Consider the following 72,089-nt stretch of genomic DNA (forward strand, 5'->3'; position numbering starts at 1 on the left):
TTTTAGAAGCGTAATTGTGCCACAGACGGACATGCTGTCGAAGCAGAGCAAATTTCAGTGGATGGCGTACTGTGAACAGGCATTTGGCGGCCTGAAGGCTGTGTTAACCATTGCTCCTGTGTTGGCCACACCATATTCCACAAAACCATTTGAGATGACTGTTGATGCGAGCGATGTGGGCGTAGGTGTTGTGGTCTTGCAAGAAGACGACAAAGGAATTTCTTGGATATTTTTCCAAGAAACTAATTGATCACCAGAGGAAGTGTTGGACAATTGAAAGGGAGACTTTGAGATCGGCGTTGACTTTGCATCATTTTAACATTTATGTTATCAGCAATTCGTCTAAAACAATTATATATACTGATAATATCCATTGCGGGTTTTGGAGCTACTCAGGAATAAAACTGCCATGTTGTTTCGATGGAGTTTGTTACTGCAGCCATTTCATTTAAAAATTATACGAGAAAATGTGATAGCCAATGCTTTGTCTCGATTGTGATGAAGAAAAGCAGGCTTGATGGTTAAAGAATAAGAACTAAAATGACTATTATTATCAGTGCTTGCCAGTTTTGTTTTTCTTTGAAACATGTACGTTTACTATGAATAGGTATCAATGGGAAACTGAAAAGGTGGAAATGAAACCTTGAAGTTGATGGCGTTTTTTTTTTTCTTGGGGGGAGTTGTCATGGGAGTGTCCCTTTAAGAAACGTTTTTATCTTATCACAGGTCATAATTGTGTGAATGGAGCTGGGATATAGCTCTGTGACCTTTCACTTTCGCTTTGAGTTTGGAGCTGGTTTGTGGCTCTGTGAGTTTACTTTCGTCTTTGAGTTTGGACTAGTTTTGAACTGCACAGGTTGGAAGAAGCGTTTCTCTATCTTCGTTTTATAAGCTGTTTCCAGACTAATTGATAAGTTAAAAGATGTAATTGTTTTACAGAAGGAATTCAAACCTGCTGTTTGAAAAGGGAAACAGAGTATCAATAACACGTCGAAAAGACAGTAAGAGTGTCGTGTGCGGTGCCACACCTTTGAAAAGCGGTTTCTGGTTTTATTTGGATTTTGTTCCTGAACTGGAACAGTTAAGGGGGGGGGGGGATTCATTAAGGGTTATTCATAGGTTACTGTAGCTGTGTGGGGTCTTTATGATTGCAGTTGTGTGTGTTATAAAAAATATTAACTAAATGCGTAGAATAAAGCTTGTTTTTCGATTAAAAGCGACTTTAGACTGAGGTTTCGATCACCCTAGTGCGCGGAATGCTGCTCATATTTCTTATGAGCTGATGATCTATCTGTTGGTCTTATTTTTGGGAGAGCAGATATTTAAAATGCCAGACAATAAAATTGGTAAAGTAGAAAAATACCTTTAGGAGCATCATAGTAAGATCCTGTGTAAAAATAAACAGATCTATGTTAACATTATCTGCTAAGATTCATTTTAAACTTCATTTTTTCCAACTTGGATTTCCTTCATCTTATGAATCCAGAGTTGACATCGAAGTGCACAAGGTGAATTCATTCTGCAATCAGGCAGCGTTATTTTTGAATTTGTATCCTGATTTTAAATACATGTTTGATGAAAATCACTCCCACACACAATTCGAAACACATTTAAATAAATGTACATATCAATCGCTTACACATAGAAATCAGATCAAAAGCCTCAACAACGTTCCATATATTTTGGCACCTATTTTGTCTTGCCTGTTTTTCTATTAATGGGATCCATGGCTATTCTATCTACTGGCTTCGAATACTTTTTGTATCAATGAAATTGAGTGGTAAGGTGGCACAGAGATCCGGGTTCAATTTGGGCCTTAAGTCAACGTCATGCGCAGGTTAGGTGGAATTACCATGATAAATTGTCCCTTTGTGTCCAAAGATATTTAGGTTAACGGGTTATTGGGATAGGGTGGGAGAGTCGGCTTGTGTGGATTGCTGTCTCAGAGGGTCCGTACAGAATCGATGGGCCGAATGATCTGATTCTGCATTATAGGGATTTGTGGCTCTTCACGTTCCCAAATACCCATGTGTTTTTAATCTCATTCATATTCCAATCTTTGACTTCATTTAACGCTCTCCCATAGACTGAAATTGAGATGACAAAAAGGGATATATTAAATAAGTGGAAAAACAGTTTCAAATTTCCGCTTTTACTTAATTCAGTTCGCATTAGCAATCGAATAAATGACATTGTGTGTGCAGCGTTTTTATACATCGGAGACATTTTTTATTACTTGGAGATAGGTCGTGTCTGAAGAAATATGGTTCAATCTTTGAAGCCGAAATAGTTCCTTCAATGAACAATCACGGAGCCTTGGAGGCAAGGCGTAGGCATACTTTACATATACTCTTCCTACGCAAAGTTGTTCCATTTTTTTAACTTACTGTCACGTATGTGGTCATCAACCTTGAAGATTCTGCTTTCCAGATCATTGTCGTATGACAACATCTTCCCGTCCGGTTATAGATCCATTGACAAACTATTTACTCCTGTACCCATTGACAATCAACGACCCCGCCAATGGAATTGGGTGTCCGGTTATTGCTTCATTGTGAGTACCAAATATTGTGCCCTCAGCTGCAAATACTTCGCTCAGGCTTCTCCTATTGTTCAGGTTTTTTTCCCGCGAGATGAATGAAACACCTCACCCGTGTCAAATTCTTCTCAAGCTTCATTGCGCATTCTTCAAGGGCTTGTGAACACTTTTAATATATGAAATCTACAATAGGACATGTTCCTGCAAAATCAGTTTCCCAGAGATCCAGGATAAGGTTCTGGGGTACCGGTTCGAATCCCACGACAGCAGTTTGTGAAATTTGAAATCAATATCAATCTGGAATTAAAAGTCGCATGAAGACCATGATTCTAATCGTGGTTGTTTCTCAAAAAAACCATCTAGTTCACTGATGTTTTTTAGAGAAGGAAAATGGCCATCTTTACCTGGTCGCGTCTATATCTGACTCCAGATTCGCAGCAGAATGGTTAACTAGTAAATACCTCTGAAATGGCCGAGCAAGCCACTCAGTTGAGAGCAATCCGAATGGGCATTGCTGGCCCAGCCAGTGACATTGACATTCCATGAACTGATTTAAAAAATCTTGTTAATGGTTTGTTCTTGTTTCAAGTTGATGCCTTATTTTTGCTTCAATTTCTGAAGTCTATGATATTAGAACAAGGCCAGCAGCGCGGGTTCAATTCCCGTACCGGCCTCCCCGAACAAGCGCTGGAATGTCGCGTCTCGGGGCTTTTCACAGTAACTTCATTGAAGCCGACTTGTGACAATAAGCGATGATTATTAGTGTTATTAAAAGATTTTAATCAAGGCGTTTCCACGAATTTCCCAGTGTCCGAAGATTGTTTTGCAAGAAAAGCAGTACAATAATTAACTGAAGGTTTTTTTTTTATTACCGTAAGAACCATTATCTGCAATGAATCAAATAGAGTTGCATGAACTCCTGGGACCAACCGTGTAGAAATCAACATGTTTAACTATATTTACTTCATTATTATGCGGAATAAGGGACTCACAGATAAATTAATCACATTGATCATGAATAAAGCATGAGAAAGCATCATTTCAAAGCACAATGTTCTGGTGCTGCATGCTTGTTGTAAAATGTGCATTCTGACTCCTTGACAGAAAAGTACCTATGACAACTTTACCGAATGAGATTTTTTTCCCTCTTTCACACAAATTATAGCGCTCATTATGGACCACGGTTTGTTAGATAGTCTACAATATCCCGTTTTCCCATCTGTGAAAATGTGAAGTAGCGAGGAGGAGAAGAGGGGGGGGAGAGGGGGGGGGGTATGTGGGAAGATATCCAGACAGCTCCTGGACAGAGCACGAATACCACTGGACGGAACCAGACAAAAGTGGGAGGACGAACTGGGAACAGAGGTAGGATGGGTACTCTGGAGCGAAGCACTGAGCAGGGTGAGCTCCACCTCCTCCTGCGCAAGGCTAAGCCTAATGCAGCTCAAAGTGGTGCACCGAGCGCACCTGACCAGAACCCGAATGAGCAGGTTCTTCCCGGAAGTGGAGGACAAATGTGAACGGTGCTAGAGTGGCCCGGCCACCAACCCCACATGTTTTGGGCTTGCCTCAAGTTTGCTGGGTTCTGGACAGCCTTCTCCGAGGCAATGTCCAAAGTTGTGGGGGCGAGGGTGAAGCCATGCCCAATAGTGGCAATCTTCGGGGTTTCGGAGCAGCCAGGGTTACACATGGGGAAGGGGGCCAATGCCCTTGCTTTCGCTTCCCGAATCGCACTCCAGAGAATCCTGCTCGACTGTCGATCGGCAGCACCACCCAAAGCTGCAGACTGGCTCGCTGCCTTCTCGGAACTTCTCCACGTGGAGAAGATTAAGTACGCCATCCGAGAGTCAGGGGAAGGCTTCCTGGATACTTGGGGCAGTTCGTCGGCCTGTTCCAAATCCTGTTCGAGGCCAGCAACGAGAAGTAAGCCAGGGGGGAAAAAAGATGAAGAATCAAAGGACTGCGCAACCGGGGGGGGGGGGGAGAATGGGGAAACCACAAGAGAAGAGGAAGGGTGCTGATACCAATGGGGGGGGGGGGGGGAAGGAAGGGGGGATATCATAGACCGATCCAGAGGGCAGCAAAATGTACGAACTGTTAGTCAAATAATGAAGGACACAACAAACCCCTATGTAAAATAAAGCAAATTAGCACGGGCAAGAAAAATGTAATGTATATAAGTAACAACTGTTTATTAATATGTGAAAAGACAATAAAAATATTTTCCAAAAAATAATCTGTGAAAATGTGCCGACAGTTTTACTGTGTACAGTTCTGGGCACCCTATTATAAAAAGGATAGGATTAAACTATGAAGAGTGCAGAATATATTTACTAGGATGCTGCCGGCACTTGATGGTTTGAGTTATAAGTATGGACTGGATCGAGTATGACTCGTTTCCCAAGAGCGTAAGAGGTTGAGGGTGATCTTATAGAGCTCTATCAAATAATGAGCAGCACAGATATGGCAGATTCAGGTGAGAGGGGATTGATCAAAGGATCCAGAGGGGCATTTCTTTTCACACGGAGCGTGGTGAGCGGCTGGGACGAGCTGTCAGGGCAGTAGTAGAGGTGGGTACAATGTTGTCTTTTAAAAAGCACTTGAACAGTTATATAGGTAAGTTGCAGCACGGTAGCATGGTAGCATAGTGGTTAGCACAGTTGCTTCAAAGCTCCAGGGTCCCATGGTCGATTCCCGGCTGGGTCACTGTCTGTGCGGAGTCAGCACATCCTCCCCGTGTCTGCGTGGGTTTCCTCTGGGTACTCCGGTTCCTCCCACAGTCCAAAGTTGTGCGGGTTAGGTGAATTGGTCATGCTGAATTGCACTTAGTGTCCAAAAGTTTAAGTGGGGTATACTGGGTTACGGGGATAGGGTGGCTACGTGGGTTTGAGTAGGGTGCTCTTTGTAAGGGCCTGTGCAGATTCGATGGGCCGAATGTCCTCTTTTTGCACTGTAAATTCTATGATTCTATAATTCTATGCGTGTAGAGGTATATGGGCCAAATGGGGGCAATTGAGACTAGCTTTGTGGCAAAATCAAGGTGGCATAGACACGTTGGGCCCAAAGGCCTGTTTCCATGCTGGTAATCTCTATGACTGTATGATTGGTAAAAGAGATGGTATTTACAATCTGTAATATCCGTATTTGTGACCTTCTTGAATTGTGGAGCAGACTCAGTGAAACGAAATACCTACTCCTGCACCTGATAATCTATCTGTGATTATTATTTTCACAGAAGCAGCTTTTTCAAATGACATGCAGTAAATTTGATGATGTAAAATTTACCTTTGGGCGCATGATGGATACCTCCTGTGAAAGAAACGGGTCCATTTTAAAATTATCTGCTGAGATGAATCTTAAAAAGCTTTTTTTACAAAACAATTGAGAATCTTCGTCTCACAAATCCAGTGGTGGTATAACTGTTTAGAAATACCATGCATGTAAGCGCTCCTAATGGGCTAATTTCGTATTAGTATTGTGCTTCCAAATACATGTTGGATAAGCTTAACTGACCGACACGGTGCAGTGAAATAAATTTCCAAACATATCACAATTGAAGCAAAGATAATCCGGATCAACAACAGTCACTGTCTATTAGATCTTATGTTGGCTTCTCTGCTTTTTATCAATTGGGTGGAACCTTCATGAGTGCTCTGACTGGGAGATGTGGCAGGTCCGGGAGGCTTCCAGCGTCCCGGGTGGCTTCATCTGCAGAAAGTGCACCCAACGGGAGCTCCTCACAGACCGCATGGTTCTGTTGGAGCAGCAATTGGATGCACGTAGGAGCATGCAGGTGGCGGAAAGCGTCATAGATAGCAGTTATATAAATGTGGTCATGCCCAAGGTGCAGACAGAGAAATGGGTGACCACCAGAAAGGGCAGGCAGTCAGTGCAGGAATCCCCTGTGGTTGTCCCCCTCTCGAACAGATATACCGCTTTGGATAATGTCGGGGGGGGGGGGGGGATAGCCTATCAGGGGAAAACAGCAGCAGCCAGAGCAGTGGCACCACGGCTGGCTCTGATGTCAGAAGGGAGGGTCAAAGCGCAGAAGAGCAATAGTAAGAGGGGACTCTATAGTCAGGGGCACAGATAGGCGCTTCTGTGGACGTGAAAGAGATTCCAAGATGGCATGTTGCCTCCCTGGTGCCAGGGTCCAGGATGTCTCCGAATGGGTAGAGGGCATCCTGAAGAGGGAGGGCAAACAGGCAGAGGTCGTTGTACATATTGGTACTAACGACATAGGCAGGAAGGGGCATGAGGTCCTGCAGCAGGAGTTCAGGGAGCTAGGCAGAAAGTTAAAAGACAGGACCTCTCGGGTTGTAATCTTGGGATTACTCCCTGTGCCACGTGCCAGTGAGACTATAAGTAGGAAGATAGAGCAGCTAAACGCGTGGCTAAACAGCTGGTGTAGGAGGGAGGGTTTCCGTTATCTGGACCACTGGGAGCTCTTCCGGGGCAGGTGTGACCTATATAAGAAGGACGGGTTGCAGCTAAACTGGAGAAGCATAAATATCCTGGCCGTGAGGTTTGCTAGTGTCACACGGGAGGGTTTAAATTAGTATGGCAGGGGGTGGGCACGGGAGCAATAGGTCAGAAGGTGAGAGCATTGAGGGAGAACTAGGGTATAGGGACAGTGTGGCTCTGAGGCAGAGCAGACAGGGAGAAGTTGCTGAACACAGCGGGTCTGGTGACCTGAAGTGCATATGTTTTAATGCAAGAAGTATTACGGGTAAGGCAGATGAATTTAGAGCTTGGATTAGTACTTGGAACTATGATGTTGTTGCCATGACAGAGACCTGGTTGAGGGAGGGGCAGGATTGGCAGCTAAACGTTCCAGGATTTAGATGTTTCAGGCGGAATAGAGGGGGATGTAAAAGGCGTGGCGGAGTTGCGCTGCTGGTTAGGGAGAATATCACAGCTGTACTACGGGAGGACACCTCAGACGACAGTGAGGCTATATGGGTAGGGATCAGGAATAAGAAGGGTGCAGTCACAAAGTTGGGGGTTTACTACATGCCTCCCACCAGCCAGCGGGAGATAGAGTAGCAGATAGATAGACAGATTTTGGAAAGAGTAAAAACAACAGTGTTGTGGTGATGAGAGACTTCAGCTTCCCCAATATTGACAGGGACTCACTTAGTGCCAGGGGCTTATCAGGGCAGAGTTTGTAAGGAGCATCCAGCAGGGCTTCTTAAAACAATATGTAGGCAGTCTAACTAGGGAAGGGGCGGTACTGGACCTGGTATTGGGGAATGAGCCCGACCAGGTGGTAGAAGTTTCAGTCGGGGAGCATTTCGGGAACAGTGACCACAATTCAGTAAGTTTTAAAGTACTGGTGGACAAGGATAAGAGTGGTCCAAGGGTGAAAGTGCTAAATTTGGGGAAGGCAAATTATAACAATATTAGGCGGGAACTGAGAAACTAGTTTGGGGACGGATGTTTGAGGGCAAATCAACATCTGAAATGTGGGAGGCTGTCAAGTGTCAGTTGAAAGGAATTCAGGACCGGCATGTTCCTGTGTGGAAGAAGGATAAATACGGCAGTTTTCGGGAACCTTGGATAACGAGAGATATCGTAGGCCTCGTCAAAAAGAAAAAGGAGGCATTTGTCAGGGCTAAAAGGCTGGGAACAGATGAAGCCTGTGTGGAATATAAGGAAAGTAGGAAGGAACTTAAGCAAGGAGTCAGGAAGGCTAGAAGGGGTCACGAAACGTCATTGGCAAATAGGGTTAAGGAAATTCCCAAGGCTTTTTACACGTACATGAACAGCAAGAGGGTAGCCAGGGAAAGGGTTGGCCCACTGAAGGATAGGCAAGGGAATCTATGTGTGGAGCCAGAAGAAATGGGCGAGGTACTAAATTAATACTTTGCATCAGTATTCACCAAAGAGAAGGAATTGGTAGATGATGAGTCTGGAGAATGGTGCATAGATAGCCTGGGTCACATTGAGATCCAAAAAGACGAGGTGTTGGGCGTCTTGAAAAATATTAAGGTAGATAAGTCCCCAGGGCCTGATGGGATCTACCCGAGAATAATGAAGGAGGCTCGAGAGGAAATTGCTGAGGCCTTGACAGAAATCTTTGGATCCTCACTGTCTTCAGGTGATGCCCCGGAGGACTGGAGAATAGCCAATGTTGTTCCTCTGTTGAAGAAGGGTAGCAAGGATAATCCAGGGAACTACAGGGCGGTGAGCCTTACGTCAGTGGTAGGGAAATTACTGGAGAGAATTCTTCGAGACAGGATCTACTCCCATTTGGGAGCAAATGGACGTATTAGTGAGAGGCAGCACGGTTTTGTGAAGGGGAGGTCGCATCTCACTAACTTGATAGAGTTTTTCAAGGAGGTCACAAAGAAGATTGGTGCAGGTAGGGCAGTGGATGTTGTCTATATGGACTTCAGAAAGGCGTTTGACAAGGTCCCTCATGGTAGACTAATACAAAAGGTGAAGTCACACGGGATCAGGGGTGAGCTGGCAAGGTGGATACAGAATTGGCTAGGTCATAGAAGGCAGAGAGTAGCAATGGAAGGATGCTTTTCTAATTGGAGGTCTGTGACCAGTGGTGTTCCTCAGGGATCAGTGCTGGGACCTTTGCTGTTTGTAGTATATATAAATGATTTGGAGGAAAATGTAACTGGTCTGATTAGTAAGTTTGCAGACGACACACAGGTTGGTGGAATTGCGGATAGCGATGAGGACTGTCAGAGGATACAGCAGGATTTAGATTGTTTGGAGACTTGGGCGGAGAGATGGCAAATGGAGTTTAATCCGGACAAATGTGAGTTAATGCATTTTTGAAGGTCTAATGAATGTAGGGAATATACAGTGAATGGTAGAACACTCACGAGTTTTGAAAGTCAGAGAGATGGAGGTGTACAGGTCCACAGGTCACTGAAAGTGGCAACACAGGTGGAGAAGGTAGTCAAGAAGGCATACGGAATGCTTGCCTTCATTGGCCGGGGCATTGAGTATAAGAACTGGCAAGTCATGTTGCAGTTGTATAGAACCTTAGTTAGGCCACACTTGGAGTATAGTGTTCAATTCTGATCGCCACACTACCAGAAGGATGTGGAGGCTTTAGAGAGGGTGCAGAAGAGATTTACCAGAATGTTGCCTGGTATGGAGGGCATTAGCTATGAGGAGCGGTTGAATAAACTCGGTTTGTTCTCACTGGAACGACGGAGGTTGAGGGGCGACCTGATAGAGGTCTACAAAATTATGAGGGGCATAGACAGAGTGGATAGTCAGAGGCTTTTCCCCAGGGTAGAGGGTTCAATTACTAGGGGGCATAGGTTTAAGGTGAGAGGGGCAATATTTAGAGTAGATGTAAGAGGCAACCCAATACCGGATATATTGGGCATCGTTTTCTACAGATGTCAGACTTCTCCATCACGTGGAGTTAAGGTGGTTAATAACAACATGGAACAATCTTGAGAGTTAACATCTCTCATTCAGAGAAGAAGAATAAAGCTTCACACCAACCGCGTCAGCAATTTGACCCATCAAGCCAGAGCCATTTCCTTGGTTACTTTTTAAGCCAACTGCCCTGCTAGTTTAAAAAGCACTTCATCTTGTTCCCCTGACAATTATTCGCATTCCCTTACTTCACGACTGCATTTCCTGTTACCAACTTTTCAGCATCCTCTCACAGCACATCCACCCACCCAGCCTTGTGTCATCTGCAAATGTTGAGGTCGTACATTTAGTTTCCTCCTCTAAATCATGCATATATATACATTGAATAAGAAGGCTCCTAACACTGATCCCTGCGGAACCCCACAAATTAATTTGGAAAAACCACCCGATCATTCCTACTCTTCATTTCGTCTCCGCCAACCAGTTTTCTTTCCAAAGCAGCACAGTATCCAGAATTTCTCACACAAATGTCTCATGGTGTACATAGTCTAAAGCCTTCTGAAAGTCCAAATACACCTCATCCACTGGCTCCCTCACATCAACTCCCCCAGAAGAATGCCAGTAGATTTGTCTAGCAATGATTTTCATTTCATAAACCCATGCCGACTCTGTCCAGTCCTGCCACTGTTTTCCATGCGCACTGCCATTAAACATTTTACGATGGACTCTGGCATTTTACCCACTGCCAACATCAGGCTGAATGATCTATAATTCCTTGTGTTCTCTCTACTTCCCTTTTTAAATTGTGTGGTCACATTAGCTGTGGTCCCAATCCACAGGAACGGTAACAGAGAATATGGGACCTTCGAAGGTGACCACTAATACATCAATTATTTCCTGGCCACATCCTTATGTAGTCTGAGATATATGTGATCGGCCCCTGTAGATTTATCTGATTTCCATTCCATCAATTTCCGCAACACGATTTCCCTAGTCGTACTGATTCCTTCAGCAACTGTCTCTCAAAAACCCCGCTGTTCCCCTAACATTTCCTGGTACACATTTGTGAAGGTAACACAAAAATATGTATTTAGTTGCTCAGCCAACTCATTGTCCCCTTTATTATATGATCCTGTTTCTGACTAAGGGACCTATCATCACCAACATCTTCACATTCTTATAGAAGATTTACAGTATTTTGTGATGTTCACCACAAGGTTACTCTTGTATTTTATTTTTCCCTTTCTAATCAGTCAGTTCATCCTCCTTTGCCTGATTATAAATTGGATCCAATCCTCAGGTTTGCTGTTTCGTCTGGCCAATTTTTATGCCTCTTCCTTGGATCTTTATGGGCAGCACGGTATCATAGTGGTTCGCACAATTGCTTCACACCTCCAAGATCCCAGGTTCGATTCCCGGCTGGGTCACTTTTGGGCGGACTTTGCACGTTCTCACCGTGTTTGGTGCGTTTCCTCTAGCTGCTCCGGTTTCCTCCCACTGTCCAAAGATTTGCAGGTCAGGTGGGTTGGCCATGTTAAATTGCCCTTGATGTCCAAAAAATATTAAGTGGGGGTTACTGGGTTACGGGGATAGGGTAGATACGTGGGCTTGAGTAGGATGCTCTTCGTACGGGCCGGTGCAGACTCGATGGGCCGAATGGACTCCTCTGCACTGTAAATTCTATGATTTTATGCAGGACGAGAGCAAAGAAACATCAGGGAAAAAAAACGTTCGTCGGTTGTATCGACCCCCAAACTGGCGTGCTCATGTTGGAAATGGCATTAAATTGGAAATTAGAGGCACATGTGGCAAAGGAACATCGGAAATTATGGGTGGAAATGGCATTAAATTGGAAATTAGAGGCACATCTATTCAGATTCCTCTTAAATGTTAGAAGTGCCTGCTTTCACCACATTATCTGGAAGCACGCAACAGGTACCCACCACTCTCTGTATGAAAAACATATCCCGTCCATCTCCCTTAAACGTTCGTCCTCTCGACAGTGAGGCTATATGGGTAGGGATCAGGAATAAGAAGGGTGCAGTCACAAAGTTGGGGGTTTACTACATGCCTCCCACCAGCCAGCGGGAGATAGAGTAGCAGATAGATAGACAGATTTTGGAAAGAGTAAAAACAACAGTGTTGTGGTGATGAGAGACTTCAACTTCCCCAATATTGACTGGGACTCAGTTAGTGCCAGGGGCTTATCAGGGCAGAGTTTGTAAGGAGCATCCAGCAGGTCTTCTTAAAACAATATGTAGGCAGTCTAACTAGGGAAGGGGCGGTACTGGACCTGGTATTGGGGAATGAGCCCGGCCAGGTGGTAGAAGTTTCAGTCGGGGAGCATTTCGGGAACAGTGACCACAATTCAGTAAGTTTTAAAGTACTGGTGGACAAGGATAAGAGTGGTCCAAGGGTGAAAGTCCTAAATTTGGGGAAGTCAAATTATAACAATATTAGGCGGGAACTGAGAAACTAGATTGGGGACGGATGTTTGAGGGCAAATCAACATCTGAAATGTGGGAGGCTGTCAAGTGTCAGTTGAAAGGAATTCAGGACCGGCATGTTCCTGTGTGGAAGAAGGATAAATACGGCAGTTTTCGGGAACCTTGGATAACGAGAGATATCGTAGGCCTCGTCAAAAAGAAAAAGGAGGCATTTGTCAGGGCTAAAAGGCTGGGAACAGATGAAGCCTGTGTGGAATATAAGGAAAGTAGGAAGGAACTTAAGCAAGGAGTCAGGAAGGCTAGAAGGGGTCACGAAACGTCATTGGCAAATAGGGTCAAGGAAAATCCCAAGGCTTTATACACATACATGAACAGCAAGAGGGTAGCCAGGGAAAGGGTTGGCCCACTGAAGGATAGGCAAGGGAATCTATGTGTGGAGCCAGAGGAAATGGGCGAGGTACTAAATTAATACTTTGCATCAGTATTCATCAAAGAGAAGGAATTGGTAGATGATGAGTCTGGAGAATGGTGCGTAGATAGCCTGGGTCACATTGAGATCCAAAAAGACGAGGTGTTGGGCGTCTTGAAAAATATTAAGGTAGATAAGTCCCCAGGGCCTGATGGGATCTACCCGAGAATACTGAAGGAGGCTGGAGAGGGAATTGCTGAGGCCTTGACAGAAATCTTTGGATCCTCACTGTCTTCAGGTGATGCCCCGGAGGACTGGAGAATAGCCAATGTTGTTCCTCTGTTGAAGAAGGGTAGCAAGGATAATCCAGGGAACTACAGGGCGGTGAGCCTTACGTCAGTGGTAGGGAAATTACTGGAGAGAATCCTTCGAGACAGGATCTACTCCCATTTGGAAGAAAATGAGCTGGCAAGGTGGATACAGAACTGACTAGGCCATAGGAGGCAGAGGGATGCTTTTCTAATTGGAGGTCTGTGACCAGTGGTGTTCCTCAGGGATCAGTGCTGGGACCTTTTCTGTTTGTAGTATATAGAACATAGAACATAGAACAATACAGCGCAGTACAGGCCCTTCGGCCCACGATGTTGCACCGAAACAAAAGCCATCCAACCTACACTATGCCATTATCGTCCATATGTTTATCCAATAAACTTTTAAATGCCCTCAATGTTGGCGAGTTCACCACTGTAGCAGGTAGGGCATTCCACGGCCTCACTACTCTTTGCGTAAAGAACCTACCTCTGACCTCTGTCCTATATCTATTACCCCTCAGTTTAAAGTTATGTCCCCTCGTGCCAGCCATATCCATCCGCGGGAGAAGGCTCTCACTGTCCACCCTATCCAATCCCCTGATCATTTTGTATGCCTCTATTAAGTCTCCTCTTAACCTTCTTCTCTCCAACGAAAACAACCTCAAGTCCATCAGCCTTTCCTCATAAGATTTTCCCTCCATACCAGGCAACATCCTGGTAAATCTCCTCTGCACCCGCTCCAAAGCCTCCACGTCCTTCCTATAATGCGGTGACCAGAACTGTACGCAATACTCCAAATGCGGCCGTACCAGAGTTCTGTACAGCTGCAACATGACCTCCCGACTCCGGAACTCAATCCCTCTACCAATAAAGGCCAACACGCCATAGGCCTTCTTCACAACCCTATCAACCTGGGTGGCAACTTTCAGGGATCTATGTACATGGACACCTAGATCCCTCTGCTCATCCACACTTTCAAGAACTTTACCATTAGCCAAATATTCCGCATTCCTGTTATTCCTTCCAAAGTGAATCACCTCACACTTCTCTACGTTAAACTCCATTTGCCACCTCTCGGCCCAGCTCTGCAGCTTATCTATATCCCTCTGTAATCTGCTACATCCTTCCACACTATCGACAACACCACCGACTTTAGTATCGTCTGCAAATTTACTCACCCACCCTTCTGCGCCTTCCTCTAGGTCATTGATAAAAATGACAAACAGCAACGGCCCCAGAACAGATCCTTGTGGTACTCCACTTGTGACTGTACTCCATTCTGAACATTTCCCATCAACCACCACCCTCTGTTTTCTTTCAGCTAGCCAATTTCTGATCCACATCTCTAAATCACCCTCAATCCCCAGCCTCCGTATTTTTTGCAATAGCCTACCGTGGGGAACCTTATCAAACGCTTTGCTGAAATCCATATACACCACATCAACTGCTCTACCCTCGTCTACCTGTTCAGTCACCTTCTCAAAGAACTCAATAAGGTTTGTGAGGCATGACCTACCCTTCACAAAGCCATGCTGACTATCCCTGATCATATTATTCCTATCTAGATGATTATAAATCTTGTCTCTTATAATCCCCTCCAAGACTTTACCCACTACAGACGTGAGGCTCACCGGCCTATAGTTGCCGGGGTTGTCTCTGCTCCCCTTTTTGAACAAAGGGACCACATTTGCTGTCCTCCAGTCCTCTGGCACTATTCCTGTAGCCAATGATGACATAAAAATCAAAGCCAAAGGTCCAGCAATCTCTTCCCTGGCCTCCCATAGAATCCTAGGATAAATCCCATCAGGTTCCGGGGACTTATCTATTTTCAGCCTGTCCAGAATTGCCAACACCTCTTCCCTACGTACCTCAATGCCATCTATTCTATTAGCCTGAGGCTCAGCATTCTCCTCCACAACATTATCTTTTTCCTGAGTGAATACTGACGAAAAATATTCATTTAGTATCTCGCCTACCTCTTCAGACTCCACACACAATTTCCCATCCCTGTCCTTGACTGGTCCTACTCTTTCCCTAGTCATTCGCTTATTCCTGACATACCTATAGAAAGCTTTTGGGTTTTCCTTGATCCTTCCTGCCAAATACTTCTCATGTCCCCTCCTTGCTCGTCTTAGCTCTCTCTTTAGATCCTTCCTCGCTACCTTGTAACTATCCATCGCCCCAACCGAAACTTCACACTTCATCTTCACATAGGCCTCCTTCTTCCTCTTAACAAGAGATTCCACTTCCTTGGTAAACCACGGTTCCCTCGCTCGACGCCTTCCTCCCTGTCTGACCGGTACATACTTATCAAGAACACGCAGTAGCTGATCCTTGAACAAGCCCCACTTATCCAGTGTGCCCAACACTTGCAGCCTACTTCTCCACCTTATCCCCCCCAAGTCACGTCTAATGGCATCATAATTGCCCTTCCCCCAGCTATAACTCTTGCCCTGCGGTGTATACTTATCCCTTTCCATCATTAACGTAAACGTCACTGAATTGTGGTCACTGTCCCCAAAGTGCTCTCCTACCTCCAAATCCAACACCTGGCCTGGTTCATTACCCAAAACCAAATCCAACGTGGCCTCGCCTCTTGTTGGCCTGTCAACATATTGTTTCAGGAAACCCTCCTGCACACACTGTACAAAAAACGACCCATCTATTGTACTCGAACTATATCTTTTCCAGTCAATATTTGGAAAGTTAAAATCTCCCATAATAACTACCCTGTTACTTTCGCTCATATCCAGAATCATCTTCGCCATCCTTTCCTCTACATCCCTAGAACTATTAGGAGGCCTATAAAAAACTCCCAACAGGGTGACCTCTCCTTTCCTGTTTCTAACTTCAGCCCATACTACCTCGGCAGAAGAGTCCCCATCTAGCATCCTCTCCGCCACCGTAATACTGCTCTTGACTAGCAGCGCCACACCTCCCCCTCTTTTGCCTCCTTCTCTGAGCTTACTAAAACACCTAAACCCCGGAACCTGCAACATCCATTCCTGTCCCTGCTCTATCCATGTCTCCGAAATGGCCACAACATCGAAGTCCCAGGTACCAACCCACGCTGCCAGTTCCCCTACCTTGTTTCGTATACTCCTGGCATTGAAGTAGACACACTTCAAGCCACCTACCTGAACACTGGCCCTCTCCTGCGATGTCAAATCTGTGCTCCTGACCTCTATACTCTCATTCTCCCTTACCCTAAAACTACAATCCAGGTTCCCATGCCCCTGCTGCATTAGTTTAAACCCCCCCAAAGAGCACTAACAAATCTCCCCCCCAGGATATTTGTGCCCCTCAGGTTCAGATGTAGACCATCCTGTCTGTAGAGGTCCCACCTTCCCCAGAAAGAGCCCCAGTTATCCAAAAATCTGAATCCCTCCCGCCTGCACCATCCCTGTAGCCACGTGTTTAAATGCTCTCTCTCCTTATTCCTCATCTCACTATCACGTGGCACGGGCAACAACCCAGAGATAACAACTCTGTTTGTTCTAGTTCTGAGCTTCCATCCTAGCTCCCTGAAAGCCTGCCTGACATCCTTGTCCCCTTTCCTACCTATGTCGTTGGTGCCAATGTGGACCACGACTTGGGGCTGCTCCCCCTCCCCCCTAAGGACCCGGAAAACACGATCCGAGACATCACGTACCCTTGCACCTGGGAGGCAACATACCAAACGTGAGTCTCTCACGCTCCCACAAAATCTCCTATCTGTGCCCCTGACTATAGAGTCCCCAATTACTAATGCTCTGCTCCTCTCCCCCCTTCCCTTCTGAGCAACAGGGACAGACTCCGTGCCAGAGGCCCGTACCCCATGGCTTACCCCTGGTAAGTCGTCCCCCCCACAAGTATCCAAAGCGGTATACTTGTTTCTCAGGGGTACGACCGCAGGGGATCCCTGCACTGACTGTTTTTTCCCAGTCCCTCTTACAGTTACCCACCTATCTCCAATCTTTGGTGTAACTAATTCCCTGAAGCTGCTATCTATGACCCCTTCTGCCTCCCGAATGATCCGAAGTTCTTCCAACTCCAGCTCCAGTTCCCTAACTCGGTCTTGGAGGAGCTGGAGATGGCAGCACTTCCTGCAGGTAAAATCAGCAGGGACACTAACTGCATCCCTCACCTCAAACATCCTGCAGGAGGAACATTGCACTCCCTTCCCTGCCATTCCTCTAACTTTCTACCAAGATCTGGCTAAAAAATAATAATAATATAATAAAATATGGTACTTACCTCAGACCAATGGGTTTTATTATTAGGTTAGAGGAGGAGGGCGGGTGGGAGACACTACACGTGTAGTGTCTCGGGTTTCCTCTCCACCAGAATTTATTGGGGAGGGTCTTCCCAGACGTCCGCGGGTCGACTTCCTGTTCCCGCCTAAAAAACTAATTTAAAATAAAAAAAAAAGAAAAATTCTCAGCTCCTGCTGAAATTGACTAACCAGCCAGCTGTTCTCACGCCGCCGACATCGACTGGCCTGCCCCTGCAAAGAGAAGTGCTTTTAAAGGTTGACTTACCTCCCAGCACCCTCCTTCCGCAATGCTCCCGCTGAAACTGACTCACCACTCACCAGCTGTTCTCCCGCCGCCGAAATCGACTGGCCTGCCCCTGCAAAGAGAAGTGCTTTTAAAGGTTGACTTACCTCCCAGCAACCTCCTTCCGCAATGCTCCCGCTGAAACTGACTCACCACTCACCAGCTGTTCTCACGCCGCCGAAATCGACTGGCCTGCCCCTGCAAAGAGAAGTGCTTTTAAAGGTTGACTTACCTCCCAGCAACCTCCTTCCGCAATGCTCCCGCTGAAACTGACTCACCACTCACCAGCTGTTCTCCCGCCGCGGAAATCGACTGGCCTGCCCCTGCAAAGACAAGTGCTTTTAAAGGTTGACTTACCTCCCAGCAACCTCCTTCCGCAATGCTCCCGCTGAAACTGACTCACCACTCACCAGCTGTTCTCACGCCGCCGAAATCGACTGGCCTGCCCCTGCAAAGACAAGTGCTTTTAAAGGTTGACTTACCTCCCAGCAACCTCCTTCCGCAATGCTCCCGCTGAAACTGACTCACCACTCACCAGCTGTTCTCCCGCCGCGGAAATCAACTGGCCTGCCCCTGCAAAGACAAGTGCTTTTAAAGGTTGACTTACCTCCCAGCACCCTCCTTCCACAATGCTCCCGCTGAAACTGACTCACCACTCACCAGCTGTTCTCCCGCCGCCGAAATCGACTGGCCTGCCCCTGCAAAGAGAAGTGCTTTTAAAGGTTGACTTACCTCCCAGCAACCTCCTTCCGCAATGCTCCCGCTGAAACTGACTCACCACTCACCAGCTGTTCTCACGCCGCCGAAATCGACTGGCCTGCCCCTGCAAAGAGAAGTGCTTTTAAAGGTTGACTTACCTCCCAGCAACCTCCTTCCGCAATGCTCCCGCTGAAACTGACTCACCACTCACCAGCTGTTCTCCCGCCGCGGAAATCGACTGGCCTGCCCCTGCAAAGACAAGTGCTTTTAAAGGTTGACTTACCTCCCAGCAACCTCCTTCCGCAATGCTCCCGCTGAAACTGACTCACCACTCACCAGCTGTTCTCACGCCGCCGAAATCGACTGGCCTGCCCCTGCAAAGACAAGTGCTTTTAAAGGTTGACTTACCTCCCAGCAACCTCCTTCCGCAATGCTCCCGCTGAAACTGACTCACCACTCACCAGCTGTTCTCCCGCCGCGGAAATCAACTGGCCTGCCCCTGCAAAGACAAGTGCTTTTAAAGGTTGACTTACCTCCCAGCACCCTCCTTCCGCAATGCTCCCGCTGAAACTGACTCACCACTCACCAGCTGTTCTCCCGCCGCCGAAATCGACTGGCCTGCCCCTGCAAAGAGAAGTGCTTTTAAAGGTTGACTTACCTCCCAGCAACCTCCTTCCGCAATGCTCCCGCTGAAACTGACTCACCACTCACCAGCTGTTCTCACGCCGCCGAAATCGACTGGCCTGCCCCTGCAAAGAGAAGTGCTTTTAAAGGTTGACTTACCTCCCAGCAACCTCCTTCCGCAATGCTCCCGCTGAAACTGACTCACCACTCACCAGCTGTTCTCCCGCCGCGGAAATCGACTGGCCTGCCCCTGCAAAGACAAGTGCTTTTAAAGGTTGACTTACCTCCCAGCAACCTCCTTCCGCAATGCTCCCGCTGAAACTGACTCACCACTCACCAGCTGTTCTCACGCCGCCGAAATCGACTGGCCTGCCCCTGCAAAGACAAGTGCTTTTAAAGGTTGACTTACCTCCCAGCAACCTCCTTCCGCAATGCTCCCGCTGAAACTGACTCACCACTCACCAGCTGTTCTCCCGCCGCGGAAATCAACTGGCCTGCCCCTGCAAAGACAAGTGCTTTTAAAGGTTGACTTACCTCCCAGCACCCTCCTTCCACAATGCTCCCGCTGAAACTGACTCACCACTCACCAGCTGTTCTCCCGCCGCCGAAATCGACTGGCCTGCCCCTGCAAAGAGAAGTGCTTTTAAAGGTTGACTTACCTCCCAGCAACCTCCTTCCGCAATGCTCCCGCTGAAACTGACTCACCACTCACCAGCTGTTCTCACGCCGCCGAAATCGACTGGCCTGCCCCTGCAAAGAGAAGTGCTTTTAAAGGTTGACTTACCTCCCAGCAACCTCCTTCCGCAATGCTCCCGCTGAAACTGACTCACCACTCACCAGCTGTTCTCCCGCCGCGGAAATCGACTGGCCTGCCCCTGCAAAGACAAGTGCTTTTAAAGGTTGACTTACCTCCCAGCAACCTCCTTCCGCAATGCTCCCGCTGAAACTGACTCACCACTCACCAGCTGTTCTCACGCCGCCGAAATCGACTGGCCTGCCCCTGCAAAGACAAGTGCTTTTAAAGGTTGACTTACCTCCCAGCAACCTCCTTCCGCAATGCTCCCGCTGAAACTGACTCACCACTCACCAGCTGTTCTCCCGCCGCGGAAATCAACTGGCCTGCCCCTGCAAAGACAAGTGCTTTTAAAGGTTGACTTACCTCCCAGCAACCTCCTTCCGCAATGCTCCCGCTGAAACTGACTCACCACTCACCAGCTGTTCTCCCGCCGCCGAAATCGACTGGCCTGCCCCTGCAAAGAGAAGTGCTTTTAAAGGTTGACTTACCTCCCAGCAACCTCCTTCCGCAATGCTCCCGCTGAAACTGACTCACCACTCACCAGCTGTTCTCACGCCGCCGAAATCGACTGGCCTGCCCCTGCAAAGAGAAGTGCTTTTAAAGGTTGACTTACCTCCCAGCAACCTCCTTCCGCAATGCTCCCGCTGAAACTGACTCACCACTCACCAGCTGTTCTCCCGCCGCGGAAATCGACTGGCCTGCCCCTGCAAAGAGAAGTGCTTTTAAAGGTTGACTTACCTCCCAGCAACCTCCTTCCGCAATGCTCCCGCTGAAACTGACTCACCACTCACCAGCTGTTCTCCCGCCGCGGAAATCGACTGGCCTGCCCCTGCAAAGACAAGTGCTTTTAAAGGTTGACTTACCTCCCAGCAACCTCCTTCCGCAATGCTCCCGCTGAAACTGACTCACCACTCACCAGCTGTTCTCCCGCCGCGGAAATCGACTGGCCTGCCCCTGCAAAGACAAGTGCTTTTAAAGGTTGACTTACCTCCCAGCAACCTCCTTCCGCAATGCTCCCGCTGAAACTGACTCACCACTCACCAGCTGTTCTCCCGCCGCCGAAATCGACTGGCCTGCCCCTGCAAAGAGAAGTGCTTTTAAAGGTTGACTTACCTCCCAGCAACCTCCTTCCGCAATGCTCCCGCTGAAACTGACTCACCACTCACCAGCTGTTCACCCGCCGCCGAAATCGACTGGCCTGCCCCTGCAAAGAGAAGTGCTTTTAAAGGTTGACTTACCTCCCAGCAACCTCCTTCCGCAATGCTCCCGCTGAAACTGACTCACCACTCACCAGCTGTTCTCCCGCCGCTGAAATCGACTGGCCTGCCCCTGCAAAGAGAAGTGCTTTTAAAGGTTGACTTACCTCCCAGCAACCTCCTTCCGCAATGCTCCCGCTGAAACTGACTCACCACTCACCAGCTGTTCTCCCGCCGCGGAAATCGACTGGCCTGCCCCTGCAAAGACAAGTGCTTTTAAAGGTTGACTTACCTCCCAGCAACCTCCTTCCGCAATGCTCCCGCTGAAACTGACTCACCACTCACCAGCTGTTCTCACGCCGCCGAAATCGACTGGCCTGCCCCTGCAAAGACAAGTGCTTTTAAAGGTTGACTTACCTCCCAGCAACCTCCTTCCGCAATGCTCCCGCTGAAACTGACTCACCACTCACCAGCTGTTCTCCCGCCGCGGAAATCAACTGGCCTGCCCCTGCAAAGACAAGTGCTTTTAAAGGTTGACTTACCTCCCAGCAACCTCCTTCCGCAATGCTCCCGCTGAAACTGACTCACCACTCACCAGCTGTTCTCCCGCCGCCGAAATCGACTGGCCTGCCCCTGCAAAGAGAAGTGCTTTTAAAGGTTGACTTACCTCCCAGCAACCTCCTTCCGCAATGCTCCCGCTGAAACTGACTCACCACTCACCAGCTGTTCTCCCGCCGCCGAAATCGACTGGCCTGCCCCTGCAAAGAGAAGTGCTTTTAAAGGTTGACTTACCTCCCAGCAACCTCCTTCCGCAATGCTCCCGCTGAAACTGACTCACCACTCACCAGCTGTTCTCACGCCGCCGAAATCGACTGGCCTGCCCCTGCAAAGAGAAGTGCTTTTAAAGGTTGACTTACCTCCCAGCAACCTCCTTCCGCAATGCTCCCGCTGAAACTGACTCACCACTCACCAGCTGTTCTCCCGCCGCGGAAATCGACTGGCCTGCCCCTGCAAAGACAAGTGCTTTTAAAGGTTGACTTACCTCCCAGCAACCTCCTTAATGCTCCCGCTGAAACTGACTCACCACTCACCAGCTGTTCTCACGCCGCCGAAATCGACTGGCCTGCCCCTGCAAAGAGAAGTGCTTTTAAAGGTTGACTTACCTCCCAGCAACCTCCTTCCGCAATGCTCCCGCTGAAACTGACTCACCACTCACCAGCTGTTCTCCCGCCGCGGAAATCGACTGGCCTGCCCCTGCAAAGACAAGTGCTTTTAAAGGTTGACTTACCTCCCAGCAACCTCCTTCCGCAATGCTCCCGCTGAAACTGACTCACCACTCACCAGCTGTTCTCACGCCGCCGAAATCGACTGGCCTGCCCCTGCAAAGACAAGTGCTTTTAAAGGTTGACTTACCTCCCAGCAACCTCCTTCCGCAATGCTCCCGCTGAAACTGACTCACCACTCACCAGCTGTTCTCCCGCCGCGGAAATCGACTGGCCTGCCCCTGCAAAGAGAACTGCTTTTAAAGGTTGACTTACCTCCCAGCAACCTCCTTCCGCAATGCTCCCGCTGAAACTGACTCACCACTCACCAGCTGTTCTCCCGCCGCCGAAATCGACTGGCCTGCCCCTGCAAAGAGAAGTGCTTTTAAAGGTTGACTTACCTCCCAGCAACCTCCTTCCGCAATGCTCCCGCTGAAACTGACTCACCACTCACCAGCTGTTCTCACGCCGCCGAAATCGACTGGCCTGCCCCTGCAAAGAGAAGTGCTTTTAAAGGTTGACTTACCTCCCAGCAACCTCCTTCCGCAATGCTCCCGCTGAAACTGACTCACCACTCACCAGCTGTTCTCCCGCCGCGGAAATCGACTGGCCTGCCCCTGCAAAGACAAGTGCTTTTAAAGGTTGACTTACCTCCCAGCAACCTCCTTCCGCAATGCTCCCGCTGAAACTGACTCACCACTCACCAGCTGTTCTCACGCCGCCGAAATCGACTGGCCTGCCCCTGCAAAGACAAGTGCTTTTAAAGGTTGACTTACCTCCCAGCAACCTCCTTCCGCAATGCTCCCGCTGAAACTGACTCACCACTCACCAGCTGTTCTCCCGCCGCGGAAATCGACTGGCCTGCCCCTGCAAAGACAAGTGCTTTTAAAGGTTGACTTACCTCCCAGCAACCTCCTTCCGCAATGCTCCCGCTGAAACTGACTCACCACTCACCAGCTGTTCTCCCGCCGCCGAAATCGACTGGCCTGCCCCTGCAAAGAGAAGTGCTTTTAAAGGTTGACTTACCTCCCAGCAACCTCCTTCCGCAATGCTCCCGCTGAAACTGACTCACCACTCACCAGCTGTTCTCACGCCGAAGTCTGACTCCTTGACAGAAAAGTACCTATGACAACTTTACCGAATGAGATTTTTTTCCCCTCTTTCACACAAATTATAGCGCTCATTATGGGCCACGGTTTGTTAGATAGTCTACAATATCCCGTTTGCCCATCTGTGAAAATGTGAAGTAGCGAGGAGGAGAAGAGGGGGGGGGGGGGGGGTATGTGGGAAGATATCCAGACAGCTCCTGGACAGAGCACGAATACCACTGGACGGAACCAGACAAAAGTGGGAGGACGAACTGGGAACAGAGGTAGGATGGGGACTCTGGAGCGAAGCACTGAGCAGGGTGAGCTCCACCTCCTCCTGCGCAAGGCTAAGCCTAATGCAGCTCAAAGTGGTGCACCGAGCGCACCTGACCAGAACCCGAATGAGCAGGTTCTTCCCGGAAGTGGAGGACAAATGTGAACGGTGCTAGAGTGGCCCGGCCACCAACCCCACATGTTTTGGGTTTGCCTCAAGTTTGCTGGGTTCTGGACAGCCTTCTCCGAGGCAATGTCCAAAGTTGTGGGGGCGAGAGTGAAGCCATGCCCAATAGTGGCAATCTTCGGGGTTTCGGAGCAGCCAGGGTTACACATGGGGAAGGGGGCCAATGCCCTTGCTTTCGCTTCCCGAATCGTACTCCGGAGAATCCTCCTCGACTGTCGATCGGCAGCACCACCCAAAGCTGCAGACTGGCTTGCTGCCTTCTCGGAACTTCTCCACCCGGAGAAGATTAAGTACGCCATCCGAGAGTCAGAGGAAGGCTTCCTGGATACTTGGGGCAGTTCGTCGGCCTGTTCCAAATCCTGTTCGAGGCCAGCAACGAGAAGTAAGCCAGGGGGGAAAAAAGATGAAGAATCAAAGGACTGCGCAACCCGGGGGGGGGGGGGGGGGGAGAATGGGGAAACCACAAGAGAAGAGGAAGGGTGCTGATACCAATGGGGGGGAGGAAGGGGGGAATATCATAGACCGATCCAGAGGGCAGCAAAATGTACGAACTGTTAGTCAAATAATGAAGGACACAACAAACCCCTCTGTAAAATAAAGCAAATTAGCGCGGGCAGGAAAAATGTAATGTTTATAAGTAACAACTGTTTATTAATATGAGAAAAGCCAATAAAAATATTTTCCAAAAAATAATCTGTGAAAATGTGCCGACAGTTTTACTGTGTACAGTTCTGGGCACCCTATTATAAAAAGGATAGGATTAAACTATGAAGAGTGCAGGATATATTTACTAGGATGCTGCCGGCACTTGATGGTTTGAGTTATAAGTATGGACTGGATAGGGTAGGACTCGTTTCCCAAGAGCGTAAGAGGTTGAGGGTGATCTTATAGAGCTCTATCAAATAATGAGCAGCACAGATATGGCAGATTCAGGTGAGAGGGGATAGATCAAAGGATCCAGAGGGGCATTTCTTTTCACACGGAGCGTGGTGAGCGGCTGGGACGAGCTGTCAGGGCAGTAGTAGAGGTGGGTACAATGTTTCTTTTAAAAAGCACTTGAACAGTTATATAGGTAAGTTGCAGCACGGTAGCATGGTATCATAGTGGTTAGCGCAGTTGCTTCAAAGCTCCAGGGTCCCATGGTCGATTCCCGGCTGGGTCACTGTCTGTGCGGAGTCAGCACGTCCCCCCCGTGTCTGCGTGGGTTTCCTCCGGGTGCCCCGGTTTCCTCCGATGCTATCGATGTTTTGTTTTAACATGGGTTATATATACACATACCAATTGGTCAGAATTTGGACTTGACATAAATATCTCATCCTCGGCAAATAAGGCGTAAGCATCTTAGCACAGCTTTCAAATGCTTGTGATATTTCAAAATATGTTATTCCGACATGTTAATCGAAACCAGCACAAACGATTGGTCGGCTGTGACTCGATGGGCCGAACAGGCCTCCTTCTGCACTGTAAATTCTATGATTCTTATTGTTGTTGGTAAGAAATTCACTTCTGTATTTTCTCTTACTGTAAGAGTTAGTACCATAATCTCTAATGGAAAAGCAAATCGGTGCAAACGTATGGAACCAATCATTTGCTAATTAATAACTTCAGCCACATTTTGTGCAGCGATGAGCTCGTTCAGGCTCCATGTATTAATTATTAAGATGTGTGTGAAACGTGTCAGGTCAATGAATCATTTCAACCCATTATATGTCAGTGCTGCATGTTTTAAATCCGATATCTAATTCTGTGGCAGTAAATCATGTGCAAAACCATTAGTAATTGAGCTCGATTTGTCCTGAAAAATATAGCAGTGAAGTGAGAAGCAGAAGTATTTCGGGCAAGCCAAGACAGCCAGGTTTGGCGCGTCAGCTTTTTAGACATGTATCCTAACGCCATGACAGAAAGAAACCCATCGCCCCATGACCTATTGACCTCTTCTTCCGTGCAAATTTTGGAGCTTCTGTGCGGTGCACAGCTATCTCAGATAATCTGCAAAATCCAGTTCAGACATTTGTGAAAATTCATCAACAAATTAACAAGTATTCAGAATCTTCAGTTTCCATAGATTCTGCGGTTACGCTCTTTCAAAGGGAATGATTATTACTTTCAAGCTGCCCATAGCTGACATCAGAAACTTTGAAATCTCCTGTGTTAATTCTTAGCTCTGTGAGTTGCCAGAAGGAGACTCGTTTGTATGGTATTCCAAATTTCAGAAAGAGCAGCATCGTTTATGAATTTCATAACCACACATGTGCTCTTGCACGCGGGATTTAGGATTTTTTTACTGTCGCGAGGAATCAACTGATTTGACCAAGGCAATGTTTTCTATCTATTTGCTACGAAACTCACATGTTGGGATTGATTTTATCTCAAGTCAATTTCTGATCTCTTGAGCAATACCAATATTTTTTGAAACCTTCATTGTGATAGGGTCAGCTCAGAGCAAATTGCGCTGTCGTCATGGGAGCGTCCTAACGTCATTGAAATGTAACAACGAGAATATGGTCGGTCTCATGGAACAATTTCGAAGAACCAGGGATGAATTATCCTCAGTTTCCTGACTAATATTTGCCTCGTGATGGATATTGAAAAAAGTTATCTAATCGCTAGCTGTCCATAGTGGTTGCCACATTTCCTGCACCGCAACACTGACAGAACGTTGTTGCCAGTAAAGTATAGAAACATAGAACATAAGCGCAGGGGGAGGCCATTCGGCCATTCAAACTAGCTCCGCCATTGATTATTAACATGGCTGATCATCCAATTCAACAACCTGTTACCGCCAACCCCCCATATCCTTTGATATGGCACAGGGCAGCATGGTGCACAGTGTTTAGCACTGCTGCCCACAGCTCCAGGGTCACGGGTTCAATTCCCGCCTCGGGTCACTGTCTGTGTGGAGTATGCACTTGCTCCGCGTGTCTGTGTGGGTTTACTCCGGGTACTCCGGTTTCCTCCCGCAGTCTAAAGGTGTGCAGGTTAGGTGGATTGACCATGCTAAATTACCCCTCAGTATCCAAAAGGTTAGGTGGATTTACTAGATTACGGGGATAGGGTGGGCTTAAGTAGGGTGCTCTTTCCAAGGGCCAGTTCAGACTCAATGGGCCAAAAGACCTCATTCTCCACTGTAAATTATATGATTCTATGTTTTACCTGCCCAATCACTTTCCAATCACTATTTGTTGACGTACCATTTGTCAATGTACTCTGACGATTATTCTTTGCCTGCTATGTTCGGACTGTGTCCGTTCCCTTGACCGCATAAAAATACTTTTCACTGTACTTTGGTACATGTGACAATAAATATCAAACAACCCATTACTCTGTCAATAATACATCTTTGCCGTGAAACTGCAACGGGAATTTTGACAGTAACTTCATTGCAGTGTTAATGTAAGCCTACTTGTGACAATGATAAAGATTATTATTATTAATACTGAACAAATGTAAGTCTTTTTTCCATTTGTTTTAAATGTCCTGTCTTTCGCCCTATTGCAAAGCTTCCCTTTTAATATTATTCATCCCTCTGTAGTTTCCCATCCTTAAATCCAATTGGATTTCTAAAAGGGTCTGAGTTTCGAAGTATTCATCGGAAAAGCTAATTCGGTCTTTCTTCCCTGTAGAGAAATGCTGAGTACTCCCAGCAAGTTTCGTTTCCTTTTATTTTCCTTAAATTATAATTCAATATGGACGACCATGCAGCACTTTCAAGATCTATCCCCTTGAATAGTGGGTAAAGAACTTGCATAGATGTTCAACAAACAAATAATTCTCAGACATCATCGTTTCTGCCTTTGACATTTTATTTCAAGATACGTTGCCTGGATTCGTGCGGTGGTTACATAGATGTCGTTGCTTACCATTCCAAAAATAATCTAAATTTATTTTCCCCAATCAGCTCATTTAATGCCACTGTGTCAATTTCGTTTTAAGATCAATGCATTCCTCTTGCATAGAATATGGCAATGCCCCACCGACCTTTTGTTCTTTGTGTGATTCACTATTTGACTGGGGGTGGATGTCGTCAACAAGGCAGCTATTTATTGTACATCTATATGTGCCGTGGAAGAGATGAGCTTTTCATGAGCATCGGACCTGTTCCACAGTGGGCAGCTGAACGCATTTCACAAAATGAACACTCTGAATATGAAGACTCTCGGGGTGAGCTCAATTAGCTTTGACAGCCCGTCCGTGCCAATAGAGCGCGATCATTTCCCACACCAGCTCAGGTCGCCCACGAAGGTCCCACCTTGCCCTTCTCCTGAAGCGTGACGACCTTCAGGTTATTCAAGAGCAGTTGTCTCTCTTTCCCTTGTCTACTCCTATTTGAGCTGCATGAACGCATACCTTTTTGTTTCACAATTTTGAATTGGAGGCAGTAATCGTTTAGCAGGAACAGTAATGTTTGTCAGGCGGGATACAGTTCTGCGAATGCTTGCAGGCAAATCGAAAGAGCGGGAAAAACACTTGAATATGGAGTCCATTGTGCAGTGCGGAAACAAATTAATATGTCAAGTCAAACAAAATAGAGTCTACATGGTGCGAAACATTAAACTTTAAATGATGAAGGGTTCTGTGTCTCCATGACTGGAAATGACAGAAATCTTAGTAATGTGGCAATACAAATGGGCGTAAGTAACCAACAGTTGCATGGGCGCTTCCTATGAAGGCTGCTGAATTACTTGAAGATTTGCAAATCACAAGAATAAGGATATCTTGACTATTATAAAGGCACGTGACGAACATTGGAAAATCACTTTTAACTAATATTACTTTTGCACCTCTGATGGAAACAGATTCCCACCCTACATATACCGCCACACCTGCTGACAGTTTTTAGTGTTCTTTGTGTTCCCCATTGTGTGCACTGCGCACCATGTAATTCCCAGATTTCGTTTGCATTCTAAAGCTTCTTCTATTGAAATGAAAATGAAATGAAATAGAATAATGGACGACACATTCATCAGCAAGCATCGTGATTAAATGATTGATACAATCATCCAGGGCAGCACGGTAGCATAGTGGTTAGTACTGTCGCTTCACAGCGCCAGGGTCCAAGGTTCGATCCGCTGCTTGGTCACTGTCTGTGCAGAGTTTGCACGTTCTCCCGGTATCTGTGTGGGTTTCCTCCGGGTACTCCGGTTTCCTCGCACAGTTAAAAGACGTGCAGGTTAGGTCGATTGGGCACGTGAAATTGCCCTGAGCGTCCAAAAACGTTAGGAGGGGTTATTGGATTCGAGGTGTAGGGTGGAAGTGAGAGCCTAAGTGGATGGGTGCAGACTCGATGGGCCGAACGGCCTAATTCTGCACTCTATGTTCTAAATGCTGCTCTACTCAACCTTTAGTTTAAACTGGCGATGCGGCACCAAACATGTCGACTTAACATTGCACAAATTCAAAAAGACAATCTATTCAGACATTGTGGGCGAAATTCTCCCGAAACGCCGCGATGTCCACCGACTGGCGCCCAAAACGGCGCCAATCAGACGGGCATCGCGCCGGCCCAAAGGTGCAGAATGCTCCACATATTTGGGGGCCGAGCTCCAACATTGAGGGGCTAGGCCAACGACGGAGGAATTTCCGCCCCGCCAGCTGGCGGAAACGGCATTTGTTGCCCCGCCAGCTGGCGCGGAAATGACATCTCGGGGCGGCGCATGCGCGGGAGCGTCAGCGGCCACTGAAAGTTTCCCGCGCATGCGCAGTGGAGGGAGTCTCTTCCGCCTCTGCCATGGTGGAGACCGTGGTGGAGGCGGAAGGGAAAGAGTGCCCCCACGGCACAGGCCCACCCGCAGATCGGTGGGCCCCGATCGCAGGCCAGGCCACCGTGGGGGCACCCCCTGGGGTCTGATCGCCGCGCGCCCCCCAGGACCCCGGAGCCCGCCCACGCCGCCTTGTCCCGCTGGTAAATAGGTGCTTTAATTTACGCCGGCGGGACAGGCAATTTATCGGCGGGACTTCGGCCCATCCGGGCCGGAGAATCGAGCGGGGGGGGTGCCGCCAACCGGCGCGGCGCGATTCCCGCCCCCGCCAAATCTCCAGTGCCGGAGACTTTGGCAACCGGCGGGGGCGGGATTCACGGCAGCCCCCGCCGATTCTACGACCCCCCGCCGGGTCAGAGAATCGCCCTGTATATTGCGGAAATCTGACCCCACAAATGGCTCCCCTTTACCCCTGCGTCGCTCAGTTTTAAATTGGCGTTGTTGTGACATTACTCTGTTCTCTGGTAGTATTTCCTGAAACTACAACAGTGGAATCACTGTTGAAGTGGCTACATGATCTGCGTAGTGACTTGCATGTAGTGCGAAGGCGGACGAGAAGTTCTGTCTGTTCTCTTTCGATTTCATCACGGTTCTCCAACACACCACATATGTTTTTAATCCTGGCAAGGCTTCGTTTTATCTACAATTCTATCCCTAGCTCAAAGGCATATTGGAGACAAAAGAGCAGCGGACTCTCCGGTCGGTTGTTTAATTACCATGTGAGATATATTTCCATACTACACTGCAGCTCGCTCGCTGTGGTTACATGTTGCAAGCATGTTGGTCCAGCAAGCAGTTAAGAAGACAAATGGTACGCAGGCCTTCATTTCAAGAGAACTTGAGTACAGGAGCAAGGATGCCTTACTGCAGCTGGAGAGGTCCTAGGTGAGGGAACATCTGTAGTATTGTGAGCAATGTGGGTCTCCTTAACTGAGAAATAATGCACTTGCCATGGAGGGAGTGAAGGGAATGTTCACCAGACTGATTCTTGGGATAGCAGGATTGTCCTCCGAGAGAGGATTAGGTCGACGAGGCTTGCATTCAATGCAATGTGGAAGAATGAGAGGGAATCTCATTGAAATGTGTGAAGTTCTGAACAGGCGGGACAGACTGGATGCAGGGATACTGTTTCCCCAGGCTGGGGTAGGGCCCCGACAAAAGGTCAAAGTCTCAATGTACGGGGTAGGCCGTTTAGTACTGAAATTAGGAGAAACCGCCCTCACTCAGAGAGTGCAGCCTGGGAAATAATCTAGCATTGAAGGCTGTGGAGACCAGGGCGAAATGCTCCGGTATCGGCGCGATGTCCGCCGACTGGCGCCCAAAACGGCGCAAATCAGTCGGGCATCGCGCCGCCCCAAAGGTGCGGAAGGCTCCGCATCTTGGGGGGCCGAGCCCCAACCTTAACGGGCTAGGCCCGCGCCGGACGAATTTCCGCCCCGCCAGCTGGCGGAAAAGATCACTGAATATATTCAAGACGGAAATGGATAGTTTTATACACTCTAAATGCGTCGAAGAGGGTTGGGAGAACACGGGAGTGGGGCATTGAGGTAGGGCATCAGTCACGAACGGCACAGTAGCACAGTGGCTAGCACTGTTGCTTCACAGTGCCGGAGATCCGGGTTTGATACTCGGTTGGGTCACTTTCTGTATTGAATCTGGACCTTCACCCTATGTCTGCATGGGTTCCCTCCGGGTGCTCCGATTTCTTCATATAGGTTGCATAAGACGTGATGTTAGGTCATTTGGACATTCTGCATTCTCCATCCGTGTACCCGAACAGGAACCGGGATATGGCGATTAGGTGATTTTCTCAGTCACTTCATTGTAGTGTTAATATAAGCCTACTTGTGACAATAAATATTACTGTTATTTTTTTTGAAAACTTTTCCTGAAGCATGAAGGTCTGTGCTAATCTTTATTCTTGTCACAAGTAGGCTTACATTACCACTGCACTGCAATTACTGTGAAAAGCCCCTAGTTGTCATACTGTTCGGGTACACTGAGGGAGAATTCAGAATGTCAAAATCACCTAACGAGCATGTCTTTCTGGACTTGTGGGAGGAAACTGGAGCACCGGAGGAAACGTTGGCAGACACAGGGAGAAAGTGCAGACTCCGCACAGACTGTGACCCAAGCTAGAATCGAACGTGGACCCTGGTGCTGTGAAGCAAAGGTGCTAACCACTGTGCTGCCATACGACCCCGAGGACTCCTGGGTCCCTTTAGTGATTTAGACACCTTTGACCAAAACTTCACACTTTTTCCGCTCTCTGTTGCCTGCATTTCCTGCTCATTCCCTTTTCTTAGCTAAGTCTTCCCTCCATCACAAACCGCATTGCACAGAACTAATCTCCGATGTATACCTGAAGGAATTGACTTGCTGGGCTTAAGTGGGAGTGAGGAAATTGAACTCTCTGAATTGCTCTTTCAGAGGGCAGCACGGTGGCGCAGTGGGTTGGCACTGCGACCTCTCGGCGTCGAGGTCGCAGGTTAGATGCCGGCTCTGTTTCACTGTCCATGTGGAGTTTACACATTCTCCTATTGTTTGCGTGGGTTTCGCCCCCACAACCCAAAAATGTGCAAGCTAGGTGGACTGGCCACGCTAAATTGCCCCTTAATCGGAAAGAAATAATTTATTTTTAAAAAATGATTTGCTCTTTCTGTTTTGAGAATAACTTTTAAATACTTACCCCTGAATATTGTCCCAACAACAATATAGACCCAATGGGATACCAAAGCGCAAAAAAAAAACTCTGCAACTCTTGTTGTCATATAGGAACCACAAGAACTGTTGAATGTAAATCCGTGGGCAGCAGGTTAGCAGAGTGGTTAGCACAGTTGTTTCACAGCTGCAGGGTCCCAGGTTGGATTCCCGGCTTGGGTCACGTTCTCCCCATGTCTGCGTGGGTTTCCTCCGGGTGCTCTGGTTCCTCCCACATTCCAAAGATGTGCAGGCTAGGTGGACTGGCTATTCCAAATTGCCCTGAGTGTCGAAAAAGGTGAGGTGGGATTACTGGGTTATGGGGATAAAGAGGGATAGGGTGGAGGTGTGGGGCTTAAGTAGGATGCTCTTTCCAAGGGCCGGTGCAGACTCGATGGGCTGAATGACCTCCTTCTGCACTGTAAATTCTATGATTCTACGATTCTAGATATACCGTCCCCCCAAAAGGTACCAGCTCTCCCAAAGACAGGCAGAGCAATCTATAATTGGCCAGCCAGCGAGTCTGCCGGAAATATCCTTACCTGTCACGGCTGCCACATGCAGACTGAAGAGGAGAACGATGTGCTGGCACTTCATCATTGTGGTGAGTTTTCAACCTCACTATGCAGTGTGAATTCATGGCTTATATATGTTTCAGGGCGCGGCCCTAAGAATTGCTTGAGAAGATTTTGGCTCCATTCGGAACCTGTGACATTTGCAGAACAATAACTCACGATTACGATAACCTTGGCAGGATGAATAAACATGATGAAATACTTGTCAAAAAGATAAGATTTATTTTGAAATCGTTAAAGCAATTATTATCCCGGAACCATTTTATATTCTATATTTAGCGAAGCAGAACAACAAAGAACAAAGAAATGTACAGCACAGGTACAGGCCCTTCGGCCCTCCAAGCCCGTGCCGACCATGCTGCCCGACTAAACTACAATCTTCTACACTTCCTGGGTCCGTATCCCTCTATTCCCATCCTATTCATGTATTTGTCAAGATGCCCCTTAAATGTCACTATCGTCCCTGCTTCCACAAACTCCTCCGGTAGCGAGTTCCAGGCACCCACTACCCTCTGCGTAAAAAACTTGCCTCGTACATCTACTCTAAACCTTGCCCCTCTCACCTTAAACCTATGCCCCCTTGTAATTGACCACTCTACCCTGGGGAAAAGCCTCTGACTATCCACTCTGTCTATGCCCCTCATACTTTTGCAGACCTCTATCAGGTCTCCCCTCAACCTCCTTCGTTCCAGTGAGAACAAACCGAGTTTATTCAACCGCTCCTCATAGCTAATGCCCTCCATACCAGGCAACATTCTGGTAAATCTCTTCTGCACCCTCTCTAAAGCCTCCACATCCTTCTGGTAGTGTGGCGACCAGAATTGAACACTATACTCCAAGTGTGGCCTAACTAAGGTTCTATACAGCTGCAACATGACTTGCCAATTCTTATACTCAATGCCCCGGCCAATGAAGGCAAGCATGCCATATGCCTTCTTGACTACCTTCTCCACCTGTGTTGCCCCTTTCAATGACCTGTGGACCTGTACTCCTAGATCTCTTTGACTTTCAATACTCTTGAGGGTTCTACCATTCACTGTATATTCCCTACCTGCATTAGACCTTCCAAAATGCATTAACTCACATTTGTCTGGATTAAACTCCATCTGCCATCTCTCCGCCCAAGTCTCCAAACAATCTAAATCCTGCTGTATCCTCTGACAGTCCTCATCGCTATCCGCAATTCCACCAACCTTTGTGTCGTCTGCAAACTTACTAATCAGACCAGTTACATTTTCCTCCAAATCCCTGCCTTCTATGACCTAGTCAGTTCTGTATCCACCTTGCCAGCTCACCCCTGATCCCGTGTGACTTCACCTTGTGTACTAGTCTACCATGAGGGACCTTGTCAAAGGCCGTACTGAAGTCCATCATCCACTGCCCTACCTGCATCAATCTTCTTAGTGACCTCCTCGAAAAACTCTATCAAGTTGGTGAGACACAACGTCCCCTTCACAAAACCATGCTGCCTCTCACTAATACGTCCATTTGCTTCCAAATGGGAGGAGATCCTGTCTCGAAGAATTCTCTCCAGTAATTTCCCTACCACTGAAGTAAGGCTCACCGCCCTGTAGTTCCCTGGATTATCCTTGCTACCCTTCTTCAACAGAGGAACAACATTGGCTATTCTCCAGTCCTCCGGGACATCCCCTGAAGACAGTGAGGATCCAAAGATTTCTGTCAAGGCCTCAGCAATTTCCTCTCTAGCCTCCTTCAGTATTCTGGGTAGATCCCATCAGGCCCTGGGGACTTATCTACCTTAATATTTTTTAAGACACCCAACACCTCGTCTTTTTGGATCTCAATATGACCCAGGCTATCTACACACCCTTCTCCAGACTCAACATCTACCAATTTCTTCTCTTTGGTGAATACTGATGCAAAGTATTCATTTAGTACCTCGCCCATTTCCTCTGGCTCCACACATAGATTCCCTTGCCTATCCTTCAGTGGACCAACCCTTTCCCTGGCTACCCTCTTACTTGTTATGTACGTGTAAAAAGCCTTGGGATTTTCCTTAACCCTATTTGCCAATGACTTTTCGTGACCCCTTCTAGCCCTCCTGACTCCTTGCTTAAGTTCCTTCCTACTTTCCTTATATTCCACGCAGGCTTCGTCTGTTCCCAGCCTTTTAGCCCTGACAAATGCCTCCTTTTTCTTTTTGACGAGCCTACAATATCTCTCGTTATCCAAGGTTCCCGAAAATTGCCGTATTTATCCTTCTTCCTCACAGGAACATGCTGGTCCTGAATTCCTTTCAACTGACACTTGAAAGCCTCCCACATGTCAGATGTTGATTTGCCCTCAAACATCCGCCCCCAATCTATGTTCTTCAGTTCCCGCCTAATATTGTTATAATTCGCCTTCCCCCAATTTAGCACATTCATCCTAGGACCACTCTTATCCTTGTCCACCAGTACTTTAAAACTTACTGAATTGTGGTCACTGTTACCAAAATGCTCCTCTACTGAAACATCTACCACCTGGCCGGGCTCATTCCCCAATACCAGGTCCAGTACCGCCCCTTCCCTAGTTGGACTGTCTACATATTGTTCTAAGAAGCCCTCCTGGATGCTCCTTAGAAAATCCACCCCGTCTCAGCCCCTGGCACTAAGTGAGTCCCAGTCAATATTGGGGAAGTTGAAGTCTCCCATCACCACAACCCTGTTGTTTTTACTCTTTTCCAAAATCTGTCTACCTATCTGCTCCTCTATCTCCCGCTGGCTGTTGGGAGGCCTGTAGTAAACCCCCAACATTGTGACTGCACCCTTCTTATTCCTGATCTCTACCCATATAGCCTCACTGCCCTCTGAGGTGTCCTCCCGCAGTACAGCTGTGATATTCTCCTGAACCAGTAGCACAACTCCGCCTCCCCTTTTACATCCCCCTCTCTCCCGCCTGAAACATCTAAATCCTGGAACGTTTAGCTGCCAATCCTGCCCTTCCCTCAACCAGGTCTCTGTAATGGCAACTTCGTCATAGTTCCAAGTACTGATCCAAGCTCTAAGTTCATCTGCCTTACCGGTAATACTTCTTGCATTAAAACATATGCACTTCAGGCCACCAGACCCGCTGTGTTCAGCAACTTCTCCCTGTCTGCTCTGCCTCAGAGCCCCACTGCCCCCAATCCCTAGTTCTCCCTCAATGCTCTCACCTTCTGACCTATTGCTCCCGTGCCCACCCCCCTGCCATACTAGTTTAAGCCCTCCCGTGTGACACTAGCAAGGCTCGCGGCCAGGATATTTATGCCTCTCCGGTTTACATGCAACCCGTCCTTCTTATATAGGTCACACCTGCCCCGGAAGAGCTCCCAGTGGTCCAGATAACGGAAACCCTCCCTCCTACACCAGCTGTTTAGCCAAGTGTTTAGCTGCTCTATTTTCCTATGTATAGCCTCACTGGCACGTGGCACAGGGAGTAATCCCGAGATTACAACCCTAGAGGTCCTGTCTTTTAACTTTCTGCCTAGCTCCCTGAACTCCTGCTGCAGGACCTCATGCCCCTTCCTGCCTATGTCGTTAGTACCAATATGTACAACGACCTCTGCCTGTTTGCCCTCCCCCTTCAGGATGCCCTCTACCCATTCGGAGACATTCTGGACCCTGGCACCAGGGAGGCAACATGCCATACCAAGTAGATTGACTTGAGAGCGGCGGAGACACAGTGAAAGAGCGCGAGGAGAGCGGCGGGGACACAGCTGCCCGAGAAGCAGCCTTCAGAGTTTCAGCGGGGGCAGTGGCCAGGGGTCTGTCGGGAAGAGTGACATCAGAGCAAAGCAGTGACCTGATTGGCTGGTAACAAAAGTATTCCAATTAGCAGTAGTTGGGAGAAATTCAACTCTTCGTGTTTTGGTAAGTATTGTGGTTCGTAAGTAAATTCTTTAATCCCTTCACTTATTCATTATTTGATATTATATTTGTAATCAGTTAAGGTAAAGTGTAAAAAGGCAGGAGATCCCAGACCCGTGTTATGCTCCTCGTGCTCGATGCGGGAGTTCAGGGATGTGGCCGATGCCCCCTGACTCCTTCATGTGCGGGAAGAGTGTCCAGCTGTAGCTCCTGTTAGACCGCATGATTGCTCTGGAGCTGCGGATGGACTCACTTTGCAGCAGCCGCGATGCTGAGGAGGTCGTGGATAGCACGTTCAATGAATTGGTCACACCGCAGATTAGAATTGGTGAAGGAGACAGGGAATGGGTGACCAAATGGCAGAGAAAGAGCAGGAAGGCAGTGCACGTGTCCCCTGCGGTCATCTCTCGCCAAAACAGGTGTACCGTTTTGGATACTGTTGGAGGAGATGACTCACCAGGGGAAGGCAATAGTAGCCAGGCTCATGGCACCGTGGCTGGCTCTGCTGCACAGAAGGGCGGGAAAAATACTGGCAGGCTATAGTTAGAGGGGATTCAATCGTAAGGGGAGTAGGCAGGCGTTTCTGTGGTCGAAAACGGAACTCCCGAATGGTATGTTGCCCCCCGGGTGCACGGTTGAGGGATGTCTCAGATCGGCTGCAGGATATACTGAAGGGGGAGGGTGAACAGCCAGTTGTCGTGGTGCATATAGGCACCAACGATATAGGTAAGGAACGGGATGAGGTCCTACAAACAGAATTTTGGGAGTTAGGAGATAAGTTAAAATTTAGGACCTCAAAGGTCGAAATCTCAGGATTGCACCAGTGCCACGAGACAATCGGAGTAGAAATTCAAGAATAGTCAGAATGAATATGTGGCTTGAGAGATGGTGCAGGAGGCAGGGGTTCAGATTTTTGCGACATTGGACCCGGTTCTGGGGTCGGTGGGACCATTACAAATCGGATGGTCTACAGCTGGGCAGGACTGGAACGAATGTCCGCGGGGGTGCTTTCGCTAACACTGTTGGGGAGGTTTTAAACTAATGTAGCAGGGGGATAGCAACCAGATTAGGAAGTTAGAGGTCAGTAGCGAGGCAGCAGCTAAAGCCAGTAAGGCACTAGATAATAAACTCAATGTGACTAAGGGGAAGAGTAGACAGGGAAGAGGTGATGAACGCAAAGGGACAGGTGGTCTGAGGTGCATGTGTTTCACTGCGAGAAGTGTAGCAGGTAAGGCAGATGAACTTAGGGCTTGGATTAGTACCTGGGTATATGATGATATTGGTATTACTGAGACTTGGTTGTGGAAAGGGCAAGGCTGGCAACTAAATATCCCAGGGTATAGATGCTTCAGGAGGGATAGAGAGGGAGGTAAAAGGGGTGGAGTAGTTGCATTACTGGTCAGAGATGATATCACAGCTGTGATTAAGGAGGGCACGATGGAGGATTCGAGCATTGAGGCAATATGGGCAGAGCGAAGAAATAGGAAGGGTGCAGTAACATTGTTGGGACTTTACTACAGGCCTCCCAAAAGCGAGCATGAAGTAGAGGTACAAATATGTAGACAGGTTATAGAAAAATGTAGGAGCAATAGGGTAGTCGTGATGGGAGATTTTAACTTTCCCAACATTGAATGGGGCTCATGTAGTGTTGGAGGCGTAGATGGAGCAGTATTTGTAAGGACCATCCAAGAGAGTTTTTTTAGAGCATTATGTAAATAGTCTAACGCTGGAAGGGGCCATACTGGAGCTGGTATTGGGGAATGATCCCGGCCAGGTGGTTGAAGTTTCAGTCGGTGGTTACTCTGGGAATAGCGATCACAATTCCGTAAGTTTTAAAATACTCATGGACAAAGACGAGAGTGGTCCTAAAGGGAGAGTGCTAAAGTGGGAAAAGGCCAAGTATAACAAAATTCGACAGGAGCTAGGGAATGTGGATTGGGAGCATCTGTTTAAGGATAAATCCACATTTGAAATGTGGGAGTCTTTTAAGGAAAGGTTGATTAGAGTGCAGGACAGACATGTCCCTGTGAAAATGAGGGATAGAAATGGCAAGATTAGGGAACCATGGATGACGGGTGGAATTGTGAGACGAGCTAAGATGAAAAAGGAAGCATACATAAGATCTAGGCGACTTAAAACTGACGAAGCTTTGGAGGAATGTCGGGAAAGTAGGACAAATCTCAAACACGCAATAAAGAGGGCTAAAAGGGGTCATGAAGTATCTTTGGCTAGCAGGGTTAAGGAACATCCCAAAGCCTTTTATTCGTATATAAGGAGCAAGAGGGTAAGTAGAGAAAGGATTTGCCACTCAAAGACAAAAGAAGGATTTTATGCGTGGAGTCAGAGGAAATGGGTGAGATTCATAATGAGTACTTTGCATCGGTATTCACCAAGGAGAGGGACATGACGGATGTTGAGGCTAGGGATGGATGTTTAAATACTCTCGGTCAAGTCGGCATAAGGAAGGGGGAAGGTTTGGGTATTCTAAAAGGCATTAAGGTGGACAAGTCCCCAGGTCCGGATGGGATCTATCCCAGGTTACTGAGGGAAGTGAGGGACGAAATAGCTGGGGCCTTACCAGATATCTTTGCAGCATCATTGAGCACGGGTGAGGTCCCGGAGGACTAGAGAATTGCTAATGTTGTTCCTTTGTTTAAGAAGGGTAGCAGGGATAATCCACGGAATTATAGACCTGTGAGCTTGACGTCAGTGGTAGGCAAACTGTTGGAGGAGATATTGAAGGATAGGATCTATTCATATTTGGAACAGAATAGACTTTTCAGTGAAAGGCAGCATGGTTTTGTGCAAGGAAGGTCATGCCTTACAAACCTAATAGAGTTTTTTGAGGAAGTGACAAAGTTAATTGATGAGGGAAGGGCTGTCGATGTCATATACATGGACTTCAGTAAGACATTTGATAAAGTTTCCCATGGCAGGTTGATGGAAAAAGTGAAGTCGTATGGGGTTCAGGGTGTACTAGCTAGATGGATAAAGAACTGGCTAGGCAGCAGGAGACAGAGAGTAGTGGTGGAAGGGAGTGTCTCAAAATGGTGAAAGGTGACACATGGTGTTCCACGGGGATCCGTGCTCGGACCACTGTTGTTTGTGATATACATAAATGATCTGGACGAAGGTAGAGGTGGTCTGATTAGCAAGTTTGCAGATGATACTAAGATTGGTGGAGTTGCAGGTAGCGAGGAGCACTGTCAGAGAATACAACAAAATATAGATAGATTGGAGAGTTAGGCAGAGAAATGGCAGATGGAGTTCAATCCAGCTAAATGTGAGTTGATGCATTTTGGAAGATCTAATTCAAGAGCGGACTATACGGTCAATGGAAGAGTCCTGGGGAAAATTGATGTACAGAGAGATCTATGAGTTCAGGTCCATTGTACCCTGAAGGTGGCAACACAGGTCGATAGAGTGGTCAAGAAGGCATACAGCATGTTTGCCTTCATTGGATGGGGGATTGAGTACAAGAGTCAGCAGGTCATGTTACAGTTGTTTGGACTTTGGTTAGGCCACATTTGTAATACTGCGTGCAGTTCTGGTCGCCACATTACCAGAAGGATGTGGATGCTTTAGAGAGGGTGCAGAGGAGGTTCACCAGGATGTTGCCTGGTATGGAGGGTGCTAGCCATGAAGAAAGGTTGAGTAGATTAGGATTGTTTTCGTTGGAAAGACGGAGGTTGAGGGGGGACCTGATTGAGGTCTACAAAATTATGAGCGGTATGGACAGGGTGGATAGCAACAAGCTTTTTCCAAGAGTGGGGGTGTCAATTACAAGGGGTCATGATTTCAAGGTGAGAGGGGGAAAGTTTAAGGGAGATGTGCGTGGAACGTTTTTTACGCAGAGGGTGGTGGGTGCCTGGAACGCTTTGCCAGCGAAGGTGGTAGAGGCGGGCACGATAACATCATTTAAGATGCATCTAGACAGATATATGAACGGGCGGGGAACAGAGGGAAGTTACTCCTTGGAAAATAGGCGACAGGTTTAGATAAAGGACCTGGATCGACGCAGGCTGGGAGGGCCGAAGGGCCTGTTCCTGTGCGGTAATTTGCTCACGTGCTCAAAAAGGTACCCATCAGTAGGTGAAGTTCAATGCTGCTTAACCAGTTTACCATCTTGAGATTCCTACAACAGTAGGGTGGCACAGTAGCACAGTTGTTGGCACTGTTGCTTCACAGCACCAGGGTCCTGAGTTCAATTCCCGGCTGGGGACACTGCCTGTTTGTAGTCTGCACGTTCTCCCTGTGTCTGCGTCGGTTTCCTCCGGGTGCTCTGGTTTCCTCCGACAATTCCCAAAAGACATGCTGTTAGGTCATTTGGACATTCTGAATTCTCCCTCAGTGTACCCGAAGAGGCGCTGGAATGTGGTGTCTGGGGGATTTTCACAGTAACTTCATTACAGTGTTGACCCAGGCCTACTTGTGACAATAATAAAGATTATCGTTATTAATTAACTTGAACCCAAATGCATTGACATCCATTATGATAAAGCAATGAAAGGTGCTCAATATCATCTGGAGAAATGTTTCGGCAGCCATAGCTTTGACAGACATTCCATAAACTGAGCATGTCACTATCTGCGCTGAGGTTATGATTATGCAACATAAAAATAAGCAACTAAATCCACCTGAAAATCAATAGGTAGATCTTGAGCACAAAATGTGTCGATTGCATTGTCTATCAACGACAAAACATAACTTTGTTTATATGGATTAGGGCTCAAGGGAGATATCAGTACTCAGGCTTGTATGTGTTCTTACACCAATGTTTCTCAGGGATATGACTGCATGCGGACGAGAGTCCATCAATAGCCCTCCATCCGCAAATAGACATTTGTGAGCTGACTTGAATCTTTCACTTCATTTCTCCATCCATGGCAAGGTATCATTCCTCAAGGAGACAGCTGTGTTCTCAATGGAGTCAACAGCTTCCCCCCATTCACAGGAGATGTGTGTACTCTCCATAGAGTATCTTTCTGCCCATGGGGATACATCTGTGTTCTGACTTTAATATCTCGGTTACACGCCATCCACATGGAAATATCGGCACACTGACTGGACTTGGGGAACACCTATCCAGGCACAGAAAATCACCTATCGAATGAATGGATTATCTCAGGAGTCCTCCACACACATATATGTATCTGTGTTCATTTTGGGTTATATCAGCAACAATTCGTTCACTGGAATTACCTCTGCACCTATTGAATTATCTCATTCCATTCCTTTTTACCTATATCGCACCAACGATATAGGTAAAAAACGGGACGAGGTCCTGCAAGCTGAATTTAGGGAGTTAGGAGTTAAACTAAAAAGTAGGACCTCAAAGGTAGTAATCTCAGGATTGCTACCAGTGCCACGAGCTAGTCAGAGTAGGAATGTCAGGATAGATAGGATGAATGTGTGGCTCGAGAGGTGGTGCAAGAGGGAGGGATTCAAATTCCTGGGACATTGGAACCGGTTCTGGGGGAGGTGGGACCGGTACAAACCGGACGGTCTGCACCTGGGCAGGACTGGAACCGATGTCCTGGGGGGGAGGGGGTGCTAGAGCTGTTGGGGAGAGTTTAAATTAATGTGGCAGGGGGTTGGGAACCGATGCAGGAAGTTGGACGGTAGTAAAACAGGAACAGAAACAAAAGGCAGTAAGGAGGAAAGTGTAAGGCAGAGAAGCCATAGTCAAAAATCAAAAAGCCCGACAGTACAAGGTACAGTGACTGAGGGGAGCTCAGTGAATAGGACCAGGAATACTAAAAGGAATAAAACGGGAAGTGAAAACATTAATGGGAAGCGACACGGCAGGTTCTTACATGAAGATATGGGTTCAACGACAAGGAAAATTAGGAGAAAGGTTAAGAGGAAATATAACTTAGGAGAGGTTACTGATCGAGGTGTTAAGACTCAGAACAGAGGTAAAAATGCCAACATAAGTGTACTTTGCCTGAATGCTCGTAGTATTCGGAATAAGGTAAATGGGTTAATGGCGCAAATCATCGTGAATGACTTTGATTTAGTGGCCATTACTGAAACATGGTTAAAGGATGGTCATGACTGGGAGTTAAATATCCGAGGGTCTCAAACCTTTCGGAAGGACAGTGTGGATGGTAAGGGAGGTGGTGTAGCTCTGTTATTTAAGGATGATATCCGGGCAACAGTAAGGGATGACATCGGAGGATAAGGTTGAACCCTTTGGGTGGAAATCAGGAATAGTAAGGCGCAAAAGTCACTGATAGGAGTAGTCGAAAGGCCACCAAATAGTAACATTATGGTGGGGCAGGCAATAAACAAAGAAATAATTGATGCATGTAGATGACAGCAGTTATCATGGGGGATTTTAATCTACATGTCGATTGGTTTAACCAGGTCGGTCAAGGCAGCCTTGAGGAGGAGTTTATAGAATGTATCCGCGATAGTTTCCTAGAACAGTATGTAATGGAACCTATGAGGGAACAAGCGGTCCTAGATCTGGTCCTGTGTAATGAGACAGGATTGATTCAGGATCTCATAGTTAGGGATCCTCTCGGAAAGAGCGATCACAATATGGTGGAATTTAAAATACAGATGGAGGGTGAGAAGGTAAAATCAAGCACTAGTGTTTTGTGCTTAAACAAAGGCGATTACAATGGGATGAGAGAAGAACTAGCTAAGGTAGTCTGGGAGCAAAGACTTTATGGTGAAACAGTTGAGGACCAGTGGAGAACCTTCCAAGTGATTTTTCACAGTGTTCAGCAAAGGTTTATACCAACAAAAAGGAAGGACGGTAAAAAGAGGGAAAATCGACCGTGGATATCTAAGGAAATAAGGGAGAGTATCAAATTGAAGGAAAAAACATACAGAGTAGCAAAGATCAGTGGGAGACTAGGGGACTGGGAAATCTTTAGAGGGCAACAGAAAGCTACTAAAAAAGCTATAAAGAAGAGTAAGATAGATTATGAGAGTAAACTTGCTCAGAATATAAAAACAGATAGTAAAAGTTTCTACAAATATATAAAACAAAAAAGAGTGGCTAAGGTAAATATTGGTCCTTTAGAGGATGAGAAGGGAGATTTAATAATGGGAGATGAGGAAATGGCTGAGGAACTGAACAGGTTTTTTGGGTCGGTCTTCACAGTGGAAGACACAAATAACATGCCAGTGACTGATGGAAATGAGGCTATGACAGGTGAGGACCTTGAGAGGATTGTTATCACCAAGGAGGAAGTGATGGGCAAGCTAATGGGGCTGAAGGTAGACAAGTCTCCGGGACCTGATGGAATGCATCCCAGAGTGCTGAAAGAGATGGCTAGGGAAATTGCAAATACACTAGTGATAATTTACCACAATTCACTAGACTCTGGGGTGGTCCCGGCGGATTGGAAATTAGCAAACGTGACACCACTGTTTTAAAAAGGAGGTCGGCAGAAAGCGGGTAATTATAGGCCAGTGAGCTTTAATTCGGTAGTAGGGAAGATGAAATGAAATGAAATGAAAATCGCTTATTGTCACAAGTAGGCTTCAAATGAAGTTACTGTGAAAAACCCCTAGTCGCCACATTCCGGCGCCTGTTCGGGGAGGCTGGTACGGGAATTGAAACGTGCTGCTAGCTTGCCGTGGTCTGCTTTCAAAGCCAGCTATTTAACCGTGTGCCAAACCAGCCCAGATGCTGGAATCTATCATCAAGGAACAAATAGCGAGGCATCTGGATGGAAATTGTCCCATTGGGCAGACGCAGCATGGGTTCATAAAGGGCAGGTCGTGCCTAACTAATTTAGTGGAATTTTTTGAGGACATTAACAGTGCGGTAGATAACGGGGAGCCGACGGATGTGATATATCTGGATTTCCAGAAAGCCTTTGACAAGGTGCCACACAAAAGGTTACTGCATAAGATAAAGATGCACGGCATTAAGGGGAAAGTAGTAGCATGGATAGAGGATTGGTTAATTAATAGAAAGCAAAGAGTGGGGATCAATGGGTGTTTCTCTGGTTGGCAATGAGTAGCTAGTGGTGTCCCTCAGGGATCAGTGTTGGGCCCACAACTGTTCATAATTTACACAGATGATTTGGAGTTGGGGACCAAGGGCAATGTGTCCAGGTTTGCAGACGACATTAAGATAAGTGGTAAAGCAAAAAGTGCAGAGGATACTGGAAGTCTGCAGAGGGATTTTGATAGGCTAAGTGAATGGCCTAGGGTCTGGCAGATGGAATACAATGTTGACAAATGTGAGATTATCCATTTTGGTAGGAATAACAACAAAAGGGATTATTATTTAAATGATAAAATATTAAAACATGCTGCTGTGCAGAGAGACCAGGGTGTGCTAGTGCATGAGTCGCAAAAGGTTGGTTTACAGGTGCAACAGGCGATTAAGAAGGCAAATGGAATTTTGTCCTTCATTGCTAGAGTGATGGAGTTTAAGACTAGGGAGGTTATGCTGCAATTGTATAAGGTGTTAGTGAGGCCACACCTGGAGTATTGTGTTCAGTTTTGGTCTCCTTACTTGAGAAAGGACGTACTGGCACTGGAGGGGGTGCAGAGGAGATTCACTAGGTTAATGCCAGAGCTGAAGGGGATGGATTACGAGGAGAGGTTGAGTAGACTGGGACTGTACTCGTTGGAATTTAGAAGGATGAGGGGTGGGGGGGGGGGTGGTGGTGGGGGGGGGGGGGGGGGGGGGATCTTATAGAAACATATAAGATTATGAAGGAAATAGATAGGATAGATGCGGGCAGGTTGTTTCCACTGGCGGGTGAAAGCAGAACAAGGGGGCATAGCCTCAAAATAAGGGGAAGTAGATTTAGGACTGAGTTTAGGAGGAACTTCTTCATCCAAAGCGTTGTGAATCGATGGAATTGCTTGCCCAGTGAAGCAGTAGAGGCTCCTTCATTAAATGTTTTTAAGATAAAGATAGATAGTTTTTTGAAGAATAAAGGGATTAAGGGTTATGGTGTACGGGCCGGAAAGTGGAGCTGAGTCCACAAAAGATCAGCCATGATCTCATTGAATGGCGGAGCAGGCTCGAGGGGCCAGATGGCCTACTCCTGCTCCTAGTTCTTATGTTCTTATGTTCTTATTTTGCAGAGATTTTGTCTGTTCTGGGTGGAAATTTTCAGTGACTCACGTTCACTGATTATATATGTATTGAATCAAATCTCTAAGTACTTTCCAATCACATAAAATATGTCAGCCTTCTGACACGAGTGCGTCTGTCCGTCTCCATACACATCTATAGACAGACTTCAGACTACTCTGCACGTCTGGAGGGTGAAACTAGAACTCGGAAGCATAACATCAAAATAAAGGGGAGCAGATTTAGGACCGAGTTGAGGAAGAACTTCTTCACCCAAAGGGTTGTAGATCTGTGGGATTCCCTTCCCAATAAAGCAGTTGTGGCTACCTCGTTGGATGTTTTTAAGATATAGATAGATGCTTTTTAAACAGTAAATGAATTTAGGATTATGCTGAACTGGTGGGTAAGTGGAGCTGAGTCCACAAAAAGATCAGCTATCATCTTGTTGAATGACGGAGCAGGCTCGAGGGGCCTACTCCTGTTCTTAGTTCTTCTGTTCTTGTCTTCTCGATCAAAATTCATACGTTTTGTATCTGATGGAAATATAGCCTTCCTTCTCCATCTGTCATCTAAACTCTGGCTGCGCAACGTCTCAGAACCTCTTCACCCACGTTAATATATTAATATTCTGTGGCTTTCATAGAATCCCTACAGTGCAGAAGGCGGCAATTTGACCCATTGAGTCTGCACTGGCCCTCCGAAAGAGCAGCCCACCAATCCCTGTAAACTCAGCCAGAACCTGTACATTTATAAAGTGGTACCCCAGCCACGTCGAATGTGAGGGTAAAAGGGGAGGCGGAGTTGCGCTACTGGTTCGGGAGAATATCACATCTGTACTGCAGGAGGACACCTCAGAGGGCAGTGAGGCTATATGGGTAGAGATCAGGAATAAGAAGGGTGCAGTCACAATGTTGGGGGTATACTACAGGCCTCCCAACAGCCAGCGGGAGATAGAGGAGCAGATAGGTAGACAGATTTTGGAAAAGAGTAAAAACAACAGGGTTGTGGTGATGGGAGACTTCAACTTCCCCAATATTGACTGGGACTCACTTAGTGCCAGGGGCTTAGACGGGGCGGAGTTTGTAAGGAGCATCCAGGAGGGCTTCTTAAAACAATATGTACACAGTCCAACTAGGGAAGGGGCGGTACTGGACCTGGTATTGGGGAATGAGCCCGGCCAGGTGGTAGATGTTTCAGTAGGGGAGCATTTCGGTAACAGTGACCACAATTCAGTAAGTTTTAAAGTACTGGTGGACAAGGATAAGAGTGGTCCTAGGATGAATGTGCTAAATTGGGGGAAGGCTAATTATAACAATATTAGGCGGGAACTGAAGAACATAGATTGGGGGCGGATGTTTGAGGGCAAATCAACATCTGACATGTGGGAGGCTTTCAAGTGTCAGTTGAAAGGAATTCAGGACCGGCATGTTCCTGAAGGAAGAAGGGTAAATACGGCAATTTTCGGGAACCTTGGATAACGAGAGATATTGTAGGCTCGTCAAAAAGAAAAAGGAGGCATTTGTCAGGGCTAAAAGGCTGGGAACAGACGAAGCCTGCGTGGAATATAAGGAAAGTAGGAAGGAACTTAAGCAAGGAGTCAGGAGGGCTAGAAGGGGTCACGAAAAGTCATTGGCAAATAGGGTTAAGGAAAAGACCAAGGCTTTTTACACGTACATAACGTGGGTAGCCAGGGAAAGGGTTGGCCCACTGAAGGATAGGCAAGGGAATCTATGTGTGGAGCCAGAGGAAATGGGCGAGGTACTAAATGAATACTTTGCATCAGTATTCACCAAAGAGAAGAAATTGGTAGATGTTGAGTCTGGAGAAGGGTGTGTAGATAGCCTGGGTCACATTGAGATCCAAAAAGACGAGGTGTTGGGTGTCTTAAAAAATATTACGGTAGATAAGTCCCCAGGGCCTGATGGGACCTACCCCAGAATACTGAAGGAGGCTGGAGAGGAAATTGCTGAGGCCTTGACAGAAATCTTTGGATCCTCACTGTCTTCAGGGGATGTCCCGGAGGACTGGAGAATAGCCAATGTTGTTCCTCTGTTTAAGAAGGGTAGCAAGGATAATCCAGGGAACTACAGGCCGGTGAGCCTTACTTCAGTGGTAGGGAAATTACTGGAGAGAATTCTTCGAGACAGGATCTACTCCCATTTGGAAGCAAATGGACATATTAGTGAGAGGCAGCATGGTTTTGTGAAGGGGAGGTCGTGTTTCACTAACTTGATAGAGTTTTTCGAGGAGGTCACTAAGATGATTGATGCGGGTAGGGCAGTGGATGTTGTCAATATGGACTTCAGTAAGGCCTTTGACAAGGCCCCTCATGGTAGACTAGTACAAAAGGTGAAGTCACACGGGATCAGGGGTGAGCTGGCAAGGTGAATACAGAACTGGCTAGGTCATAGAAGGCAGAGAGTAGCAATGGAAGGATGCTTTTCTAATTGGAGGGCTGTGACCAGTGGTGTTCCACAGGGATCACTGCTGGGACCTTTGCTCTTTGTAGTATATATAAATGATTTGGAGGAAAATGTAACTGGTCTGATTAGTAAGTTTGCAGACGACACAAAGGTTGGTGGAATTGCGGATAGCGATGAGGATTGTCAGAGGATACAGCAGGATTTAGATTGTTTGGAGACTTGGGCGGAGAGATGGCAGATGGAGTTTAATCCAGACAAATGTGAGGTAATGCATTTTGGAAGGTCTAATGCAGGTAGGGAATATACAGTGAATGGTAGAACCCTCAAGAGTATTGAAAGTCAAAGAGATCTAGGAGTACAGGTCCACAGGTCATTGAAAGGGGCAACACAGGTGGAGAAGGTAGTCAAGAAGGCATATGGCATGCTTGCCTTCATTGGCCGGGGCATTGAGTATAAGAATTGGCAAGTCATGTTGCAGCTGTATAGAACCTTAGTTAGGCCACACTTGGAGTATAGTGTTCAATTCTGGTCGCCACACTACCAGAAGGATGTGGAGGCTTTAGAGAGGGTGCAGAAGAGATTTACCAGAATGTTGCCTGGTATGGAGGGCATTAGCTATGAGGAGCGGTTGAATAAACTCGGTTTGGTCTCACTGGAACGAAGGAGGTTGAGGGGAGACCTGATAGAGGTCTACAAAATTATGAGGGGCATAGACAGAGTGGATAGTCAGAGGCTTTTCCCCAGGGTAGAGGGGTCAATTACAAGGGGGCATAGGTTTAAGGTGAGAGGGGCAAGGTTTAGAGTAGATGTACGAGGCAAGTTTTTTACGCAGAGGGTAGTGGGTGCCTGGAACTCGCTACCGGAGGAGTTTGAGGAAGCAGGGACGATAGTGATATTTAAGGGGCATCTTGACAAATACATGAATAGGATGGGAATAGAGGGATGCGGACCCAGGAAGTGTAGAAGATTGTAGTTTAGTCGGGCAGCATGGTCGGCACGGGCTTGGAGGGCCGAAGGGCCTGTTCCTGTGCTGTACATTTCTTTGTTCTTTGTTCTTTGTTCTCTCACAAAATGAGATTTTTTTTTTCAATTGACTAATGTAATCCTGCAAATCCTCCTTGAGGAAGATTCATGTATCCTTGGTGTGTTTGTGCATCCCCTTCTCCATCTACAAGGAAACAGTTTTGTCTTACTGATATCAATCAGTTATTTTTGCTGCTGGAAAATTCATGATCTTAATGATATTATCTACTCAAAACAATCGATTGTCACTGATCGTAGTAACATTCCCGCAGTCTCAGTTTGTTACCAGCAATTTTTCAATTCCGCCTCTCAAGTTACTTATCTGTACGCTGATTGCTGCCTTTGTTCCTCTGCCTCACAAATTGGCTGTTCAATGATTGATGTGTAAGTTGCTCTTCTTCTGAGAGGTATCTGTACAATCACTCATGTATGAGACATTGAAACATAAAAAATAGGAGCAGCAGTATGTCATTTGGCCCTTCGAGCCTGCTCCACCATTCACCGTGATTCTGGCTGATCTACTGCCTCAATGCCATGCTCCCGAACTCTTCCCATGCCCATTGACGCATCTGGGTTGATAACTCTATCTATTTCCTTTTTTAAATATAATCAGTGCCTTGCTCCCCACAACCTTCTCTGGTAGCGCATTCTTGAGTTTTACCACCCCCCCAAATGAAGACGTTTTTCCTGCTCTCAGTTCTAACCAGGGGCTGGTTTAGCACACTGGGCTAAATCGCTGGCTTTTAAAGCAGACCAAGGCAAGTCAGCAGAATGGGTCAATTCCCGTACCAGCCTCCCGAACAGGCGCCGCAATGTGGCGATGAGGGGCTTTTCACAGTAACTTCATCGAAGCCTACTTGTGACAATAAGCGATTTTCATTTCATTTCATAAATGGGCTACCCTGTATCCTGAGATTGTAATCTCTAGATCATCCAGCCAGAGGAATCAACATCCCTGCTTCCAGTCGGTCCTCCCCAGTCAGAATTGTATATGGTTCAATGATATCCCGTCTCATTCTTGTAATCCACAGTAAATACATGCCTAGTCGATCACACTTCAGCCCTTACGACAATCCTATCGTCCCAGCAATATGTCTGGTGAACCTTTGTTGCACTCTTTCCATGCAAGTATATCTTTTCTTCGGTAAGGAGAGCAAAACTTTGCACAATACTCCAAGTTTGGGCTCACCAGGACCAAGAACAGCTGCAGGAGGACATCCTTGCTCCTGTACTAGAGTAATACTAGTACTCTAGTATTACTCTAGTACAATACTTGCAATACTGGCCAACATGCCATTTGCCTTCCTAATTGCTTGCTGCACCTGCATGCTTTTTTTCAGTGACTTCTGCACAAGTGCACTAAAGTCCCTTTGTAAGTCAACAAATGGCCAATCTATCATCGATGACATAATAGTCTGCCATTCTGCTTGTCCTTCACATGCAGATAACCTCGCATTTATGCTCATAATACTGCTTCTGCCATGGATTTGTCTACTCACTCAACATTTGAAAATTAATTTTGAAGCCTGGTCAAAATGCCTTCTTCCTTCACGAGCTCTGTGTCATCAACAAACTTGAAAACATTTTATTTAGTTCCCTGATCCAAATCATTGGTGGATATGGTGAATGTTGGGGCCCAAGGGGCGATCCCTGCAGACACCAATAGTCTGTCACTTGGAAAAAGAACCATTTATCATCATAGAATTTACAGAGCAGAAGGAGGCCATTCAGCCCATCGAGTCTGCGCCGGCTCTTGGAAAGAGCACCCTACTCAAGGTCAACACCCCCACCCTATCCCCATAACCCCACCCAACACTAAGGGCGATTTTGGACACTAAGGGCAATTTATCATGGCCAATCCACCTAACCCGCACATCTTTGGACTGTGGGAGGAAACCGGAGCACCCGGAGGAAACCCACGCACACACGGGGAGGATGTGCAGACCCCGCACAGACAGTGACCCAAGCCAGAATCGAACCTGGGACCCTGGAGCTGTGAAGCAATTGTGCTATCCACAAGGCTACCGTGCTGCCTTGTGCAAGATGTACTTGCATTTATTCCTTTGCCCTGCCACATGCCTGCAAACATCTTCACAATACGAGGATTGTGAAGTTGTATGCAGGCATGGAGCAGGGCAACGGAATAAATGGTTCTCCAATACATTATGCCCAATCCTATATGCTTTATTTTAAACACTAACCTCTGATGTGGAACTTTATCAAATGCTTCTTGAAATTGCGAATACACCACACCGGCTGGTTGTCCCTTATCTATGCTGCTCGTTTCCTCCTCAAAGAACCTCCAGTTGGTTTGTCAAACATAAATTCCCGTTCATAGCTCCATGCTGGCTTTGTCTAGTGGTTGATATTTTCCAAGTGTACTGTTATTCCAACCTTTACAATAGACGGTAGCCTTTTTGCCTCCCCTGGATATTAGCCGAACTGATCTGTCATTCCCTGTTTTTACTCTCTACTTTTTAAAATAGTGCCGTTACACTTGCCACCCTCCAATCTACTGGAACTGTTCAAGAATGCACTGAATTTTGGAAAATGGCATCCAGAGCATCCACTAAGCTGACGACCATCACCTTCCAGGCCCTGGAATGCAGAATTATAGGCTCTGGGGATTTATCTCTTTCATTTCGCCAGCCATGCTTTTTTTTAGTGATATTAATTTCATTATATTCCTCCATCGCACTGAACCTTTGGTTCACTCGCAATTCTATGAAGGTACTTGTGTTTCCTACGTGAACACAGAGCAAATGTAATTCTTTAATTGTCCTGCTATTTCCTTGTTCGCTATCATAAATTATCCTGCTAGGATTCAATGGCGGATATCCCCAACATTGATCCCCACCAGCTCATCATGTGGGATAACTTCAACTGTGTACCCGACGGCGACAGGCCGAGCTCCAGATCAGAGTCAAAATCAGTAATGACGAAGAAATTAAACACCTTTATGGAACAGGTGGGATGGGGGAAGGGTTGGACCCCTGGAGTTTCATTCATGCAAGGGGGAAAGAGTCCTCCTTCTGCTACGACGTTCGCAAGGTTTACTCCCGTATTGAATTATTTTAGTGGATAAACTGGTGATTCCAGGAATGGTAGGGACAGAGCACGCGGTAATAGTAATCTCGGAACACGTACCACATTACATGGACATGAGGTTGTAGACGGGCCAGCCCGGGCCCACTCCCCCAGCCACCCCCCCCCCCCCCCCGCCCCAATGCAGACTGTACACAGTCAACAAAGAACAAAGAAATGTACAGCACAGGAACAGGCCCTTCGGCCCTCCAAGGCCGTGCCGACCATACTGCCCGACTAAACTACAATCTTCTGCACTTCCTGGGTCCGTATCCTTCTATTCCCATCCTATTCATATATTTGTCAAGATGCCCCTTAAATGTCCCTATCGTCCCTGCTTCCACTACCTCCTCCGGTAGCGAGTTCCAGGTACCCACTACCCTCTGCGTAAAAAACTTGCCTCGTACATCTACTCTAAACCTTGCCCCTCTCACCTTAAACCTATGCCCCCTTGTAATTGACCCCTCTACCCTGGGGAAAAGCCTCTGACTATCCACTCTGTCTATGCCCCTCATTATTTTGTAGACCTCTATCAGGTCGCCCCTCAACCTCCTTTGTTCCAGTGAGAACAAACCGAGTTTATTCAATCGCTCCTCATAGCTAATGCCCTCCATACCAGGCAACATTCTGGTAAATCTCTTCTGCACCCTCTCTAAAGCCTCCACATCCTTCTGGTAGTGTGGCGACCAGAATTGAACACTATACTCCAAGTGTGGCCTAACTAAGGTTCTATACAGCTGCAACATGACTTGCCAATTCTTATACTCAATTCCCCGGCCAATGAAGGCAAGCATGCCGTATGCCTTCTTGACTACCTTCTCCACCTGTGTTGCCCCTTTCAATGACCTGTGGACCTGTACTCCTAGATCTCTTTGACTTTCAATACTCTTGAGGGTTCTACCATTCACTGTATATTCCCTACCTGCATTAGACCTTCCAAAATGCATTACCTCACATTTGTCCGGATTAAACTCCATCTGCCATCTCTCCGCCCAAGTCTCCAGACAATCTAAATCCTGCTGTATCCTCAGACAGTCCTCATCGCTATCCGCAATTCCACCAAAATTTGTGTCGTCTGCTGACAAGACATTCTGTGAAAACATGTCACAAGACTTTAACAAATATACAACCTGCAACCAAAATGGTCAGGTCGCATTCTGCACATTCTGGGAGGCACTGACACACTGAAGACAGTGATCAGGGGGAAATTATGGCATGCAGGAATCTCAGGGTCAGGCAATGGCTGATCGACTCCATATTGGAAGTGGACCGGTGGTATTCCATGGTCCCGACTGTGGAGTTGCGGATGGAGAGGGGAAAATATACACATGGAATTTGACCTGCCCTCCCCTGGGAAAGCGGTGAACTACCTCCATCAGACCACGTGGCATTTTTACAAACACAGAGACAAGGCGACCCGCCCACTCGCACACCAAGTGAGAAAGTAGATGGCCACAAAGGAGATAGCACAGGTAAGGAACGGTAGTGGCAGGATTCAAACAGCACCAAGCAAGATCAACACGGACGTTGCGACATTCGACAGGGGACTGTACACCTCGGAGGTGGGGGATTCGAATATGAAACAGTTTCTGAATGGGCTGGACATATTAACGGTGGGGGATGAAACGAAACAGAGACTGGACGATTGAGAGCATCAACTCCATGTAATCCAGGAAGACACCCCCAGACGGTTTCCCGGTGGATCTCTATAATATGTTCATGGCAGCACTGGCCCTGCATCTGCGGGGGATCTTCAATGCCTCACTGTTGAAATGGGCCCTACTGTCCATTCTGGCATTTGCCTCAATCTGACTGATCCCTGAAAATGGCAAGGACGCGATGGACTGCTGTCACCCAGGCACATCCAGAACACTGATGCCAAAGTTCTGGTTGAACGCTCTGGCGAGCCGGCTGGAGGGCAGTTTGGCAAAAGTTTTCATGGACTATCAGTCCGGGCTTGTCGAGGGCAGGCAGCTGACAGCGAACAGCAGACGCCTGCTGAACGTAATTCTGACTGCTCGTGGTGAGCAGACACAAGAATGGCGGGGGGGGGGGGGGGGGACCTGGACACAGAGAAGGCCTTTGACATATTAGAATGGAGGCACCTCAGTGAGCTCCTGGAAATTTGGGTTTGGGTGAGGGTTCACCTCGTGGACTAAATTATGGTACAGCGCACCCATGGCGAGTGTACGGACCAACACCACCAAGTCAGAATATTTCCGACTGCACAGAGGCACGAGGCGGGGATGTCCCTGCTGCTATTTGCCCTGGCAATCGAGCCGCACTCCCTATATCGCCAGCCAAATATTCCAGCAGTCCAGAGTGGTGGCCACATTAAGGGCATGGAAACAGCAGAGGCACCATTTCAATCTTGGTGCAATATCTGCTGAGACTACGATCTGCAAAAACACAGATCCATCGGGCACCAATAGACATGTCCTACAAAACGTGGAGACAGGAGGGAGGCATACAGACAGTAAGCGACCTGTGCGTATATTGTAGTGTAGTAACCTTGAAAGAGCGAACAGTAAAGCTCCAGCTCCCGAAGGGGAACACGCTGCTAGGCCTGAAACTAAGAGGCTTCCTCTTAAAGGAGACCACAACGTTCCTCCAGCTATCCGGACACACCTTACTGGACAGACTGCTGGCAGTGGACGAATTATGGGACGGTAATTACGCCGACATTTAGGGATGAATGTGAGAGTAGGCAAGCGCCCTGCTGGTGAGACATGGGAAAAGTGGGAGGAGGAGCTTGACATGGAGATAGAGGGAGCAATCTGGACCGGAGCACTGCAGAGGACGACCTGCTCCTCCTCCTCCACAGTTCGGAGCTTAACACAGCTAAAGGTAGTGCACAGTGCATACTTGACTAGGACACGCAATAGCGGGTATTTTCTGGAGGAGGAGGACAAATGTGAATTGCACCAGGGAGACCCTGCCCCAAATTTGTGGGGTACTGGACCAACTTTTTCGAAGCCATGCTCAAGTTTGTGGGCGTGAGGGTGGAGCCATGCCCACTGGTGGCGGTCTTCGGGATGTCGGACCAGCCAGAAGTCTTTATGGGAGAGGGGCAGACATCATACGCTTCGCCTCCCTGAGCGCTCACAGCTGCTCGGCTGGGTATCAGCAGCATCAGGTAATGCCGAGGCCTGCCTGTCTGACTTGGCGGAACTCTTGAAATTGGAGAAAATAAATTTTGCCATCAAGGGATCGCAAGAAGGCTTCGAGGCAATTCAGCAACCTTTCCGAGGAGCTGTTTCTGACTAGCAACTAAGAGGGGGGAGGAATGGGGAAGAAGGGAGGTGGAGCCGGGGGGCGGGCAGAGAGAGCGAGCCAGATGTGGGCAAAGGTGGGGGTAGTAGAAAGGAGGGTGGGGTAGGAGAGGCTGTAACACCCAGAATATAGGGAAAACAAACACAGAGTAGTTAAAGGGTAGTGATGGAATGGAAGAATCTATTTATGTTACCATGGCGACTAATGTGTTACACTTTTGCTGCCTCAATCATACCCCTAGAATGTTCCAAAATAAAGGGGTAGCGTGTAAATAGTTTATGGTATGGTTGATGTAACAGGCCATGTGGGTTCTTCTCTTAGAATTCCTTTTGTTCCTGAAGACTTTTCCTGTTTTCTCTTGTATTTTCTCTTTGCTACAAGTACATAGTACAATCAACACAAACAATAAAAAGTCATTTGTTCGCCATGGTCGGGTCGATTTTGTTGTTGTGTAGCAATGAATGTATAATTGCTGCAATGCTTACATTCCATCCTTAAATATTAGCCATTGCCGGTCCCCTGTTCTGCTCTTAAATAACGTTCCCCATCTATCTTTGCCAGCTCACGCCTCATAGCTTCACAGTTTTTTTTTTGCACATTTAGGAGCCTTATTCAGAACGGATACCTCATTTTCCATTCAAGACAATGTGATGGTCAATGTTCCCTCTGGATTCCGCACAACAAGAATGTTAATGAACTCATTTTCATTGCATGATACTCAGTCTACGATTGCAAGCTCCCCATCTGGTTTCCGTGACATATTGGCCTGAAAAAAACACCTTGTACACACTCAGTAATACATTCGCTACAGCATTATTGCTAATTTGGTGTGCCAAAACCATGTATGTAGATTAAAGTCATCCATGCTAACCATCCCGGTTGCATGCATCTATAATTCCCTGTTTAATACCAACTCCTTACTTACCATTTCTGTTGAGAGGCCAATAGAGAGCTCCCACTGATGTGTTCTACCCATTGTTTCTTCATAGTTTCAGCCAGACTAATTCTTCATCTAGGTTTTCTGAGCCAATGACCGTTCTCATCATAGCACTGATTTAATTCTTAACGTACAATGCCACCCTACATCCTTGTCCGTTTTGCCTGTCCTTCCTAAATATTGTGTACCCTTGGATATTCAATTCCCAATGCTGGTCACCTTGCAGCCATGTCTCCATAATCAAAATCGTGTCGTACTCATTTATATCTATTTGCATAAGTCGTCTACCTTATAGTGAATGTTCAGTGACTGCAGATGAAAAGGTTTCAAAGTTGAGTTCAAAGCCTTTGAACGCAGATGTTTGTAATATCGTCCTTTTTGCTGAGAGGCCTTGTTCCCTCTGTCTTCCATTTTTCCTTTATATTTTTCTGTCTCTCGTTCCTATCTTTGTTCCCCTTTTCTGTTCCTCGTCGTTCATGTTCATGTCCCCTTGTCTTCCTAGCTTCACCCTTCCTTAGCAGCACTAGCAAAGGCCCGTGGGACGATATTGGTCCTGGCCTTGCTGGAGTGTAACTTGTCCAGATTGTTCAGGTCGCACCTCCCCCAGAATTGGTCCCAAAGCCTGAGAAATCCAAGTCCCTCCATCCTCCACCGTACGTCCTGCCACGTATTTCTGGCCTGTTCCCGCTTTCGTTAGCACCTGCCTCTGAGAATAACCTTGAGAATACCATCTTTGAGGAGCTGCTTTTAAGTTATTTCTTAAATTCCTGTATTCTACTTTCAGGGCGTCAACCCCCTTCTTGCGTACGTTCTTAGTACCAACATGGACCACAACCCCTGGCTGTTCTCCTTCCCCCTTCAGAATATCTTGCAGCCACCCAGTGACAGCCTTGTGCCTGGCATCAAGGAGGCAAGATATCAGCAAATTACTGCAGATGCTGTAATATGATACAAAAACGAAAATACTGGACAACGTAAGCAGGTCTTACAGCATCTGTGGAGAGAAAGGGGCGCTAACGTTTCGAGTCTGGATGACTCTTGTCAAAACTAGGCTTTGACAAAGAGATATCCAGACTCGAAACGTTTATCATACCGGTGTCAGGTCTGCACCACATACGCTTCTTCTGTTCCCCTCACCATGTAATACACTGTCACTATTGGTATCTCGCTCTTCTGATTTCCTGCCCTTCCCAACACGTGCCCGTCTGGCTAAGCCCCATATGGTGCCACGGTCTTGGATCTTGCAGCAGTACTAACTAGCAATCGGAGAGTGGGCACTAAAGGGTCATTTTAGGGTTTGCAAGGGTGAAGTGCAACAGATGGGACCGCAAGCATTTGTAATTTATACCAATGACTTTGGTGATTGAACTTAATACATGGTTGCTAAATTAGCCGATGACCAAAACATCGGTCTGGATATAAGCCTAGAAATTGACATTAGAATGCAGCAAAGATATGTAGATCGATTAATGAATGTGCTATACATTGGAAGAGGAAGTAAAACGTATGAAAATATGAGTGTGTCCACTTTGGCATGAATAACTAAAAACGCAGCATAATATATAAATAAATCGGGAGTTTGCAGAAATCTGAGGTACAGCGGGGATTGGGTGACCTGGTACATAATTGACAATACGTTAGCATGCTAGTACAGCAAGGAATTGGGAAGCCAAATAGCATGCTTTCGTTTATTGTAGGGGGAATGTAATCTAGGTATGTGTTGGTTCAGTTGCTTTGAGCACTGGTGAGAGTGCATTTGTATTATTGTATACATTTTTGGTCCCCTCATCTAAGAAAGGATATACGTTCACTCGACTGGTGGTTGGGATGGAGGCAGAGTGGTTATCTTGTGGGAAAAGGTTAGACAGCTTGGACCTCTATCCATTGGAATCTCCAAGATTGAGTCGTGATCATGTCGACAAACTGAATATCCTTCTGAGAGAGAACTCGGGCACACAGTTTATAAATAGAAATCTCCCATCAAGACAGTGATGAGAACTTTATATTCCTTTCATAGAAGCGTGAATGCTTTCCAGAGAGCGCTGGAAGGCCGGTTATTAGATGCTTTTAAAGCCAGGGGTAGGAAGGTTCTTAACTAACAAGGAAGTAAAACAATATCAGGGGTAGTCGAAAGGTGCAATTTTGGAAACAATCAGATCAGTCATTAACTTACAGAACGACAGAGAACATCCGTGGTACAAATTGCCTTGTTCTGCTCACAATTCGTATGTTGAGTTGTGGTGGTGTGTGGGGGAAGGTTAGGGCCGTCAAAGTCAAAATAATGCAAGACATCCCTGCAGAATGTGAGGCGCTCAGCGTTTGTTTTCTATTGTAGGGATGGAGGCAATACTTCCAAGAGTGCATGTGGAGGCCAGTCCCATAATCCCTGCGAATTTTGACGTTGAATATTTCCTAATGAAATTATCTGTCAGGTTGCAGCCAATTCATTTGGTGGTCAAGTTTACCATGGCAATGGCGAACTGGGGACCCGTGTTTCATATTAGATAATCCAGAAATATTTATTTCCCCCGAAATTTACAAAAGGAGACATTGATTCCTGCTGCAATTTGATTGGTGCCATAATAATCTTCAGGCGAAAGCACACAAATTTATGAATTTATCAGATTCAATTATACACACCTGGTGGTATTATTTCTTGCAATTTAGATGTCTCTTGTCTAGCAGCATAGTTACTACATAAATTGTCATTCAAGTTATAGATCAAAACAAATTATTTAATTATTTCCAAATGAATCTCGACCTGAGGGCTTCGACTCAATGGACCCTGATCCTATTGTACGAAATTGAAAGCCGAGTGTCAAATGTCAAAATTGACCCATGTACAAACAGGCTCACATATACACTGATCGGTAATTACACGCACATCTCCAAGGGATGGGTTTACTGTTGAGTGGGGATTAATTAATATTATCATAGCAAAGGTGGTTGCAAATTTCCTAGATGCCATAGACTCATCGAACCCCAACAGTGCAGAAGGAGGCCGTTTTGCGCATCGAGTCTGCACCAGCCCTTCGATGAGAAGTCGACCCATATCCACTCACATGTCCAACCCCATAACCTAACCTGAACATCCCTGGCCACTAAGGGGCCATTTATGATGGTCAATCCACCTAACCGTCAAATGTTTGTACTGTGGGAGGGAACTGGAGCAGCCGGAGGAAACCCATGCAGAGACAGGGAGAACGTACAAACTCCACACAGATCTTAACCCCCGGCGGGAATTGAACCCGGGTCCCTGGTGCTGTGAGGCAGCAGTACCAGCCACTATGAGACGGTGCATCCCAAATATATCAATTTTTTAGCTGGTACAAGCTAATCGAAAAGTTAAGAACACAATTCTTGAAATGTTGGAGAATTACAGGAAACCATCGGCTAATTAGCTTAACGTCCGTCATTGGGGGAAAAAACGCCTGATTCGAGTTTTAAGAAAGTATATTCAGCACAAAATTAATGAAGCAAGCATGGTGAGCACGGTTTACTGAAAGAGACATTTCCTTTGAAGAAAAAAATTGGGTATTTTCGGATGCAAGAAGCAGGTGGGCCTAAATTATACCACACATTTTGATTTCCGAAAGGAAATTGAAATGGTGCCACAAACAGACGGTAACATAAGAGTTATTGGTGTTTGGCTAATATATTAGCAAGAAGAGAATATTGGCTTATTCAAATGAAACACAGTGATGGTATTAATAGACCTTTGTAATATTGACAAACTGGAAAGAGCAGCAAACCACGTAGATCAGTACTGGGTCGTCAACTATTTGTAATATATGCAAATGACTTTGGTGAACGAACCTCAGGGTTTTATGCCAACTTTCTTTTTTTAAATAAATTTAGAGTATCCAATTTTCTTTCCAATTAAGAGGCAATTCAGCGTGGCCAATCCACCTGCCCTTCACTTCTTTATATTATGTGGATGAGACCCACGTAGACGCGAGGATAATGTGCAAACTCCAAACAGACAGTGATCCAGGGCAGGGATCGAACCTGGGACTTCTGCGCCAGCGTGCTGCCCGTCAACGTTCCTGATGCCACACATATGTGGGAAAGCAACTTGTGGGGTGTACTCATAAAATCTTCAAAGGGATACAGATAGGTAGATAGAGTGGGTAAACATTTGACAGATGGAATATCATGTCGAAAACCTGAGATTCATATTGGTGGAGGAAAGTAGAGAAATAGAATATTATGTCAAAATAGAGAGCAGGCAGAATTCTGTATTACAGCAAAACCCGAGTGTCTTTTCCCATGACTTACAAAATGGTAGCATGAACTTACAACTGGTACTAAGGCAGATGAATTGATGTAACCCCTATTGCAAGGGGATGTGATGTAAAAGTAGTTAACCCTGCTGCCACTCTATGGGAATTTATGAGATCCGACCGAGGCCACTGCAGGAAGTTTTGGTCTCGTATTTAAGCATTGCAGGCACTCGAGTAGGGGCTCACTAGATTGTTTTCTTTTTTTTTCATCCTTTGATGAAGAAAGGTGAAACAGGTTTGGCCGCTACCTGTTGGTAGAATGAGAGGTCAACTTACTGAAACATGAAAAATTCTAAGGTGTCGTTTCAGGATTGATGCCGAGATGTTCTCCCTTTTTCGACGACCGAGAACTAGGGGGTACCCATTCAAAGTAGGGGTCCCAATGTCAGACGAATATGAGGAGGAAATTCATCAGTTAGTTCGTCATTGACCTGTTGTGAAGCATTGTGCCAAAGCTTAATGAAAGGTGGGTTATTGAGCATAACGAAGGCAACAGAGGAGACGGTAGCACAGTGGTTAGCACTGTTGCTTCAAAGCGCCAGGTTCCCAGATTCGATTCCCGGCTTGTATGTGCGGAGTTTACATGTCCTCCCCTTGTCTGCGTGGCTTTCCTCTGGGTGCTCCGGTTTCTTCCCACAAGTCCCGAAGACGTGCTACTCGGTAATTTGGACAGTCTGAACTCTTCCTCAGTGTGCCTGATTGTGGCGACTAGGGGATTTTCACAGTATCTTCATTTCAGTGTTAATGTAAGCCTACTTGTGACAATATTATAATATTATAAACGTTTTCAGAGGCAGACAAGAACGTAGGATTGAGATCACAATCAATTCATCCCTACACGCATTGAATGGTAGAGCCTGCTGCATTTGTCAAATGGCCCACACCAGCTCCATTCTGTCTTGCTCTTATATTCCTGTGAACACAAATTAATATTATGGAGTTCGTTTGAGCTTCCCTCAATCAGGGCTCTAATGTCAATTCAAGGTGCGAATGCAATCACAGGCCTTTCTTGTCTCCATGGTCCTCCGACTTCAACGCTCTTTTCCTAGAATGGCTGATTTGAAATGAAGTGAAATGAAAATCGCTTATTGTCACAAGTAGTCTTCAAATGAAGTTACTGTGAAAAGCCCCTCGTCGCCACATTCCGGCGCCTGTTCGGGGAGGCTGGTACGGGAATTGAACCGTGCTGCTGGCCTGCCTTGGCCTGCTTTAAAAGCCAGAGATTTAGCCCAGTGTGCTAAACCAGCCATTACGTAAAGCCAACTATGCATTCATTTCCGCAACCCCCCACAAATCTGAAAATATCCCCTTGAATGTTTCTTAAGAAACGCATTCGCCCAACTACAGAGAGCTAACATGGAAAATTATTACAGTGGCTGGCAGATGGAAAGAGGAATAAATAGACATTGCCAGGATGCCAGAGAAACGTGGCGAGGAAGACGGAACAACGTGTACGAGAGGCAGGTTTTATAGAATGAGAAAGAGGCCATCACAAGGAGAGACACAATAGAAGGAAGAATGAAGGTAAGAATGAGAAATGAAGACACGAATTAGGAATGATTGGGTCATATAGAAAATAAACGGGGTGTGCTAGCATGGTCACGACAGAGTTGGTGAGCTTGATAAAGGGAATTGGGTTACAACAAATATCCGAAAATGTTAAAGTCATTTAATTGGTATCTTCTGTGATGTAAATTTCCCAGCTTCGTTTTTGGAGGCATTGCGAATGTCTACTCTCGCTGACAATTAATATTCCAAATAACCCTCATGCGGAATTTAGGAGAGCAACAGTCGTAGAAAAGAAACCAGGTCCAGTAACGGCCGCCAGGACGTTACACAGTCCGGCCGGCACGCAGTTCCAGATCCACAGTAACCGCCCTATGAAGTTGTGCACTGTTCAGCTGGATGCAAGCATTACAGGAATAAGGGAACTGTGCGTGTGACCACAACACTTGGATATGCAGTGGTTAAATATAACTTTTCCCATCACTTTCTCCAGGGCAGTTACGACTGGACAATTAGCTAAGGCCTCGTCAGTGGCGTCCAGGTCCCAATAACTATTCAATAAAAACACATACAGAAAATAAAGCCTTAGGTTTGATCCTTATTAACCTTGAAGCCAATCGGGTGGGACACATTGAAGCACGTCAGAAGCATGCGCAACCCCATAAGCAATAGTTGCCTTGAAAATAGTTATATTACATTATTATTGAAAATCACAATATATGCAGAAGTGCTGCTGTTGAAACAGAAAATCCAAAGTTAATGTAATTGATTATTGCAAATAGAAATTCAATATGCGTACAACAACGTGCACCATGCATGTACCCACGAAAACGCCATACCCAAAGAAGACATCTTCATTCGAACATTGCACTGGAAGGCCTCGTGGTTTTCTTTGTGCCCCTTCTGGTCATTGAATCTATGGAAACATTGGTCAATTATTAACGAGCACAGGCTGCATGAGAACTGCTTTGAAGCATGTACATAAAGCAATGGAAGATTGGGTGAACGGGTCAGCTTATCTGATAAGCATTTGCTGCCAAGAACCTTACGACTCTGAGTGAACAAGTATTCAAAGGTTTTAAGAATTATAAACAAGATGTAACGACAGTTTGTTGGCTAGAATATAACACGGACAAATACAAAGCTCTGTAGGAAGCCAAGCCACTTAGTGTTCCAATGCCAGAGCATTTAAAATTTATTCGCAAACACAGATTCACCAGGGAACACGAGTTCCTCCAATGTTTTAGAAGAATACTCGATTTCACTAGTAAGGCTACAATAGTCTCTACTATTACCTCTGCTTGTGGCAAAGCATTACATGCAATATCAATTGTTTCCTCTCTCCACTGATAGCAATTTTCATTGAAGATCCCTTGCCACTGAACCAGTCCATCAACATAAAGATGTTAAACAAACGCCGCTATCACTGTTCCTCTATCAAATATCGCTTCCTTGGAAATAGCATAATGTCTCAATTGTTTTTTTTTAAATTTATTATTTAAGGGGATACATCGCAGGCTGTGAGCATTTATTGCCCGTCCCCAATTGCTTTTGAGGGGGCCGTTAAGAGTCAACCACATTGCTCAGGGCCTGGAATCACATGTAGGTCACAACAGTAAGGACGGCAGATTTCCTTCCCTAAAGGGCATTACGTCCCAGGTTCGATTCCGGCTATAGAACATAGAACATACAGTGCAGAAGGAGGCCATTCGGCCCATCAAGTCTGCACCAACCCACTTAAGCCCTCACTTCCACCCGATCCCCGTAGCACAATAACCCCTCCTAATCTTTTTGGTCACTAAGGGCAATTTATCATGGCCAATCCACCTAACCTGCACGTCTTTGGACTGTGGGAGAAAACCGGAGCACCCAGAGGAAACCTATGCAGACACATAGAACATTACAGCGCAGTACAGGCCCTTCGCCCCTCAATGTTGCACCGACCTGTGAAACCACTCTAAAGTCCATCTGCACTATTCCCTTATCGTCCATATGTCTATCCAATGAGCATTTGAATGCCCTTAGTGTTGGCGAGTCCACTACTGTTGCAGGCAGGGCATTCCACGCCCTTACTACTCTCTGAGTAAAGAGCCTACCTCTGGCATCCGTCCTATATCTATCTCTCCTCAATTTAAAGCTATGTCCCTTCGTGCTAGACATCACCATCCGAGGAAAAAGGCTCTCAATGTCCACCCAATCTAATCTTCTGATCATCTTGTGTGCCTTAATTAAGTCACCTCGTAATCTTCTTGTCTCTAACGAAAACAGCCTCAAGTCCCTCAGACTTCCCTCATAAGATCTTCCCTCCATACCAGGCAACATTCTGGTAAATCTCATCTGCTCCCTTTCCAATGCTTCCACATCCTTCCTATAATGCGGCGACCAGAATTGCACCCAATACTCCAGATGCGGCCGCACCAGAGTTTTGCACAGCTGCAACATGACCTCACGGCTCCGAAACTCAATCCCTCTACCAATAAAAGCTAACACACCGTACGCCTTCTTAACAACCCTCTCAACCTGGGTGGCAACTTTCAGGGATCTATGTACATGGACACAGAGATCTCTCTGCTTATCCACACTACCAATAATCTTACCATTAGCCCAGTACTCGGTCTTCCTGTTATTCCTTCCAAAATGAATCACCTCACACTTTTCTGCATTAAACTCTATTTACCACCTCTCAGCCCAGCGCTGCAGCTTATCTATGTCCCTCTGTAACTTGTAACATCCTTCCGCACTGTCCACAACTCCACCGACACGGGGAGAACATGAAGACTCCGCACAGACAGTGACCCAGCAGGGAATCGAACCTGGGACCCTGGCAAGTGCTATCCACTTGTGCTACCGTGCTGCCCTTTGTGCAACTGTGCTGCCAGGGGCTTGGGGCAACTGTCTGTGCGGTGTCTGCACGTTTTCCCCGTTTCTGGGTGGGTATCTTCTGGGTGCTCCCGTGTCATCACACAAGTCATGAAAGATGTATTGGTAAGTAATTTGGACATTCTGAATTCTCCCTCAGTTAACCCGAACAGGCGCTGTAGTGTGGCACTAGGGGCTTTGAACGGTAAGTTCATTGCAGTGTTATTGTAAGCCTACTTGTGGCAATAATAACGATTACTATTAAAGAACCAGATGGGGATTTAGGCCAGTCAGCAATGGTTTCATGGCCATCATTAGACTTTTAATTCCATGTTTTTATTGGAATTCAAATGTCACTATCTGTAGTGGCGGGATTTGGACCTGGGTCCCCAGAACAATACTTAGAGTCTCTGGTTTACGACGCCACCGCCTCCCCTTGACGTTGTGCAACTATGGGGCGACACAGTAGAGTAGTGGTTAGTACGGTTGCCTAACGGCGCTGAGGATTCGGGTTCGATCATGGCCCTGTGTGGAGTTTGCACATTCTCCCCGTATCTGCGTGGGTCTCACCCCCGCAATCTAACGATATGCAGGGTAGGTGCATTGGCCACGTTGAATTGCCCGTAACAGGAAAAAAATGAATTGGGTACTCTAAATTTCCCAACTATATGTCCACATCTCTGTCACAATGGTCGCCTATCTATGGCGTTTGTTCATTTCGTTTGAAATTCCTGTCCTTTATTAGAAATTGACCGACCCAAAAAAGGGTTAGGGCACAGACTTAGCACATTCAGCCCAACATGCCCATGCCACCTCTTTGTAAGAGCAACATTTTTTCACGTAGTCCTCCACCCTCGTGTGCCCGAGTGTGTTCTTTTTATTTCTCATCAGATAGTTCCTCAATTCACTTCTGAAGTCAGGAATGAAGATGCGCTAGCACATTCTTGGAAACTAACTTCCATATTCTAACTGGTCACCCCACGCGGAAGGCAGGTATTTCTTTTTACCTAATTTCGCCTTCCGTTCTTCACCACTGAACAGGAATCAATATCCTTTGAAGTACCACCCTTCTGCAAACGAATCAAGTTTCTCTCTGTGTACTTTTTTCAAACCCTTCATGATCTTTTGCACCTCGCCCCAACCTCAACTTAACGTTTCTTCTCCAAGTAGAATAGCTAGGGTTCGTGTAGTGGTAACGTCAGTGGACCAGTAATCCAGACATCCAGATTCGAAACCCATTGTTCTAAAAACCCTTATGGTTCGTTGGGAAGGAATTATATCGCCCTTATTCAACAATGTTACCAATTCTCAAATTCCCTATTTATTCTAATCAATTTTGAAACAATCCATTCCTGGTGCCATTCCCTCTTCCATCATCTGCGACAACGAATGAACGGACATCGCACGACAATCACCAGGCAGGAATGTTCCCTTCCAGTCGGGGAACACTTCAGCAGTCAAGGGCATTCAGCCTCTGATCTCCGGGTAAGCATTCTCCAAGGCGGCCTTCAGGACGCGCAACAACGCAGAATCGCCGAGCAGAAACTTATAGCCAAGCTCCGCACACATGGATGCGGCCTCAACCGGGACCTGGGATTCATGTCGCATTACATTCATCCCCCACCATCTGGCCTGCGAAATCCTACCAACTGTCCTGGCTTGACACAATTCACACCTCTTTAACCTGGGGTTACCCCATCTCTGGATCTGTAAAGATTTAATCACCTGCTAATGCTCGCATTCCAAGCATTGTCTGGCATCTTTGAATCTGTCTATATATATATGTTTCTGGAACATACCTCTTCATTCACCTGAGGAAGGAGCAGCGCTCCGAACGCTAGTGACATCGAAACAAACCTGTTGGACTTTAACCTGGTGTTGTAAGACTTCTTACTGTGCTCACCCCAGTCCAACGCCGGCATCTCCACATCATATTTTTCAACATTGTTTTCCAGAACGAACACCAATACAAACTACTCATTAAATGTTCACTTGTCACACTCTTCCAAGAATGTATGGAAGATCATTTTAGAATAATGTTCAAGATAGGGTAGTTATTTACTATTTCTACATAGAACTCCTTGACTAGTATGTTCTCTGCCTAATTTGAGAGGATCCATTGCAAATTCTGGGTAGAGTTTCCAAATTTTGGGGAAATCCTTTAACGTCAAGGGGATAAGGGGAAAAGTTAACGAAAGCCAAGAATTTGAGGGAAACTGTAATCCTTCAGAGCAGGGAGCTCAGATACAGGTGAACTTTTGATCATGATAGGATCCGCCTCATAATATACACTTAAACGTTTACACGCAATTTATCATAGAATTCACAGTGCAGAAGAAGGCCATTCGACCCATCGAGTCTGCACCGGATCTTGGAAAGAGCACCCTACCCAAGGTCCACACCTCCACCCTATCCCCATAACCCAGTAACCCCACCCAACACTGAAGGCAATTTTGGATACTAAGGACAATTTAGCATGGCCAGTCCCCTAACCTGCACATCTTTGGACTGTGGGAGGAAACCGGAGCACCTGGAGGAAACCCACGTGTACATGGGGAGAATGTGCAGACTCCGCACAGACAGTGACCCAAGCCGGGAATCAAACCTGGGACCCTGGAGCTGTGAAGCAATTGTGCTAACCACAATGCTACCGTGCTGCCCCAGGTACTTGTGCGCCCCAGTCATATATTAACAGCTCATAATAGCTACTTTACATTGTTATCCATCTTCATTTCCCTTGTGTTCTTATTTTTTTGTTCTATCTCAATGGAGCGCTTCGACTGGCATGCAATGTGCATCCTGGTCATTTTTTTGTTCCGTTGTATTTGTCATCTCCATTGCGATCTAAGGATGCCGGGCTTTGGTTCCCAAACCTTCCTAATTTTGCTTTACCTGTACCTAACTCCCTCCTCTTGAGGATTAGAGTTTTCCTCCAATTCTTTGCTCCGTTCCACTTTTGTTAGCTTTCCCCTTATCCCCTTGAAGTTAAATCTTTCCCCAAATATTTGGAAGCTCTAGAACAGAATTTGCAATGGATCATCACTAATTAGACGAAGAACGTACTAGTCAAGGAGTTCGATGTAGAAATACTAAATAATTACCCTATCTTGAACATTATTCTAAAATGATCACCCGAAGAATTCAGGTAATTGTCACCTATAATAAGTTCACTCCATAGGTCATGCCCATCGCTGTCATTCACAAGATGAGATTTTCTCCCTAATGTATCTCTCACTCTTTGGAAACCTATATAATATTCCCAATAGTCTGATAATAAGTTTACTATTCGCAAATTCTGACTAAAGATCCTCGAGATACTACATCACTACCTTATCCACAATGATCCCTGATATGTCACTTGATAGAGCCTGGTGGCATTGTCATTGGGATAGTAATCGAGGGTCTCAGGGTAATTCTGGGGAATCGGGTTCGAAACCCAGCACTGTAAAAGGTGGGATCCGGAATCCAATAGTGATCTGGAATTAAAGGTCGAAGCAACCAGTAGCGATTGTTGTAAAAACCTATCTCATTTAGTCATGTATTTCAGGGAAAGAAATCTGCCATCCCTGCCTTGCCTGGTCTGCATGTGGCTGCAGAACACCCCTGGTTGACTCGTCTAACCCCTCTGAGAGTTGATTGAGAATTTATGGGTAAGGTGTCCACTCCCCACGAATGAAGAAAAAACATATTTTTCATTTGGTCCCTGTCATTTCTAAACACCTTGAATATTAATATGAGATCACTCCATATGGGAACACCATGCTATACATCCATTGAAAATGAAAGGAATAGAACAGTTTACCATAACTCTGTTTCCAGTCACTCAGCGAACCTGGTTTCCATATTATCAACTTTCCTTTCCTCCATAGTTTTCGTATTTTTCAAACAATTATGATTTTTAAGTTAATCAAACATTGTTGACGTTTATGGCAAACATTCATTATGGGGCGCAGGAGCAAAGGAAACTAGTTGCATTGAAACATGATAAGACAGTGGAGAGAGCAGTTAATAAAGGCAATCATTTCTGCCTTTTATTAATAGGGACATAGAGTACAAGAGCATATAGATTAAATTGACCTTATACAAACTAGATAACATGTATTGTTTACAGCTCTGGGATCCAGACTATAGAAATAATATGAACGCATTGGAGATAGTGCTTCTGGAGTTGAGAAAATTAGGTATTTTTATTCTTTGGCAAACAATTGTTGCCAGTCGCTAATTTCTCTTGAATGCTGCTCCCTTGAATGAAGTAACCTTCTGGGCCATTTCAGGGAACAGTTAATCGTCAACGACGTGGCTGTTAATCTGGCGAGCAATGTTGGACATATCCAGGTAAGGATAGCAGATTTCTATCCGTGAAGGACATGAGTGAACTAAAACGGTTTTGAACGCAGCTCAGCGACATTACCACTAGGCCACCATCGCCCACGAGGGGGGGCAGATTGGAGAAGTTGGGAGTGTTGCCCTTCAACGAAGAAGCCTCAGAGTAGATTTGTTGTGGCGTTGTTAAGGACCGAGAACGACATGGTACCGAATTAAAATGTGGAAAATAACTGTTCGCATAGCGACTGGGTCCGGTATGGAATGAACTGCTCGGAAATGCGCTGGATATAGATTAAGTCGAAGTATTCAAGATGGTAGTGGATGCTTTGTTGAATAAAATCGATGTCTAAGGGTAAGGGGGAAAGAGAAGAGAATGACACTCAACCATTGTCCTTTGGTGGGCCGAGCAGACACGATGGGCCAACTGGCCTCCTTCTGCGCCGAAGCAATTCTGTGACTCTGAGCGACCGTTGTTCAGTCGTTGTGGGGAAAATGTCACATTTCACATTCAGGATACACTCCATCGTAATTCGTTGCACTGCCGTGATTTCGATCAGGCATAGCAACTCGGGATAGGGTAATCATGAGGTGCTACGAACCATTAACAGCAGAATTGTACTGAACCACAATCTGTAACTTCGTGGCTTGGCATGTGGTCCACTCTATCGTTATCACCAAGTCAGGAATCAACCTTGGTTCAATGAAGAGTGCAGGAGCGCATGACACGACTAACATCAGCATGCTTGAATCTGACATATCGACCTGGTGAACATGCACTCATGATTATTTGCGCGCTAAACAGAAAAAGCCACAAGTGAAATGAAATGAAATGAAAATCACTTATTGTCACAAGTAGGCTTCAATGAAGTTACTGTGAAAAGCCCCTAGTCGCCACATTCCGGTGCCTGTTCGGGGAGGCTGTTATGGGCAAAGCTAAAGGATTGCAATGGACCAGATTTTTGATCTGCAATCCTGCCAAATCCAGGAATGAATGCTGGCGGACAATTAAACAACGCAATGGAAGAGGAGGATGCTTCGGAATGACCAGCCGTGCTCAATAATGGGGAAATCGAACACATCCCTGCAGATATAAAAGGCTGTAACATTTGCGACAATCTTCAGCCAGATGTGTCGAGTGGATGATCCATCTCAGTCTCCTACGGCGCTCCCCAGAATCACAGCTGCCACTCGTCAGCCAATTTGAATCAGTCACGCGGTTCGAGAAAACGGTTGATGGCACCTGATACTGCAAAGGCTATGGGCCCCTAAAATATTCCGGCAATGAAAACCTGTCATCCAAAACATTTTGCGTCCGTAGCCAAGCTACTGCAGAACATGTATAACATGATCATCTGCCGGAACCATAGAAAATTCCCCAGGGAACTCCTATGCACAAGAATAGTCTCAACATCTGTTTACTGTCAATAGTCCGTAAAGTGATAGAAGGTTTCATCAACAGTTGGTACCAAACAGCGCATGCGGAGCAATAACCTGCTCAGTAAGTTTGTTTTTGTTCATTCAGGGTCAATCAGCATCTGACCTCACCATTGGGTCTAACGTGGACAAACCAACATAGTTCCAGGGGTGAAGTAAGTGTGCCCTTTGGATCAAGGCAACATTTGACGCCATATGCCATCATGAAGTCCAGTGGAAACTGGAGTCAATAGGAATCGAGGGGCAAAGTTTCTGCTGGTTGAAATCATGCCGAACACAATGGAAGATGCTTGTTTTTACTGGTGCAATCGTCTCAGTGCCTGGATATTAGTTCAGGAGTTCTCTTGGTTAATGTATTGGCCTAACCGTTACCTGCTGTTTCATGAATGTCCGTCCTTCCTTGTTAAAGTCTGAAATGGTTATCTTGGCTGATGATTGCACAACGCTCAGCATCGTTCGCAACATCTCAGACACTGATGCAGTCCAAGTCCAAGATCTGGACACAATTCAAGCTTGGGCCGAGAGGTGGAAAGTATTCTTCATGTCAGACACATGCCAGGCAATACTGAGTTCCAATAAGAGAGAATGCAATCATCATTCCTTGAGACGTATTTACTCTTACAGCGCTGAGGGGGAGCAGCCCCAAGTCGTGGTCCACATTGGCACTAACGACATAGGTAGGAAAGGGGACAAGGATGTCAGGCAGGCTTTCAGGGAGCTAGGATGGAAGCTCAGAACGAGAACAAACAGAGTTGTTATCTCTGGGTTGTTGCCCGTGCCACGTGATAATGAGATGAGGAATAGGGAGAGAGAGCAATTAAACACGTGGCTACAGGGATGGTGCAGGCGGGAGGGATTCAGATTTCTGGATAACTGGGGCTCTTTCTGGGGAAGGTGGGACCTCTACAGACAGGATGGTCTACATCTGAACCTGAGGGGCACAAATATCCTGGGGGGGAGATTTGTTAGTGCTCTTTGGGGGGGGGGGGGCTTAAACTAATGCAGCAGGGGCATGGGAACCTGGATTGTAGTTTTAGGGTAAGGGAGAATGAGAGTATAGAGGTCAGGAGCTCAGATTTGACATCGCAGGAGGGGGCCAGTGTTCAGGTTGGTGGTCTGAAGTGTGTCTACTTCAATGCCAGGAGTATACGAAATAAGGTAGGGGAACTGGCAGCATGGGTTGGTACCTGGGACTTCGATGCTGTGGCCATTTCGGAGACATGGATAGAGCAGGGACAGGAATGGATGTTGCAGGTTCCGGGGTTTAGGTGTTTTAGTAAGC

Source organism: Scyliorhinus torazame, chromosome 31 (assembly GCF_047496885.1).
Source record: "Scyliorhinus torazame isolate Kashiwa2021f chromosome 31, sScyTor2.1, whole genome shotgun sequence".
NCBI lineage: Eukaryota > Metazoa > Chordata > Chondrichthyes > Carcharhiniformes > Scyliorhinidae > Scyliorhinus > Scyliorhinus torazame.